This window comes from Centroberyx gerrardi, chromosome 6 (assembly GCF_048128805.1).
Source record: "Centroberyx gerrardi isolate f3 chromosome 6, fCenGer3.hap1.cur.20231027, whole genome shotgun sequence".
Classification (NCBI taxonomy): domain Eukaryota; kingdom Metazoa; phylum Chordata; class Actinopteri; order Beryciformes; family Berycidae; genus Centroberyx; species Centroberyx gerrardi.
Window position 1 is genome coordinate 29,797,635 of NC_136002.1, and position 71,517 is coordinate 29,869,151.

A 71,517-nucleotide genomic window follows, 5' to 3' on the forward strand; every position below is an offset into this window, starting at 1 on the left:
TGGAAATCCAGCGTGCGCTCGTACACCAGGCAGTACGGTAAAGTCAAACAAGCACCAACCAACATCCTGAACATACTGAACATCCACATACTGAACATCCACATACCAGGAAATAGCTCGCTGATTTTCTAACTGCAGCGGCTAAGTCAACGCATTAATTAATTATTTTGTTCAGCAATTATCTCAGTCCCGACCACACTGCTCTGCCTCAGCACCTGGGTGTTACCAGGTGGAGATTTTAAAGTCAACATAGCTTCACTCTCCAATCATCATGCATGACCCTCCCACCCCACCCAAGTCGCTTTAAGATCATAGGATGGAAAATGTAAACACAGAAGCCATTTTTGTCATGACATCAGTCTGAATCCCCGGACCAGCTGGGAACATCTGGGTGGAGAAAGTGAATGAGTCATGTTCCACCTCTCCCTCTCTCTCCCTCCCCCTCTCTCTCTCTCTCTCCCTCTCTCTCCCTCCCCCTCTCTCTCTCTCTCTCCCTCCCTCCCTCCCTCCATCCCTCCACACCCGCCATGAAGCTGCCTGCCGCTGAGCAAGGCACCTCTCTCCACCTCTGTCTGTGGCTGACAGGACACACACTGACAGGACACACTGACAGGACACACACTGACAGGACACAATGACAGGACACACTGACAGGACACACACTGACAGGACACACTGACAGGACACACACTGACAGGACACAATGACAGGACACACTGACAGGACACACACTGACAGGACACACACTGACAGGACACACACTGACAGGACACACACTGACAGGACACACTGACAGGACACACTGACAGGACACACACTGACAGGCCACACACTGACAGGAGACATTGACAGGACACACTGACAGGACACACACTGACAGGACACACTGACAGGACACACACTGACAGGACACACTGACAGGACACACACTGACAGGACACACTGACAGGACACACACTGACAGGACACACTGACAGGACACACACTGACAAGACACACTAACAGGACACACACTGACAGGACACACACTGACAGGACACACTGACAGGACACACTGACAGGACACACACTGACAGGACACACTGACAGGACACACTGACAGGACACACACTGACAAGACACACTAACAGGACACACACTGACAGGACACACACTGACAGGACACACTGACAGGACACACTGACAGGACACACACTGACAGGACACACACTGACAGGACACACTGACAGGACACACACTGACAGGACACACACTGACAGGACACACACTGACAGGACACACTGACAGGACACACACTGACAGGACACACTGACAGGACACACACTGACAGGACACACACTGACAGGACACACACTGACAGGACACACTGACAGGACACACTGACAGGACACACACTGACAGGCCACACACTGACAGGAGACATTGACAGGACACACTGACAGGACACACACTGACAGGACACACTGACAGGACACACACTGACAGGACACAATGACAGGACACACTGACAGGACACACACTGACAGGACACACTGACAGGACACACACTGACAGGACACACACTGACAGGACACACACTGACAGGACACACTGACAGGACACACTGACAGGACACACACTGACAGGCCACACACTGACAGGAGACATTGACAGGACACACTGACAGGACACACACTGACAAGACACACTAACAGGACACACACTGACAGGACACACACTGACAGGACACACTGACAGGACACACTGACAGGACACACACTGACAGGACACACTGACAGGACACACACTGACAGGACACACTGACAGGACACACACTGACAGGACACACACTGACAGGACACACTGACAGGACACACACTGACAGGACACACTGACAGGACACACACTGACAGGACACACACTGAGAGGACACACACTGACAGGACACACTGACAGGACACACTGACAGGACACACACTGACAGGCCACACACTGACAGGAGACATTGACAGGACACACTGACAGGACACACACTGACAGGACACACTGACAGGACACACACTGACAGGACACACTGACAGGACACACACTGACAGGACACACTGACAGGACACACACTGACAGGACACACACTGACAGGACACACTGACAGGACACACACTGACAGGACACACTGACAGGACACACTGACAGGACACACACTGACAGGACACACACTGACAGGACACACTGACAGGACACACACTGACAGGACACACTGACAGGACACACACTGACAGGACACACACTGACAGGACACACACTGACAGGACACACACTGACAGGACACACTGACAGGACACACTGACAGGACACACACTGACAGGACACACACTGACAGGACACACACTGACAGGACACACACTGACAGGACACACTGACAGGACACACTCTGACAGGACACACACTGACAGGACACACACTGACAGGACACACTGACAGGACACACACTGACAGGACACACACTGACAGGACACACACTGACAGGACACACTGACAGGACACACTGACAGGACACACACTGACAGGACACACTGACAGGACACACACTGACAGGACACACACTGACAGGACACACTGACAGGACACACACTGACAGGACACACTGACAGGACACACACTGACAGGACACACACTGACAGGACACACACTGACAGGACACACTGGACTGGGCCGCTCCCAGCAGTTCATGTGTGTAAGTGCACATGTGAAGCAGGATGTGGCTGAGCACAGTATGTATGATCAGCAAACTTTCCCACGATGTGAGGTGCCACATGACATATCCACTGTTGAAGAAGTGACATCTACTGTCACAAAAAAATAAAATAAATAAACTGTATGAGTAACTTAAGTCCTTGAGTCCTCTATATTATTCTATATCTATTCATCTACAGGACAATACAAATCTGGAATTCATGTCTTTTCATTATTGCTACACTTTCCGTTGCGATGTTCATTTGTCTCTCTCTCTCTCTCTCTCTCTCTCTCTCTCTCTCTCTCTCTCTCTCTCTCTCTCTCTCTCTCTCTCTCTCTCTCTCTCTCTCTCTCTCTCTCTCTCTCTCTCTCTCTCTCTCTCTCTCTCTCTCTCTCTCTCTCTCTCTCTCTCTCTCGTTGTTGTTGATGTTGATGTTTTACATGTGTAAGTGTTTAAGTATGTGCTGTTTTTGAAAATGATGGACTCTTGGAAGGTTAGCCCGTGGGTTAAAAAAAAAAAGATCCAAATCAAATCTATATTTTAGTGAACCTTCCAAAACAGATGTATATTTTGGAAATGAACTGAGATGAATATGCTCCTATACACCCGGCTGCAGAAGTGACCTTCAGCCTGTGCGAGCTTTAAGAAAACAAGCCCTGAAGGCAAGAAACTGCCCACACAGCAGTTACCTCTGGTTCAGAAACAGCTCGCTCTTCCTCTAATTAAAGGGTGAGATGTTGTGGGCGAAGTGTGAGCCTGAGTCTAGGTCAGGGTGCAGATGGGTGGAGAGGTGGGGGGGGGGGGTTCAGGGACACTCAGATTTTAATGACAAGCCTTCTGGAGCTGACCTGGGTCGATTTCAATGAAAATCACCCTAAATCGCACAAAAGATCAGACCCTGTGTTCTGGTAAAAGTCACAAACTTATAATCAACCTCTTTCCTCTTCTTTTCCTCCCTCTGCTTCTCATCCCTCTCAACCTCTTTGTCACATATTTCCACAATAAAAGTCCCATGAAGTCACGAGTCCACTGGATATTTCCTCTGGTCACTGTGTATGATAATCAAATCATTTGACAAACAGCCATCCCAATTTAGTCAAGTGTGTAAACTTGACTGATGGTATAGGAAACTGGATGGGAATGATTCTTTCTTTGACTGTATCACAAGACCAGGCTAATTATTGGCTGTTTTTCAGTATCTGTGTTTGTGTTTTGAACTTCACTGATTAAAAGGTGAAAGCTAAACAGCTGCAACAAGGCACTTAAAGTCATTATAATATCACTATAGGGGCTTATAGCGAGGCTGTGGCGCTCAATAGGAGCTTTTAAACTCCAATAGTATCACTGTAGAATTGCTATAATATTCATATGGGGACTTGTAGTGTGTCTCTGGTACTAAAAAGTGAGTTTTAGTAACTTCATCGTACATCATGGTGTTAAATGTCCTATAAAATTCCCATAATATTCCTATAGTGACTTGTAGTGTGTCTGTGGTGCTCAATTTATGGTGTTTTTATCCCCTATGCTATCACTATAACACTCCTATAGGATATTATATACAGTTTATCATTTTCCTATGACATCTGCAAATGATTACACTAGGTCTTCTTGGTAAGGCCGGTTAAAAAACAAGAGAAAGTTCTTTGTCTCACAGCCAAACTTCCTGCGTAAAAACAACACGGACACACAGCAGCCAACCTGGACTTCTTTTTTAGGATTTCTTCACCAATAACTTGTTTTTTTTTTTTGTTTCAACTCACCGACCGTGGTGACCAAAGTGTTGGCGAAGAACATGGACGATGCCAGGTCCCAGTTGGAGCTGACGGAGGAGTTTTTGAGGATGGACACCCCGTACTTGTTGGCCGTCAACACTTTGACCAGAAACCGTTCGAGGGACGTGGCGTTGACGCAGCTCTGGTTCAGAAACTCCTGCTTCAGGGCTTCGATGTCATTTTTCAGCTGCTCCTCCACCGGCCGCTCGATGCTGGAGAAAACCAAGGCTCCGAGCAGCAGGTAGATGATATAAAACAGTATGAAGCCCGTGAGCAGAAGCCAGGACTTGCTTGCAGAATGCATGTTGTTTTACGCGTGGACAAACATCGGTGGAGCAGTTCACCATAGCCTTCCTCTGTGCGCCTTTCCTTCCCCTTTCCTTTCCTCCGTGCAAACTTTTTTTTTGGGGCTGTCCTAATTGAAGTTGAACCCCTCCTTGTCACCGCATCCTCCTCCCACAGCAACCAGGGGAGGGTGTGTTCTGCTCAGAGCGCTGGAAGTGCATCCTGGATCCTGGAAAAGTCTTAAAGTACATGACTTCAATAAACTAATCGAGGATTTAAAGCTCTTGGATACATTTAAACCAATTATTTGAAAGCTTAAATTCAGTTTCAGACTTCTTATTAGGGTTGGATCTATAATAATATTCATAGATTCATCTATATTTTAAACTTGTCAATAGCTGATATTTTATGCAAATATATATTTATCTTTATCTTTTAGGGTTATTTCATGCCCAAAAATTCAAAAATCCATGAGGATTCTGTGTTTTCCTTAGAAGTTAATTCTTGAACTTCTACTCTGAACTTTTATAACATCATGGGACACTAAAACTCTCCATTAAAACCCAGACTAATGACATTTCTGTAGATGAGTTGGCAGCTCCTACAGGGGAAAATCCTCCCTAAACCACTTTAACACTTAAAAAACTATTGGCAACGATTGGTGCTGCAGGGTTCATGTCCAGACAGACTGCTGGCCCTTCCAGCAGAGAGAACATCCTCCTTGGGAGTAAATAATAACCGGTCATAATATAACTTAACCTAACCTAACCTAACCTAACCTAACCCTAACCCTAACCTAACCTAACCTAACTTAACCTAACCTAACCTAACCTAACCCTAACCTAACCCTAACCTAACCTAACCTAACCTAACCCTAACCTAACCTAACCTAACTTAACCTAACCTAACCTAACCTAACCCTAACCTAACCTAACCTAACCTAACCCTAACCTAACCTAACCCTAACCTAACCTAACCTAACCTAACCTAACTTAACCTAACCTAACCCTAACCTAACCTAACCTAACCTAACCTAACTTAACCTAACCTAACCTAACCTAACCTAACCTAACCCTAACCTAACCTAACCTAACCTAACCTAACCTAACCTAACCCTAACCTAACCTAACTTAACCTAACTTAACCTAACCTAACCCAACCCAGCACAACACAACACAACATCACATCACATAACAAAGCATAACAAAGCATAACATAACAACAAAGCACCGAGCTGCAGGACCCAGAAGATGAACAGCATCACATGACTTTCCTTACTGCCACCATATTATTATCTGTAGGTCTTTTTCTATGTCTTTGTCTCTGATAGATCTGTGTGTTTTGAAAAAAATAAGAGATTTTATTGTGGGTAGATGGCTTATATTTTTTGAAGAGTCTCACTGCAAACATTATATAAACACCATTTAAAAAAGCTGACGTTCTATTAGAAAATGAATGCCTGCACAACACTATAACTCACTCTGTGATACTAATGAGGTTTTCAGCCAACTTAAGGCCTTTGCTTACAAAAAAGTAACACTTTGGAAGACTTTTTTAAATGATGAAATATGGATTAAGGAATCTCAGGTGGCAGTTATTTTTCTAAGCAATATATATAGCTTTGGGGAATTAAACCCTTCATTTGGAAAAAAAAAAAGAGATTTTGTTGGGAGTAAGTGAGTTTATCTCCATCCCTACCGCTCTGCATGATCCTGCAGTAAAAATGACAAATTAAAAATTTTCATGCTAACAGCGGAAAATGTAATCAAGGAACATTAAAGTCAGTTTAGTCAATGAATGAGTTACGCTCAGATTCTGCATGAAAACTGAGACTGTGACAGGATCAGATTCCCTTATCATGCACTGCTGCCGCCAAGAAACATTCCTGTGAATTTATTTGTACTTGATGAATGAACTAATTCTGACTGTAAGTGTGATTGTAATTGATTAAGAACGCTTTGTTTACAGCAACAGTCTGGAGTTGAGTAGGAGATTTGGAGTTGGGAATGAAAGGAGAGTGTCAACTGACGACTGAATTCACCCCATGATGGAGATGTTTTTTTTTTAACCTTTATTTATCCAGGGAAAGTGGACTAAGCTCCTCTCCAGCGACACCCTGCTTCACACTCATACATTTCCACACATTCACACCTGGGAGCTTCTCAGCGCAGCCACAGTCTGCTGCTGTTGGACACTGAGCGCTCGGGGGGTTCAGTGCCTTGCTCAAGAGCACCTCGGCAGTGTTTGTTGAGAGATCGGAGGGTGTTATTCATTCACTTTCCCCCCACCCATATTTCCCCAGCCGGTCCGGAGAGCTCCCGGTCACCAGTCCACACCTGGGACCTCCAGGCCGCCGCCCCCTGACTGGACATCAACACACAGAGACAAACACATTCACAAAACTGGTCAGTGTCCACTAGACCCCATATCTGTCAAGAGGATTGGCATAATATCATATATAGCGAAGAAATGCATCTTGCTCAACTGGAATCAACAAAGACCTCCAACATTTAATTAGTTCAAAAAAATTCTGAATGAAACATTACGACTGGAACAGCGCACTTATACTTTAAAAAATAAGGGGGATATCTTTCTGAGAACATGGGAACCCCTTATGGACCTCTGACCATCCGCCTAGCCCGGTTAGATGTGCCTTGACTCACTATTACTTTATCCTACTTTTTTTTTTTTTTTTTTCCTGAGTTCTATTTCTCTGTACTGTAAGAATGATGAAAATGAATAAATAAATAATTACAAAACAAAAAACTCGTCAGTGTCGTCTCTTTAACCTCAAGGCTCCTGCTGCACCAGACAAATGTTGTTCTAATATATCCTGTGCCTTAAAGGAATAGTTCACCCAAAAATGAAAATTCTGTCATCATCTACTCACCCTCATGCCAAATGAAACACAGGTGAAATTTGTTAGTCCATATAACACACAGGGAGGTTGCCAGCACGACTTCGTAGCAGCCTTCTCCAAAACAACTGAAGTCAATGGGGACCGGTTCTTTAGAGCTCCAAAACAAAAACAGCCAAACAATCACACTGAATAGAAAGACCTATACACCATTATTTGTTGCAAATCAATCAGCTGTAGTTAAGATTTGCACTAAATTATGGTGTAAATATACTGTAGGTCTTTTTGGAACTTTTGAAGAACTGGTCCCCACTGACTTCAGTTGTTTTGGAGAAGGCTGCTATGGAGTTGTGCTGGCGACCTCCCTGTGTGTTATATGGACAAACTTCACCTGTGTTTCAACTGGCATGAGGGTGAGTAGATGATGACAGAATTTTCATTTTTGGGTGAACTATTCCTTTAATATGTACATCGTGTCTGCTAGTGTTTGCTTAATTTGCTATGTACACCAACTCCTATGTTAACTCCCATGTGAATGTAATAGGGTTAGACGATCAGTTATAAGTTTGCCAATTCATCAGGCCGATATTTGCCTTTATTAAATATCGGATATCAGTCATGTAGTCCACTGGTGTTATAATGGAGATTTGTCCCTGACCACAGATCCAGAAAAACAGTCTGGAAAACCTGAAATGAAATTTGATTTTCTTTTAACGTTTTTTGTAATTAATTCTTCATTTAAAGGCAGTGATGTCTCCCAGAGTTTCCCTGCCATTGTATAGGTGTAGTCGGTCACTCTGCTTTGAAGAGCTGCTGACACTAAAAGAATTTCATCAGTCTGGGTTTCAGTGGAGAGTTTTAGTGTCCCATAATGGTCTGAATGCTGTTTCAGAGGCTTTTCCACCCTGATACACTGAAACACTGACACCTTGTAGATTTTGGCATGGAAATGGTCAAGAAAGCACAAAATATCCCTAAAATGTAACTCCCGATTAAACTGATTCTGATCAAACTGATTCTGATCTCCTTGCAATTACTATATCTGAATTCCTGGACCATTTGGCAGTCACTTGGCACTATACATCCTTCTTTTCTCAGACAGAGGTTGCTGGGCCAATAAAGCACCAGCAACACGCTCTGTTAGTGTTTCCTGGGAAGCAGCGGATGTCTTGTTTGTGGTGTTTATGTAAAGGGCCGGCTGACTCATGCGGTGTGAGCAGGGGAGGTCAGGCTGCCCACAGGCCTGTTTTCTAGCTCGCAGCACAAAGCTCCGTTATCTTCTCTGACTCAGCAGATACGCTGCCTCGCTCTGAAGGACTGAAGAGCCTCACTGATCCCAGCAGGGGTCGATGCTGATCGCACTTCACACCAGGCCTCCACTGATATCTGTTCGACGATATATCGGGCCGGTATTGTTTATGAAATATCGGATATCGACCAGTCAATCGCTTCCTTTCTTTCAATCGTTTTATTTCGATCATTTTTATTTTAGTGTCCCAATGGTCTAAAGGCTTTTCCACCCTGGAATACAGGGTTCCACACAGAATACTTGTAGGTGTTTTGAGCATTAAAATGGTCAAATTTAAAGATACTGACTATTAGCAAAAATAGTGCCTACTGGCAGCTTCATTCAAAAAACTTCAGTATTAATATTTGCTTCAAACACTCATGAGTCGAACCCTGCTACTTCATACGGTCACTTAATGCTTGATAGAAGTTTGGGTTCTTACTGCAAAACACAAAGGCAGATGTGTGTGTGTGTGTGTGTGTGTGTGTGTGTGTGTGTGTGTGTGTGTGTGTGTGAATTAATGCGAAGAGAAAGTGAATTGATTTTGATTCACTTGATTTTCCCTGGATAAATAAAGGTTAAAAACGTTTAATGAAACATGTTGAACATCTTTTCTCTTCTCTTCTCTTCTCCTCTCTTCTCCTCTCTCCCCTTCTCTTCTTCTCTCCTCTCCTCTCCCCTTCTCTTCTCTTCTCTCCTCTTCTCTCCCCTTCTCTTCTTCTCTCCTCTCCTCTCCCCTTCTCTTCTCTCCTCTCCTCTTCTCACTGTCTTGCTGGTGACAGTAACCAGCAGAATGTGAGGTCATGCCTCTGTAACTATGTCACTGCTAGGTGTTGCATTGCAGGGGAATTCCTCTTCTCTTCAGCCTTCGGTCCGTCACATGACAGCAGAGTCACCAGAGTCACTAGAAGCTGCTTTACACTGCAGCAGGGCAGCCTGGTGAGTACAGAGACCGTCCCGTACCTGGAGGGTCACAGGTTTGATCCCGGTATTAGTGAGTCTATTCCTGTAAAAGCTCTCTTGAGTAAGACAATGAACAGCTGCCTCCTTCAGGGGTGAAAACATGAAAACACGCATGTATGTATCTGTGCCTCAGAGGGAAATGCAAAGAAACAGATTCCTAATTATAATTACCGTTGAGTTGTAATGGAATACTTGTGCATATTCTAAATAAAAATTTTTTTAACTGTATTCCCTTACATTACATTACAATTGTGATTACAGAGGATTATTTTTGGGAAGTGAAAGTGAGAAAATCAGAAGGCCGTTTCAACAGCAGGTGATCTATGTCTTGCAAACCTGAAATAGATTTTCTGAACTTTGTCATTTTTCACTTTTTCTTATCTGTATCGGTACCTTTATAGCTCAAGATATGGAAAAGTAATCTGAATGACAATTTTGAATATATTCTTAAAGAAGCCTACTCAGCCCTCTAGTGCATGTTATGTAGTGCCAAATTCTTTCAAGCAAAGAGATTCAAGAAAATTGTCATGAACTCAGTGGATTTTAACAGTCTGACCTGCTCAGTAAACAAACCGCTGCTTTCTCTGCGTCAGTGGATCATCAAAAGAAGAATTGAATGAATTGTTTTGTTTCCCTCCGTCTCTCCATCTGTTTCCTCCTGTCCTGTCTCTTCCCCACAGTTTGTTTTTGTCTGAGAGAGACAGACGGTAGAAAGCTGCAGTATATACTTACAGAAGCACACATACTGTACCTAAACATGGTTTTACTTTATTTTTACATTTGCCTTTTCTTGTTTCATATGTATATAGGTATTATTAATCACTTGTTTCTCTTCTCCAGACTGCACAAGCTGCCCTTTATGCTTTGCCCTCTCCTACACACAGTTATCTACATTTTGCTGTATTTATCTCTCTTGTGTAACTCTAAACTAAATTAAACTATACAGAGTATAGTGGGGGAGAGAAAGAGAAACCCTTATACCTAAGTTGAAATCATAACTAAACCTAAGTCCTTCCAATGAAATTGTTTCATTTAAAAAAAACAAACTATACTGTATATCTATTTTGGAGAACAAGAAAAGTTAGTAGATGTTCATTCAAAAAAACAGATAATTACATTCTCTAAAATGTCCCATTATTTTAGGCAAAGGTCTCAAGACAGCGTACATCTTATATAATAATCCATAAAGAATTCTACTTTCACCCAATCAGTCATTATGTCCAAGTAAGTGACAAATATTCCATATTATTAAGTATTGAATATCTCATTTTGGACTGAAACTCTTCAAATCCTCCTGTAAACTTGATGAACAGGCAGAAACTGTCACGCAGTATCATTTTATTACATCAATTAACAAGTCGACAATTCCTTTTCTTCATTTGAACAGATCAGAAAATATTCATCTTTTTCTGCAGGAATTTGTAGTTTGTACAAATGGCAGACACTTGATTGTTTTTGAGTTTCATCACAAATGATCGGCTCGACAGGTGGAACGAAACATACAACGCAGAGCGAAATGAACTTTTTGAGGCGATTATATGTCTGTGGTCTAACTTAAAAATGTACAGTGCATCGTTGAAATGCTAGTAATGTGATCAATATTCTCATAAAAATATTGTTTTGATTGGCAGCTAGATTCAAGTTTTGCCCATAAAGTGGACTCAACTGTAAAGTAGTGTTACATTTAAATGAGTGTACTGAAAGAAAGAGAGGCAGACAGGCAGACTGGCATGCAGCCAGACAGAAAGAGAAAGAAAAAGAGAAAGAGAGAGAAAGAGAGAGAGAGAAAGAGAGACTGCACATGCCAGAGTTTTTTGTTGGAGTCCGCTTGAGTGAGAAACAAGAGGAGACATTTTGCTCCTGGATGCCTGCGTCTCTATCGCTTCTGTAACCTCGTAAACATTGGCACTTTTATTGGTGTTCCTATTGGCACTGACTGGAAGACAAACTTGTTGTTGTGAGGAACCAAAAATATTTTTTTTTAGATTCATTCATGACATAGCTTTTGCACAATGAAAGTACATGCGTCACTTTGCAAAACATTAACAAAAATTGGAGACTCGTCACTTCTGGAGACGTCCTGTTAGTGACTTTCTGACTGTATGCTGAAAAATGATCCATTCATTTGCTCTCTATAGACAACAATATCAGAAACAGTGTTTTCTGTTACCTCTACCTGTCACAAACAAGGAAGGGTGGGAAATTAGATTTGAACGCTTTGACGCTCCAGCTGACGATGAAGTGTGTCTCCACATGGTGTCTGGAGAGATGGAGGCAGCCACACTGACTTACACTGCAGGTTTCTATTCTACAGGGGAAACCTAAACAGGGAGTAGAGGCCTGTCACATGTTTAGAGAACGATTACCAACAGTTACAAGGGACAGGCCGCCATGTTGGCAGAGCGACGACACAAGGAAAGATTGTAACAGCCTCTTCCTCCCTAACAAAACAAAAAACAAACTAATTTGTGGGATGCAGTAGCGTGTTTGTATGTTGCAGATTGGAGCTTTAGCTATACAAACTTCTCAGAGGCAGAGCCGCTCTGAAGGCAGAAACAATCTGATTGGTTGAGTTAAACCTCAGTGGGCGGAGCCAAAGAACGTCAGTTTTTCTGGCTAAGTAACATTAGACTGAAGCCCAGAGAAAAATACAAGAGGTAAGAGAGGAGGAAGCTAATATTATGAAGCCTAGTGCTCTGCTACTAACTGAAAATGCAGTCTATCCATACTACGTTATCTAGGTTAGCTAGTTAGCCTAGCTGACCTTCAAGTTCAAACTAGCCATACTAGTCTATAGCTAGCTAGGTAAGCTAGTTAGCTAGCTGCTGACCTTCAACATCATGAATGCCATGGTCATGAATGAATGTTTTTTTAATATATTTTGACCAGTTTCTTTTTTGCTATTCTTTTGCTAACGTGTGTTCTGAAAAACTGCCGTTCTTTGGCTCTGCCCACTGAGGTTTAACTCAACCAATGAGATTATTTATGCCTCCAAGAAATATTTCTATGACTAAAAAGTTCAATTTTCTCAAATGATACTATAAAAAGGTGGAAACTATCAGGGTGGAATGTCACAACTTTTCATTTAGATGTCACTCCTCCAACATGGCGGCTTCCTTGTAACTTCTGGTAATCAGCCTCCAAACAATCTGCAACAGACTGCTGTTATGGTCTCTTACGAGGAGAGTAAAATGGGAGGTGTGTGTGTGTCTGTGTGTGTGTGTGTGTGTGTGTGAGAACAATGTGGCACATGTCTGATGAAACTTCAAGCACTCTGCCAGTATATATCAACAGGAGTTGGTGGAAACCTTGAAATATAACTGCAGTGCATCACCCCAGTTTTCAGGGGTAATATGTCTTATCAGTGAGTCAAGCTTAGGGAGTGTGCCGGAAGTCAGAAGGTCAGTCAGTAGAGTCCAGAGACGAGAAGCGGACAGCATGTCAGTCCAGAGTCTTGTGGCTCGTTCTCTCCTGCCTTTATTTGGGTTCATGTCCACCCAGGAGCGGACGGCAGAGAGCCGAACCCCCGGAGTTACTCCATGATGTTTCTGTTGTAGTCGTACGACAGCCGTCGCTTAGCAGCAGCGTTCTGAGCGTGCTGATTGGCTGAAGGGAGGCCGGGGGAGAGACGACGATTGGCTGTCCAGGGACCGGTTCTGCTTTCCTGGGAGGGCGATGACAAGAGGATGCAGGTATAGATCAGAGTCAGTGAGTAATTAGTTACAGACTGATTGTGACCAACCCAATGGATTACTTTTATTACAAAACCTGAAAAATGTGGAGGCTACTGGAGAATATATTCCTTTATTTAATTAATTACCATTTATTAAAAGGTGTTACTTGTGGCATTTCAACTCCAATAAATCACTACCACATGAAGTTTAAGACATTGGTATAATTACTGTAAACAAATGAGACCATCAGTGAGAAGCCTGTCAGCCTCTAGCGGCCTCGACTCTGCATTTTACATCGTGTGACACTAGATCCAATTTTCACATTTTTGCTTTACGTCAGAAAACAGGAAGAGCGCGCTGTTCCGGAAGGAGTGAAAGGCCGATTGAAAAATCACTTCCACCATGTTGATCCAATTCAGTAAATCCAAAGAGAAACTCTTTGCCCAAAGATGCAAAGATCCTCCTTGTGTCAGGAAGCAATAGGGTTTCTGGGAAATGTGGTCTTAATTTGGACTAACAATTCCACTGGTGTGAGACAGAGGCGACCAATCGTCTCCACCATGCTCTCATTTGTTTACAGTAATTATACCAAGGTATCACAATTAATTTGACAATGATGTATTAATGCTTAAAAGTACCTTTTAAGTACATCTACAACCACAATGAACCATTATTTCATCCTGTGTAAAATGATGCTTGTTTCTCCAACCTCAGAAGGAGAAGTGCCTTTTAAACCTTCAAACATATTGTAATCTACTGAGAAAAAAATGTTTTCTCAGTACCTGATTACGTTTTTTTTTTCATAGTAACTGAAATGGATTACAATTACAATGGTTCAGTGTAATCCCATCATACGCAATCGATTACTCTCCCTGCAGAAAACATACTGAGCCCTATATTCCAGAGGAGTAGATCATGTATTTGCATATTTTGTAGATAATTTCTGATTCTCTGATGTAGGCTCGTCCAGCTGTGAGACAGACCTGCCTCGTTCCTGCCTGATCTACGGCTCTGCAGTTTGAATAGTGCTTTGAATTTAACAGCGAGTCGAGTCATTTGAATGAAGCGGTACTTTCCAAAGCTATCAGTCAGAGAACACTATCAGTTCATTTTTACATGCTGCTACGCCCGAGGCTGTGTGTCGACCATTCAGTTTAACAACCTGGAAGCTTCACAAATTGAAACAGAACAATTAACTTAGCGCATTATTTCCTCTGTACGAAATTAAGGGTAGAAAGCGTGCATGTGTGTGTGAAAGAGAGAAAGAGAGAGAGAGAGAGGGAGAGAGAGAGGGAGAGAGAGAGGGAGAGAGAGACAGTGTTTAAAATTAGATTTTTAAAGTGATTTCTAACAGTGAAACACAAGCGGTAGAGAACACGGAATGCCGAAACGCACCCACATGATATATATATATATATTTTTTTATCAAACACATACAACATACATACATACACATATAAACATATCAACACTAACGCCTGACACATAGCATTTGGCCTAATAATAGAAGAAGTAAGCAAAGAAATACAAAGTAAAATACAGGATTGGGCAACTTAGCTATCACCTAATTACCATAAATCAATAAATAAAGAAAGAAGGAAAGAAGGAAAGAAGGAAAGAAAGAGATGCCAGTCCACATGCTGGTCTTTACTCACAGTGAGACTGCGGTCCAGCTGTAAGGTTTTCAGCAGAAGGTCTCGGGAAACACCGTTGGCTCTCTTGTATCGCTGGCCAATCATTTTGTTCAAGTCGTGGAAATTGTCCAATAACCTGCAGCGTCAACCACAACACACACAACAGACGGGAGGATGAAGTGTGTGACAGATAGGATGTGTGAGTGTGTGCATACACACGCTTGACTTGGGTTCTGGTGACTCGGGACTTGACTCTGACTTGTACTCTGACGACTTGAAAAGGTTAAACGATAACAAACAACTTTCTTCATAGTTATTGATCATCAGTATTTGTCGGACTGATCCACATCTCAGAACCTGATATCCGTCTTTTGGAAGCGAGAGGCAGCCTGAAGGTTTTATTTCTCAGTGTAATGTCAGGTTTCTTAGCTGAATCCAGAACAGAGTCTGCTTTACTGAACACAGCTGGACTCTTTAATTTCCTGCTGTCCTTTTTCTTATTCTGCCTCTTTTTAGTTTCACTGCTTTCGTTATCTGTTCAGTCAGAAACAGGCTGCTTTTTCAGGCTGATTTCTTTATTTTAGTTTTTAAATTGCTCTTAAGTTCAGTTCAGGTAGCGTTGAAAAAGGTCTGGAAAAAGGTTTAAAATGTCTTTGTGGAACCTGCAGATCTCCTGCAGCAGGACAGTCTGGGCTCAGCCAGCCTCCCTGCAGAGTAAATGTTCAGTAAGATTTAAATGCAGATCAGTGTCCGGTCCTGGTCCAGAATGGCGTGACGTTTCAAACAGGCCACGCCCACAAAGTGCCACAAGTGATCCGCTCCATGAAGTGTTAAACCCTCTGCATTTTTACATGTTGTGTTCATGTTATCATGCTCTAATTACAGAGGTGAGGACTCGAGTCACAGTCTTGACCTGATGCATGAAGAGAAGACTTGAGACTGGACTTGACTTGGGTTCTGGTGACTTGGGACTTGACTCTGACTTGTACTTTGATGACTTGAAAAGGTTTCTAAAGTCTTGACTTGAGATCTTGTGTTTGTGTAAATGACTTAGATTGAAAGCGATGAGATTTGTTCCAGCAGACGACTGAATTTAAATTCTGTTTTCTGAATTTGTATGGAATGATTGAATTTATTGAAGTCGAAACTGATTATAGAAATCAAACTCATGATGCTCTTACCAAGTTTTTATCCTATTAAAACTATTCCTATTTAAATCCTATTTAAATTGGCTGTGTACTTATTCCAAAACTGTGCTAAATATTATTGCTGTGTCTAGTGCTGTGTGTGTGGACTTGGGAATTAAGGCGGAATAGACAATGAGGGGCCTGAGAGTTAAAGGGAAGCTGCAGGAGACAAATTATGATCATGGCCAGTTAGAAGTGAAGGTGTGACATGTTGCGGTTCGACTCGACTCGCACTTATATAATTTCTTGCAGGCAAGTCGGCACAAACTTGCTCAAGTGCGTGACTCTTCTCTGAATGAAGCGGGGTAAACGAGGGTGAAGGCTAGAGGAGAGCGGACAGAATAATGTTCATTCATTCACTTATAAGGTTTTTCTTCTTGTTGGATTTTTTGTCTTTTTTTTCTATTTCACGGTTAAGAGAGACTGTGCAGATACAGTATGTGGATGTGGATAATAAAGTTTTTAATTCTACGCAATTCTAAAATATTGCAGCAAAAAATATTTTGGTGCACAAAACAAACCCAGTGAATTTCCTGAAGTGTCTTGCAGACCGTAAGTCACAAACTTGCTCACATCCCAAATCTCCAGCTGAACTCCTGTGACCTCCTGTTGACCTCTGCTTCTATTTTAAGAGATGCCATCTCCCTCTGACTTGCAGGTTCCCACACTGACCACTAGACGGCGGTCTTTTAATTTCCAGCTCCTTCCACCTCCTCCTCTCAGACATCATTACATTTTCAAACCTCATTCTATTTTATCCCTATTGACTCTCTGCTGTGAATCACCTCTGCTGTTTTCCCATGATCCCCCGCTCCTCCACTGCACGACTCAAATGGAAGATGAACATCAATAGAAACTGATAATGCACATGCAGTTGTGCAGAACAAATGTAGAATACTTGCAATGAGAAGGAACGGATTTGGGATAACTATGTACGGATTTGTTGGACACATAAAGTATGACACGAATTTCCTCATTATTGTAAAACTTTATAGTCGACTCTGGGATACTGAAAACTCACAATAAACATTATTCAGCGGAGAAACTAATGATCAAAATCTCTTTACGCTGTCAGGTACGCAGCTTTTGTCTCTACTCCAGTAGAATCCATAAGAAATTTGATTAATCCACTGGTTTACTGTGGCTGAGGTGCTGAGGCAGACTGCAGTAACACAGATAAAGGAATTCCCGCACACTTAATTTATTCTACTCACCTCTACTGTATTCTATTCTATCTCTTTCTATCCTGTTTTGTTCTCTTCTCCTCTACTCTCTTCTGTCCTGTTCTACTCTCTACTCTATTGAATTCTGCTCTCTGCAATCTGTTTTGTTCTGTTCTTCGTTCTTGTATTCTATTCTACTCCATTTGCTCTATTCTGTTCTGGTCTATTCTACTATGTCCTGTACTCTATTCTGTCCTTCTGTTCTGTTCTATTGTGCTCCACTCGACTGTGTTCTACTGTGTGTTCAGACAGCTCTACTCACCCCTGGTCCTGGTTGGCTCTGTTGTGGTTCTGTTTGCCCCTGAGGAGCTGCGTCAGGGTGGGAACAGTGTCGGGGTCACAGGGGTCACCGGGGTCACCGGGGTCACAGGAGGGGGAGACGGGCAGCGAGGGGAACGCCTCCGAAAACACAGAGGTCTACAGGAGAGAGAGAGAGAGAGAGAGAGAGAGAGAGAGAGAGAGAGAGAGAGAGAGAGAGAGAGAGAGAGAGAGAGAGAGAGAGAGAGAGAGATTCCTCATCAATTATTACAAGATGAGAGAAGCATTTCCATCAGGCTCCACAGTAAATTTTCCTCCATCCCATAATACATCTGAGTGATATTTTGTCCCAGCCTTTGATATATTGATCCTACTCCCTTCAGGTCATTAGATATTTGTTAATACTTATGTTTTAATCTGAATTTCTTTGCATCAAGCATATGAAATAACTTATTTGAAACATATACTCTCCCAACAGTATCCTTCACAGTATCCTTCATTTTTCATCTGTATCTTTTCACTGTGTTTAACACTGCATGGAATATAAGGCTGAATGTCCACTGGGAATCTCTTGTTCTCATTATTTTTATGAGGAAATTATGTGCTGTTGGGTGATCCCGGCAGCACTGGGAGCTGAGCATACTGTTAGCCAGAAGTTCACATATTTCAAGGTTTATTAAAAGAGCGCCGAGCTGTAAATGGGGTTTTCGAAAGTCGCACAGCAGCAGCAGGAGGCACGACTTCGGTTTAGTGCCACTAGCTAAAAAAAAAAAGAGGTTCCCTGTGGACGCAGGGACTGAGACCACCAGGTGACATCACTAGGATGACAAATTCAAACTAAGTAACTCTTAACTAAATGGATTTGTGGACAATATGTGTTAGATATATGTGGGATTACTGTATATTTCGTCACTATAGATGAAAACCTTTTATCTCCAAATTGTCAACGTTTTAGGAACTAAGAAAAACAGGCTTGATTTTGGCGTGATGACGTGTTTTTGATTTTATGTTTTAATGTGTTTTCAACAAATTTTGTGATTCTGATTCAAGTGCCAAAAAAACAAATGAATAATTGCTTGTTTGTGGCAAAGGCGATTTTTGTGTGTGTGTGTGCTTGTCTTTTGCTGTTTTTTTTTCTGTATACCATTGTTATTTTTGTCTTATGTCTTGTAAAGGGAAAATTGTCAATACCCCCCCCCCCCCCCCCCCCCAAAAAAAAAAGGGTTTTGAAGGGTTTCATTTGACCCATAAACTGAAGTGAAAACTTGATGAGGTTTTCACACAACAACAGCGATTTGCAAAATAAAACTGCTTTATTTTTGGTGAAGTGGCCCTTTAGGTCACAAAAACCCCCGAGAAGCGTGGCCCAGATTTATATTCAGAGAAGCGCTCCGCATGTTTATCACTGTTATTGATTTGCAGCGTGTGAGCCTTGTGGGCCTCGGTGGTCCCAGCGGCCGGACGTCCTCAACACGTTCACTTCATCCCTCTGCTGGGGGAGCAGAGAGCAGAGGACAGCGCTGTCACAGCAGCCACAATTAGTGCTGCAGAGATTTTCATCCAGCTGCTTCATAACAAATGCCATTTAGTGGATGCTTTTTACCCAAAGCGCCTTACAGAACCGGGAATGCAAACGTTTTAAGAATAGGTCGGCCCGGTAGGAATGGATCCCCGAACCTTGTCAATTCCAAGACCAGAGCAAATCAAGTCCCTCAAGACCAAAACAGGTAATAAACAGTGTACATGCCTTTCCAAATGTAAAAATAATGATTAAGGAGTTTCTTAAAGATGAACAGAGATGTAGATCTAGCTCCAAATCCACTCGAAACCCTTCAAGGGTTTGAGGAACATTAAATACACAGGTTTCTACAGGTGGAATCCCTTAAATTATGTGTAGTGCTGGGGAGAAAATAAACCAGACATCATAAAATATAATAGAGTCAACATCCAATAGTGGACAATTCCCAGACATCAGAACCTCAAGTACTACAGTTCTGCTCTTAGTGCCTTGCTCTACCCATTGAGCTACACAGGGAATTGAACCCCTAACCCTAACAGTGTTAGTGCCTTGCTCTACCCACTGTGGGTTAAACATGTTGCTGAGCATGAGTCATAATCCCAGTCCGCTCCTGTTTTTTCCCACTAGGCCGTGTGTCGTGAATCTGCAGGTTTCAACCCAACCAAACACTGCAGGTGATTTCTCTGATTAGTTCCTCCTCTCTGTGTTAATGAGTTAAATCAGCTGGTGTTTGGTTTCTAGTGTTTGGTTGGAACAGACTCTTGGTCCTCCGTGACTCATGGTTTGACTGCAGCAGGCTCTATGGAGGAGACAGAATTAAACACGGTGGAATGGCAGCAGTGCTGCAGCCCTGATGCTCTTGTTTTATTAAAGCAATCTTAAAGCAAAATTGTACTCCGGGAGCACAGTTTCACTTTTCAACACACAGACCCCCATAATAGTTCGGGAGCAATCTGCCTCCAACATTAGCTGCCCTGGCATTTAGGATTTTTGATTTTCTGTCCGACTCTCAATATCAGTAATTGCAAACAATTTGGTCTGACCCATACATCCAAACCTAAACTATGCCTGAGGGGTGAAGCGTTTTGTGAACACAAGGCCAACTACAGCCCCAAATTGTGAGTAATTTGCTGTCAATAAATTGTTAATATCAGTATTTTCAGAAATATCTTTGAACCAAAGGCTGACCCAAATCCAAAGCAAGTGAGAAAAGTTCAGGCTAAAATGTCAATCTTGAAGGAAAATCCACCCTCAAACACTTTAACACTGTTAAAAAATAGCCTTGCATTTCTTGGTCCATTTTGCTGCTTGGTGTATTTTTCTTCTTCCCGTGGACAACTGACCAAACATAGACGAGTAACGGAGTTTGATATGAGAAAATGTTTCAGGATGTAAAACATCAGCGGTAAACGTCAGGTTTTGGTGTCAGTCCCTCAGAACCAAAGAGCGAGGGCTTCTTTCTAGAGCCGCCATTTTGCACCGAGAGACGTCCAACAATCATACAGGGAGAAATCCATCGTAGAAGAGGAGAGAGACCAGTTTCTCCACCCACAGGAGCAGGAGCGAGACCAGAATGCAATGCAGCTGCAAGACAGGTTGTGTTTTGAGTAAGTAGTGTGGCCACGATCATAGACACGCCCCCAATGTTCACAAACTAGTTGGCTAGTTAGATGTATTTCTATGAACATACGCCCACCTTTGACTGAAAGCAATAACTTCACGAACCTTCTCTGGGTGTTGTCAAAAGGCATTCTGGGAAATGTAGGAAATCACTAGCTGAAGTAGAAGTAGATGAGGCCGGTTGAGGGAAAGTGAGTACACCAAAAGAGTAAATTAAAATTAAATAGCTCACGAAATAACTCCTGGGATGCATTAAACATCACAGATTGATGATATCTAACAGTGGAAGAGTATCTAAGGGTGGATTTTTCCTTTAAAGTTTCATGAAAGCCATCTTAAGGAGGGCAAGCACTAAAGTAGTACTGTACCAGATTCTGATTGGCCGAGAGTCTGTCTCTCCTCTCCTCCACAGCGCTGATTGGCCACCACTGTCCCACCGCGTCTCGACCCTCATCCGGTGAGTCCTGAGGAAAGGCCGCCCAGGTGTCTTCTGATTGGTGGAATGAGCTGTCCGTCCAGCCTGACGTCCAATGGGTCGACTCCCCTGCAACGGCATGGTTTCCAAGTGCTGTTTCCAACACACACACACACACACACACAGACATAAATACACACACGCAAACACAGGTAGTTATGATATGATTTCCCACTATATGCACCATGTAGATCCCTGCAGTTCAGGAGTCTGCTGCTGCTATGAATAGCTGTCATGTTTCCAGGCTTTGCCCTCATTCAGATGACCTGGATGGACAAACAGCTGAACACGGCCCACTGTGGCTGGGTTAGCTGGCTTTGTATCAGCTGGGGAGACTGTCAACGATCTTCAGTTTAATATGGATATACAGTATATCACAATATGGCTCACGTATACAATATCACACTTTAAATAATCAAATGAATGTTCATCTCATTGAATCGAATAGCAATGTTAGGTGTGATGTCAAACAAAACTGAAAATTTCTATTCCTTTAGATATTTCATACCTCATTTTGTCAGTTTTTAAATAAAATGTGCTTGTTATCACCAATTTAGACAGCGGGATTGTGTGTCACAATATCCCAAAATCACCATATTATGACGATATGATTCCACTGAAAGACAATAAATGATAATATTGGCTTATCACCCAGCTTTAGTTGCAGTCTTGAACTAGTTACACTTGCTAGGATAATAAGCAACAACTGACACATCATCATCTTACACAGTTTACTGGGTCCCAATCATTTAACTTATTAACCTTCATTTGTCCAGGTAATGTGTGACTGAGCACACGTGTTTATCAGCATCACCTTGCTTCACATCATATACAGCAGTTACAGCCCAGTGCAGACAATCTTTTACTGTTGGACACTGAGCTGCTCCTCTGTGAACAAATGTGGGGTTTAGTGCCTTGCTCAAGGGAACCTCGGCAGCAGCTGCTGAGGGAAGCGCCTGTCATTCGATTTCTCTGCCCTGATTTTCTCCGCTTTTTTCTCAGCAGATTCGAAGCGGCAACTTTCCAGTGACAAGCCCACCTCTCTAACTTCTACTACTGTCCCAGCAGCAAAGTTATAATGAATTAATTAAGTGATGTGTGTTACACCTATGAAGCTTACACACACACACACACACACACACACACACACATCGACCCCACCAGGATCAGCAACTGTCGCAACGTTTTGAGCAACTTTTTAGGGTGTCACTCCCCAAGCAAATGTCTCATTACTTTTACACTGATCACATGGTAACTTTCTGCTGCCCAGATTCATTCTCTTAGATATTTTGCCCCACATCTGACAGATAAATTGCTTACATATGTTGCCCAAAAGGCTGCCCACTGCCTGTAAAGCAACAAAACTTTTTTTGGACTTTTGCTTTTTCAGTAACACTGCTAGGAAACAGCGTATGAAGAGTTGCCTCAGCGCTGTTAATTCAATCACACAGGGAGATCTTGCTGCAAGGAAACATCCGAGTGAGTATTTGTGTCTCACATTGGTTGCCTGTTGCTGGGAATGTTGCATGCCATTGCCGTAAAGTTGCCCGCTGTATCAGGCCCTTGTGTTGTCTTTGTGTTTGTGTGTGTGACTTTAATCACACCGGGAAGTCTCGTTGCAAGGAAACATCCGAGTGAGTATTTGCGTCTCACTCTGATGCCTGTTGCAGCATACGTTGCCTTCCATTGCCCAAAAGTTGCACAATGTATCAGACACTTCAGCAGGCTTTGTGTTTGTGTATGCGACTTTCTCTTTAACCCGTTGCCCCATAACCTGAGGCTAACAGGAGCTTACAGTCCCGAGCCTTGTGTTCCCCCTCCCTCCCTCCCCTCGCTTCCCCTCAGCCCAGCTCTGAATGATTAATACCCCACAGAGAGAGAGAGAGAGAGAGAGAGAGAGAGAGAGAGAGGAAAAGCTTGGTTAGGAATCCAGGTCATTCCAGACTAGAGCCTCTTTTCCACTGCAAGGCCAAGTGGTGCTTACCAGGGCAAGGAACAACTAAATGCAAATGTAAAACTAAACTAAATGTAATATAATCTGACATTTACATTTCAGATTGTATTACATTTAATTGACACTCTTATCCAGAGTGCCTTACCATGAGTAAACTGGTAGGGGTTCAGTGTCTTGCTCAGGGACAAAGCTGTTTATGGACATTGGCTGTTAGAAATGAGGGGCTTGAACTTGTGACTTCTCAGTTACGGGACAGTCTGTCGATGCATTAGGCCCCTGAGGCTCGAGCCCCACTGATAAATCTTCACTTCTGGCAACGAGATGTTAAAATAATCGCAGAAATGTTTTCACAGTGGGGGGGGAAACTGAGGTGATAAATAATGAGTAGGCCCTGGTTTAGCCTTGTTTGGCCCTGTAGTGGAAACCAGGCTTAGGTGATTATCTAAAGGAAGCATAATGAGGGAACATAAGGACCGACTAACATTGGCTGTTAAAGAAAAACAAACACACACCCGGCTGTATATGTGTGTGGATGTCATGAGTGTATTGATTATCTATGGGACAGTTCATTTTTTCACATGATGATTTTAGTCATTTAGCTGGCTCTCTTAACCCAGAGCGAGTGCAACAATACAATTTTTTACTATTTATGCTTTGAAACTGTGTGTGTTTGCTATTTATACTCATTCCTACAACTGTCCAAAAAGTCTAAAATATACTTAATACTCTGGGCGAGGGTTGGCATTGAAATTCTGTTTTGTTACTTCAGCACAATGATAGAGAAAGGGTTGATATTTTGAAGTCTGGAATCCCTTTTTTTGACGTCCTTAAAAAGACTCTGCTCTACTTCTGAATCCTTTTAGTGTCAGCCTTGTCAACTTTAACCAAAGATCTGCTGTCACATGTCTACGGCAAACAAAAAGACAAACTTACTAAAGCTCCCTGAGGGGGGGCGAGAGAGATAGAGACTGGCAGAGAGAGAGAGAGAGAGAGAGAGAGAGAGAGAGAGAGACAGGGAGGGGCAGACACAGGCAGAAAGAGACACAGAAAACGACAAAGTAACAACCGTCAGACTCACCAGCGCTCTCTCTGCTCCCACAAGGCACTGAGGCGGACATAGCGAATCCCTCGCTCCAAGCCGGCTCTCCCTCCGCCTGCATGAACACTCCGAACTCATCTTCCTCCCCCTCCTCCTCTTCCTCCTCCGTCCTCCCCCTCTCCTTCTCCCCCAGCTCGGCGGCCACGGTGGAGCCCCTCTCCTCCTCGCCCTGCTCCTCCGCTGGGCTCTCTAGCTCTCTCCCTTCCCTTGTCTTTCCTTCCCTCTCTCCCGCCGCCGTCGCCACTCCGGCCCCCCCCACCTCCAGACAGGGCAGGCCGGTTGCCATAGCTCCCAGGGGGGGCTGACGGGGGGCAGGATTAGCCGGGGAGAGTGCGTGAGAGGTAGAGGGATCAGCACTGGCGACATTAGCGGCGGTGGTAGAAGCAGGGATTGGAGAGAGAGGACGGCGGGTCTCTCCGTTCTCTTCAACATGGGAGACATTAGCATTGTTGGCGGTGGCAGGGACTTGTTTACAGGTCTCTCCATCCTCTACCTCTACCTCTTTCCACTCTCCCTCTACCCCTGCCTCCTCCACTAGGGGGACGGACAGATGGGAAACACACTTTCTTCCTGTTCCCCATCCCTCTGCGGACTCCTGCGCCCCCCACTCGCCTTTCACCGGACAGCTTCTCTTTACCTCTTCGCCAATATCCTTTCCGTCTAACTCCTGTCTGCCACTTTCATCGCCCCACCCGTCTAACTTCTCCTCTGCGTTACGCTCTTTTTCGTCCCCTCCTTTAACGCCGCCATCTTGCAGCTCTTCGCCCGTGCCCTCCTTTCTCCGAGTCGCCTCAGTTTCATTCGCCTCTTTAGGCCTTACTCTCTCCCCCTCAGTTAAATTCTCTTGCTCCGACTCCTCTCGCCCGTTTTCCCCTGCCAACTCATCTCTCCGCTCAGCTCCTGTCGCTTCATTTAGCTCAGTTCCACTACATTCGTCCTCCTCTCCTCTCTTGGTGTCCACCAAAACCTCTCTGTCCGTCTCAAAGGTGGAGGCATCTCTGCGTCCGTCCACCTGTCTGAGAAGCGGAGAAGTATTTCCCTCCTCCAGCTGCCTCTCCTTCTCCTCTTCCTCCTTTGAAAACAGGGCTTCTCTTGGCTGTTTGCAGGGGTTCCTGTCCTCCTCTGAAGCCGACTGGGTGTCTTCTGGATAGAGTTCACACACAGGTTCGTTTAACTTCTCTTTCACAGTGTTGTTCCTGCACAAGTCTTTCTTGTCTACAGCCACAGAGTTTGGCTCTTGTAGCTCACATCTGCTATCATCCAATTCTTCTTTAACCACGATCGCAGTGTCTCCTTCCTCCAGTTGACACCGCTGCTTGTTGCTGTCGTGTTCACCGTCCTTATTGCTGCTCTCTTGTTCTCCCCGACCCCCATCGGTCTCATGTTCTCCAGTGGAGGTGCTGCCCTCTAGAGGAGTGGATGGCTCGGGGGTTTTGGAAGGGGAGAACGAAGCAGCGGTGGAGGAAGGGAAGGAGGAGAGAGAGACGCAGGCTTCCTCGTAGCAGTCGGACGCGACCGGGAACGGAGCAGGAGTCCGGCTCTCGCTCCCCTCCTCCTCCTCCTCCTCCTCTCCACCGCTCAAACTCTCCGACTCTCGCTCCGATTCTTCATCTGGTACCATATGAGCAGAAAATCCATTTACATCAGCCGCTATTCCTTCGCTGGGTTTCTGATTAGGTTTTGCCGCAACACAGGTGGATGTAGCTGTCTCTCTCTTTCTGTCATCACTATCTCCATTATGTCTCAGTGTAAAATCATCAGTCACAACGGCCCGCCCGGAGCGGCCATTACTGATATCGCTATTTCCTGTATGTGTTTTCATAACCTCGGTTTGGGGGTTTGTGTCCTCCTCTCTCTCTGAATAGCCGTCCTTGCTGCGGGAGGTTTGTGTCCGCAGCGCCTCCTGTGTCTCTCTGCTCTCCTCGTCTCTCGTCTCTCCAGCCTCGCAGCCGCTGTGGGATTCTGGGTAAAAGCAATTAGATTCTAGGTCAGGGTTCGGCACAGCCAAAATGGAGTTAGAGGACTCTAACCCGATGAGGCCACCCCTCGCCTCCTCCTCCTCCTCCTCGTCTGCCGCCTTCTCTTGTTTCTCCTTCCTCATCCCCTCCACTTCATCGTTCAGTCTGTTCAGGGCAGACGCGCCTCCTCTCGGACCTTCGCCTCCCTCCTGTCCCTCCTGGCCTTCCCGTCTCTCGGCTCTCCTTCCGCACCGGGTGCAGGTCTTAGCCGAAGCGCTGTGGCAGCATCTCGGACTCCTGTTCGTTCCCCCTTTCTCCTGCCGACCTCGCCTGCCGTCCTGCTGGGGGCTGGGAGGCTGTTTACCACCCGGGCCGTGGGTGGGGAAGCCTTCTTTGTCTCTCTCTTCCTGTCTTTCTTCCAGAATGATTTCTCCAGCAGCCTCCTCCCTGCTCCTCAGCTGCTTCTCTCTGCTGAGGCCTGTTCGGTCCTGCCCCGGGCCTGCAGCGTTACCAGACTTCCTCCACCTCCGGCCTGATCGCACTCTAACCCGGTTTGCTCCGGTCTGAGCTGGAGGAGTAGGCCCGTGGTCCCTCCTCCCCGCTGCGCTGTCTCTGCCTCCTCCTCCTCCTCCTCCTCCAGCAGCCTTCCCTCTCAGCCAGCCCCCAACGAGAGTGGAGGCTGCAGTGGGGGTCATGCCAAGACCCATACCCAGGGAGCAAGCGCCGGGCTTGGCTGTCGAGTACAAACAGCTTCCTTTCTCAGTCCGGAGGAAAAGGCATTGTGTCTGCGTCTTCCCGCCCCCCTCCGAGGTCTTCAGAGTGGCGACGGTTACCAGAGCCCCGATCCCCGCCTGCCTGGCGTCCAGACCCAAGGGAAGCCCGTACCCCATGCGACCCCACTCCCCGGTGGGGTACACATCCGCCGGTCTGGGACAGGAAGTCGAATTCCCCCGGCTTGCGGGCGGAGCGGCGGGAGCTTGTCCTCCTCCCAGCGGACCGCCGGTCTTGCGGCGGTTCTTGGAGCAGAGGGCCCAGGCTCGGAGACCCCGGACGAGCGGCAGGTCCCCCAGGCCCAGCTCCAGTCGGCTGGGGAAGGGCAGGGAGCCTCTGGAGCACTTCTGGAGCATCTCCCTGGTGGAGCCAGACACGTTCAGGCAGGGGTAGTTGTTATTGTTATTCTGCTGAAGCATGGTGCTCGTTGTCGGCCTCATCTATGTTTTATTGGTTTGTCCTCGCTTATCCTTTATTAAAATGCAGCCTGTCTCGTCGAGATGAAATCTCATTTGTGAGAGAGCACTGCAACTATCAAGAGTCTATTACTGATTCAGAGTGTGACAGCTCAAAGGTAAAAAGATTATTATTTGAAAAAAATAGACTGTTTTACTCAATATTATAAGAGAGAGCTGCTCCACTATCAAGAGTCTCTTACCGATTTAATGTGTCATTCAGACGAAGGTAAAAACATCATAATTTGAAAAAAAGTATACATTTTGTCTTTTACTTAACATTGCAAGAGACAGCTGACCCACGATGAAGACTCTCCTGCTGATCTAATGTCTCACAGTTCATTCTGACAAAGGCAAAAACATCCGAATTTGAAGAGAAAAAAGAATCACAGTCTTTTTCCCCGACATTGGGTTGGGAGTTGTGCTTCAATCTCCCTAATTAGTGCTTAACTTTCAGACGCTCCAGACGAACAGAAACACCCAGGTCAGAAGTACAGCTGTCAGTGCTGATGATGAAGAGGATAATGAGAGGGTTGTTTTCTCCCAGACTGATTCCCAGTGACGGCGCTGTCAACACGACTCTCCCACTGTCTTCATAGCTTCACTGCCCTTCCTGTCGACTGGCCTCCCGTCACTGTGAGGAGGCGAACTGAACACTGACTCAGCTGGCACAAAACGACCTGGAGGGGGAACACAACAAGGCAATCAGAGATTCAGAGTGGAAAATATGATGGGGCTCCTTGTCGGCAAAGCATTGATTTTTTAATGGGATGCATAATTGAAACAGAAGAGCTATAGTTTCCTTGTTTCATACAGGAAATATTCAAATCAAAGCGGGAAACACAATTAAATCCCTCAGTTAATTTGTCAAATTAATCAAATGGCAATTAGTGCAGATGTAGGATTTGGTCTAATGAAAGAGTGATTAGTTTCAAATGGTCGAAAACACGACTTAGCTTCAGATAATTCTAAGATCTATTGTTTCCTTGTTTCATATGGTGAAAATATTGAGAATCAAATCGGGAAACACGATTCAATCCTTCAATTAATGTCAAATTAAACAGTAATTAGTGCAGATGTAAGGTTGGTCTCATGAAAGGATTCAAATGGTCAAAAACCAGACTGAGAAATATTTAGCTTCATATAATTCAAAACAGAGGGCAGATTGTTTCATTTTGGTTAGGAGGCTGCTATCAGTCCCACAGCATCAAATAAAACTACAGATGAGGGAGAGAGAAGAGCTCACTGGATAACAGATAACAGCTATCCAGTGTGTGGGGGTGTCAGCGTGTCAAAGGTCATCCATTTGAAACCAAGTGCTTCTCTTTACACTACTCCTACACAAACAGGCCATATTTTCACACGTAAAAATGGACTTGGATTGGATTTACACCAAGTCTACCACTGTACATAATATCATTAGTAGTTGCATCAGCCATATAGACTCTATTTATCATCATATGGACTAGATATGAAATTCAGGTGGCAATAAATCCATGCGAATCCACTCTTCATGCCTACACATCTTAAGAAATGTACTCAAAATGACTCAATGAACAGCCACATAAACAGCAAAAATAGGTTTAGGCCACGCAGATCACACTTGTTCAAAACAATAGGCTAACTACCACTATCATGAACCAGACGTCAAATCACACAATACCAACAAAACCAGTATATCCAGCCAACATTGAATATTTCCTGAGAGGGACGCCGGTAGAAAAGCTTTCATAATTTCTCTAAATTAATTTCTCACCTCATTCGATGCCTTGGTGTCACAGATCCAGGCTTTACACTAAAATCCCCTCACTTATTGTCTCTCTGTATCCTTAGATTGTTTACAGACGAAGCCTATTCATCCCTCGTCGGGCTTTTGGAGCATCCTTCAGCGGGATCGGCGAACACCACATCCTTCCAGTCGGCCTGCACCAGTGGCTCTATAGCGCTGCAAATCAGTGAAACGCTGTTTGTCGGAGGCATGCAGTCCCTTCCCATCGTCAAAATTAGCACGTAACATTAAATTTCTTCTTTTGTCAGTCTCTCCCCCTCCTCGCTCGGCCATTGCGCATCATCTCACCCACCGCGGCTCAGCATCGTGCGTCGCCGCATCTTTACCGCAGTAGCCTCCGGTGCGCTCAGCGAGCAGGATGACGGAGAGCTATTTGACTTGCAGGAGGGGCGATTCGTGCCACAAGAGAGGCAGGAAGAGGAGATGTGTGTATGGGGGGTGATTCGTGCCACAGAGAGGGAGAAAGAGGGGGAGAGGGAAGGGGGCGTCGTTTTAAAAAAGGCTGTAGCAAATGTAGTCCATTTCAAACAATGGCAGAAAGTGCCATTTTGAAAAAGACCTGATAATGAATATAGCCGTGATTGGGTTTGGAAAGCAAGTTATAAAGCAGAAATTACAATTAATGTCAATGTATTGACATGAAATAAGATAACCATAAAACCTGTACCTGGTGAGCAAAGCGGAAACAGCAAATTAAGGATGGACTACGACTGAGAACCGCTGCTCTAATTGACACAAACAGTTGTCACATTTTCACAATAGAGATGAGTAATTAGAGCAGTAAAGACACAATGCATGCACTGCTGCATATGTTTTATCATGCTTTTGTTTTGTTTCCTATGTGTCTTTGTCCTTTTTTTTTTTTTACCATGTTTCTCATGTGTTCTTTTTGCTGAATGACGCGAGGCTCGTGATCAAGAATTCCAACGCATTTTTATGTAAATGGCATATAAACTTGAAACTTGAAAGCACCCTGCAATATACTGTAATAGTAATACTGCTTTTTTCATTTCTCTTTTTTAGCTTGATAATGAGGCTTTCTAGCTATCAATGTTGAAAGTCTCGTGTCACCGGCTGCTTGCTCGTACACCGTCCTCCATCGCTGAACAGTTGAAAATGTGTGAAGAAAGGAATATGTGGGGAGTCGGAGGCAAAATGAAAAACCTTACTTAATTCCCCTTTAAAGGCCCTGACACACCAAACCGACATTAAAGAACCAGCGGCGACGAAGGCCGACTGTTGCGTCGCCTCACGTCGCCTGCGTCTGGTCCAAAAAGTTGCACTTGAACACACCGCAAAGACTACAGCCGACGGCCAACTAGCACGTACGTTCTGCGCCTGCGTGAGGGGAAATAACTCTCCATACCTTATGTCTGATAAGAAGTTGCAAATGGCACTGGCGTTGTCAGCCCTTGGTCTTTTGGTTGTGGAAGAAGAAAGGAAGAGGCGGAGGCAAAAAATAAGGAGAAACCGCACTAAATGGGTGAAATCATGAATACTCCAGCGACAGGCTCAAGGGGCTTTCCCGAACCTGTCGAGAGCTGGAGATAAATGAAACCTCCGATTTTAAAAATTTCGCTTGGCTCTTTCCTGTTCAGTTCCACATGTTGAAGGAATTTATCAGTCCAATCATCCAGAGGCAAAACACGAACTACCAATCAGAGTGATCTCTCTCACCGACGGGCTCCGCCGCCGATTCAACATGCTCAAGCGGCCGAAAAGCCGCCGACAGGGTCCGACTAGTGCCGACGGTGCGGGACACACCACAAAAACTAGGGACACAGACGTTTACTGATGGCCCGACATTGGCCGACGGCCGACCGTCGGCCTGGTGTGTCAGGGCCTTAAGGAAAATCTGCTGGCACAACCGCCTCCACCAACAGAGAGAGATATGGTCATTATCTGCTCTGTTAAATCCATTCAAAATAGTCACAATGTCATTGACCACCCCTCATATGGCATTAATCACCCCTCATACTCACTCACCCTAGTAGCCTACGTCGCACCGCATCATCACAGGAGTAAATGAGTAGATTGAGTAGACACGCACACACAATGGGAAGACGTCATGCACCCCTGTGCCCTAGTTTACCACTTTCTCTTCCAAAGTCCCTCCTCTACATTATTCAATATGTCTCTTCCATGTGCTCTCGTGTCTCCAGTCCAGGCTCAGTCCGCAAGCACAGAGCTGCTTTCAAACCACTGCAGAATACAAAACACTAGATAGGCTCAGTGTTGACTGGGATGTTTAGGCCGGATGTTGGAGCTGAGAATAATCAGATGCCCCATCCATGTTCTTTTGCATCTTCAGTCCATGCCTGATCCAATAATAGAGAGTGCTGTTCTTAACCTCATGTAGAATCCTCCAGAACACAGAATAGACCCAGGATTTTCTTTGTGACTAAGATGTTTAGGCCCAGTGAGAATAACCAGTCTCATTCACATACCCCATTCCTGTGATTTTGTATTTGCAGCTTGATCCATTAACAGAGAGTGCTGTTTTGACCTAATATGGAATCCAACAGCGTGTGCGCCTGAAATATTCTCGGACACTAAAATGATTAGGCCTAATGTTTAATGTGAGAATAAGAGCCCCCATTTAAAAATTTGTCATGATGACTGTAGATCCACTGTACTTCCTCATGATTTTATTTTTTTCCACATACAAGTAACCTAAGAGATAGCTGTATCTGAAGATGCATTGCCAAGTTGTTATCTGTGTTAATATAATATGTATGTTCTCTGTAGTTTTTCTTATGTAAACATTTCTCAGAGGCAGAGCTGCTCTGGAGGCAGAAACAATCTGATTGGTTGAGTTAAACCTCAGTGGGCGGAGCCAACGAACCACAGTCTTCCTGGCTAAGTAATATTAGCCTGAAGCCCAGTGAAAAAGACAAGAGGTAAGAGAGGAGGAAGCTAATATTATTAAGCCTAGTGCTCTGCTGCTAACTACTAAAAATGCAATCTAGCCATACTAAGTTATCTAGTTTAGCTAGTTAGCATATCTGACCTTCCAAGTTCAAACTAGCCATACTAGCTTATAGCTATCTAGGTAAGCTAGTTAGCTAGCTGCTGACCTTCCAACATCATAAATGCCATGGTCATGAAAGAATGGAAAAAGAAGTCATTGCCATTTCTATTTTTATTTAAATTTTGATGAGAGTTTCTTCTTTGCCATTCAGATTTGTCAATAAGCCAAGCTGCTCTCCAAAAAACTGTTTCTTTATCCAAATGAGATTATTTCTGCCTCCAAGAAACACTTCTATAACTAAAACTCCACTCTGCTTGATTTACATTATGGACAAGAGGATGCTGGGAGATTGGCCAAGTCTACTAGAAAAGGGCTTTAACATGGGCAGTAAAGGTAGGCTACATTTTTTCACGTAAGGATTTCAAAAATTTCAAAGTGAATTTAGGCTGATAGATGAAACTCAAATGGACCTACACTTTTTATAAATAAGGCTCACATGCCCATTCAGCCAGTGTGCAAAGTGAGAGAAAGGCACAATGAATAAACAAATACAAAACACCCATTTAATCCATTTTATGTGAATATTAATTTTTATTAATATAACATCTTAACCAACATTCTCTCCAATGCAGCTTTGACAAAACACTTGGCATTGAAACCCTTATATGCTGAAAGAAAAAAATATTTCAAAATCACATTGAGACCAGAAAGGTATAGGCTAGTGGTAAAAATCTCTCTCTATACACATAAATACTATTGAGTTTGTGTTATTTCGATATGTCTCTACTCTCCTCACCACTGTATATCTATTTCTCACCTGCAAAACAGGCTAAGTGTTAAAAGTTGTTAATGAAAACTTGTTCGACTGTGAGTGGATTGTCAGGACTTGTTCCATGCAGTTTAGCACACGTTTTTTATTCTATCTACCAACCTCGCCAAAACAGGAAAAAATTGAAAGGCTTTCATCCCAAAATGCTATATATCCATTTGAAAAAAAAGAGTTACCTGATGTTCATTGCTCAGTATTTAGAAAAACACAGATTGCATCCTGTAAAACTGTACTATTTTATAAGTAAAGGGCTCAAGGTAGTGAATAACTCAGTGGCATTCAACTGTGAGTTTTAATTTCACGCCAGTACCATATTTGTGAGAGCAGGTGTTACATTTCTCAAATGGTGGGTATCTCATTTTGGAACGAAACTCTTAACATGTCTCAGTGTAGATAAAATAAACAAAATAAAGATCTAAATGACACATCAGCTTTGCCCCAGAAGGTTTTGCTCCCTCATTTTAAAGCAATTTGTACTTTAAATGGAGGACTCATTTTCCAAAATAAGAGGATCAAGGCACTCTTCACTTTTAAACTGCCTTCATTAATCTGACACTGACCTATTTAACATGCAAAATTCCTTTAAAGTCTTGTAAAAAATATTAAACAGAGCGATGTCAGATTATCAAAGGCATTTTATTCCAAAAGGGAAAGGTGCCTTGGTCCTCTTGTTCTCGCTCTCTTCTGTCTTTAGAGGACATATTTTGTTAGATAATGGCTTTCGTATGAGATCAAGGCTCGCCACTCCTTAGCCAGTCTGTCATTGTAGCAGCCTTTATATGGCAGTGTAATTTATAGTGGGTTATATAACCACACTGTCAGAAAAAAAAGGTTCACCGTTCTACTGTTTTAAAGTCCCAGTGATAGTTGATACAACAGCGTACCTTTTTTTTCTGACAGCGCACAATAAAAATGGAAATATGAATGAGATTAGCAGCAGGGCGGCCTAGTGGTTAAAGACCAACCCATAAGGTCACACAGGTTCGATCCCCACAGCAGACGGTGTGTCCAGAGTGAGCAAGACGCTGAACCCCTTCCCAGCTAAATGCCTACAATGTAAAACTTAAGCGGAAAATGAAAATAGCTTATAAACTCAAAAAAAGCTCACACTTTTCCTTCAAGACAAACAAAATAGGACATCAGGTCAAAAAATATCATTATTTCTACTTCCTACTCTTGGTGAATATGAAAATAATTACATTTTTCATTGAAGGGATACTGCTTTAAAGAAGCAATTATATAAATGTATTTACAGAAATATTACTCTGGCGTGTACTGCAGTGGTTCAAAATGAATTGTTTTGAACGTATGACTCATAATAAAATCATGGTCAAATCGATGTTGCTGAATTAATATGAAAGTGATTGACGCATTTCAGCGCTTTTTGAGGAAAACATGAACAACAATAAATAAATCAATATAACATGTTTACATTCAGAGTGAAACCGGTAAAACCAAACAAAATCTGATAAATAATTAGGACTAAACTAACAAAACTTCGATAAACAGTAACAAAAAATAGTCACATTTAAAATGAAAAAGAAGTATATATTACTCTGTTGCTCTGATAATGACAATAATGATGGTTGATGAAATGTCATTGATTTTCATCACATTCATAGCTCACCTATTTAAATATAAAATAAAGAGCTAAATTTTCCTTTATAGACGTTTGCCACGGTGCAGAACACTGCAACCTCACCAAAGCAATTAAAAAAAAAACGGTTCAGCAACCGTTACAACATCCTCAGTAGTTGAAGTCCGACACCCGGTGAGTTGTCGTCGTGGTTGTCGTAGCGTCACCTGTCCGCGTTTCCGTGGTAACCACATGGTGGGTGGTTCTGGTGGTCTTGGTCACCATGGTGACGGTTCCTTCCTCGGCCAAGGAGACTTGCTGCTCCTCGGACACGTCCTGGGTGGTGAAGTCCATCCCCGAGGTGTGGAGGCAGAAGGATCCGGAGACCTCGGCCTCACCTCCCACCTCCCCCCTCCGCCGGGCCTGAGGAGAACCCTCCGGGGTTATCTGCAGGAAACCTGGGGGAGGGGAGGAGAGGAGAGGAGGAGAGGAAGAAGGAGGGGAGGAGAGGAGAGGAAGAGTGGACAGGAGAAAGGAGGGGAGGAGTGGAGAGGAAGAAGGAGGGGATGAGAGGAGGAGAGGGAGAGGAGTTGAGAGGAGAGAAATGGGGAGGAGAGGAGGGAACATGAAAGGAAGAAAGGTGAAGAAATCAGAGAAGAGGAGAGAATGAAATGAAGAGGGAAAGGAAACTTAGTCTGTTGTAGCAGAGACAAAACAGAAGTGATATATTAATAAACTTGAATAACGAAATTCTACCTCCTAATAATAATAAAAAAATATGTATTATTATATATAGCACTTAGCTACAAAAGAGTTTACAAAGTGCTTCACATAAAAAAAGAAGAAACAGCACAACATATGGAATGAAAATGAATAAAACAAAGGACCAGTGCATTACTGTACTTTCTACTGTGTAGATTATTGCTAGGTAGCAATAACTTTGTGTTATTTTTCACTGTGTTTCACTTTCAAAAGTGTTCATTTCAAAAAGGCTATATATCCATTTTGGAAAATGATTAGGTGAGGTTCATATTTGTTTATTGCTAAAATACATAGGATTTGGTGTATACATTTTCAAATTCATTTTGCCAAGCAAGGAATTAAGTTATCTCCCTTTAAAAAAATAGTGGAACGTGTTTGAATTGTATTCTGTTAATCACTTTGTAAGAGTAGGTATCCCTTTTTTTAAATAATGGATATCTAATTTTGGAGAGAATCTCCTCTCCTCCTCTGTCCTTACCTGTGGAGTGTGGCTTCAGGGTGAACTTGGGGACCTTGAACCAGGGGGAAGCCTCTCTCTCATCAGCCTCCAGCTCTCTGCTTTCGCTCTCTGCCTTGCCCCAAGCCTGGAGCTTCCCTGAGCTGAACTCCATGGTAAAACTAGCCGGGGACTCCGAACTGTCCCTGTCCAGCATCTCTGTCCTGGCATGAGATGACACCACATCCTTCCTGGGCTCCATCTCTGCCTCTTCTTCCTCTTCCTCCCCTCCTCCCTTCTTTTTACTGAAACCAGCAAAGGACATCTTGCCTGATTTGATCTTTAGCCCTCTGGCATCTCCCATGGCTGCTCTCGGTGATGAATCCTTCGCCAATTGTGCGCTCATTTCTGCGTCCTCCTCCCCTCCACCCATCTTGCCATATGGAGAGGTGAACTCCACCTTTGGAAGTTTGATTTTACCACTATATTTGCCTTTGTCGTCCTTTGATCCATTGTGGAGATTTGCATCTTTCTCACCGTTGAGACTGGAGCTCGAACCTTCGCTTTTGAGACTGACATCAAATGAGCCTGACTTGCTGGGAGAAAAGGAGACTTTGGGCATTTTCATCTTCCCACCCTTTGACTTCTCCTCTCCCTCCACCTCTCCTTCTGTGCTCACAGCAGCTCCTTTATCTTTGGAGCCTGACTTCCCAAAGGTTGGCTTCATTTTGATCTTGGGCATCTTTATTCTGACATCTTCTGTTTCAGCCTCAGCTGTTGCCTCTCCTTCTGGGATGCCTGTGGATGCAGCAGCCTGGTCTGTTTGAGGAGGATTTACCAGCACAAACACAGCTTTCTTTACTTTGGGCATCTTAGGGCCTTCATACCGAATTTCTGGCCCATAGATATCCATTCTTCCTTCAGGAGAGGAGATGGAGGGTAATGGGACACCAAATTTAGGGATTTTGATTTTCTTGCCCTTTCCTGCGATGGCATCTTCATCTTGTGATGCAATATCAAAGTCTATGTCTGGTATTGTGGGGCCTTTGATTTCCACATTGGGTAGCGAGAGGCCACTCTCTCCATCTGCTCCTAAGGACTCAGGCCCTGAGCCTTGTTTGGTCTTCAGACTAACAGTTGGTAATGTAACCTTTGGCACTGAGAGTTGAATACGATCTTTGCCTTCTGTCTGTCCATTGTGGGTTTCTCCCTGGGCTGAGATTAAGGGACCAGAGAATTCCACTTCAGGGGGGGAGATATTTGGTAATGCCGGACCGCTAACTTCAACTTCTGGCAGCTCAACGTTTCCTTTGCCATGTTTGGCTTTTTTGATTTTGAATCTACCGCTTATCCCTTCGTCCTCCTCTTTCCCAGGCTTTTTCACTTCTACTGTTGCATCTCCGCTGTTTTTCATTTTAGGCATTCCAATCTTGAATTTAGTTCCTTTTACTTTAGGCCCCTTTACTTTGCTGCTGGTTCCTGATGTGTTGAGATCCAAGTCAGGTAATTCGATCTTCTTTCTGTCCTTCTTCCCCTCTCCTCTGTGAAGACCTATGTCAAGCTCCAGGTCTCCTGCTGGACCTTCAATATCTATTGTTGGCATCTTTAGTTTCAAACCCTTGTGCTCTCCCTCAACATGCAAGCCAGTTTTCCCATGGGTCTCTGCTCCTTGTGTAGGTTTACCAACTCTCACATCAAGGTCCAGATCAGGTGATGTGACTTGTGGCACTTTAATCTTCCCCTCTGCCTCAGCACTGGGTAAGTTGATTCCTACCTCACCTGACTTCCCCTTTGGCAGTGATATATCCACCTTTGGAAGTTTGATGTCTGGTCCTTTGAATTTTCCTCCTGTGACCTCCATCTCTATATCAGGTACTTCAATGTCTCTAGTTTTACCTTTGGGAAGTGAAATGTCTACTTTTGGCATCTTGATATGTGGTGTTTTAAATTTGCCTCCCTCTCCTTTTATGTCAACTTCTGGACCTTCAATTTCTCCCGATTTCCTTGTGGGCAATGATATATCAACATGAGGCATCTTGATATGTGGCATCTTGATCTTTCCTCCCTCTGCCTCCACTCTCATATCTGGTGCATCAATATCTACTTTTCCCTTAGGGAGAGATATGTCAACATTTGGCATTTTAACATGAGGCATCTTGAACTTTCCCCCAGCTCCCTCAATCTCAACCTCTGGACCTTCAATCTTTCCAGATTTTCCTTTCGGTAGTGAAATATCCATTGAAGGCATTGTCATGTGTGGCATTTTAAATTTTCCTCCCTTAGCTTTTAGCTCCATCTCAGGCCCTTCAACCTCAGCCTTTCCTTTTGGTAGTGAAATGTCAACACTAGGCATTTTGACATGAGGCATCTTAAGCTTCTCTCCCACTCCTCCAAACTCTATGTCCATATCTGGCATGTCAATTTTGCCAGTTTTTGTTTTGGGAAGAGATATATCTATATCAGGCATTTTCATATGAGGCATTTTGAATTTCCCTCCACCTTCTCCCTCTATCTCCACTTCTGGACCTTCAATCTTTCCAGATTTTCCTTTGGGTAATGAAATATCAACTTTTGGCATTTTGATATCAGGCATTTTGAATTTGTGCCCCTCTCCCTCAACTTTTACACCCACATCTGGTGTATGAATCTCTCCAGTTTTTACTTTAGGCAGGGTTATGTCAATATTTGGCATTTTGACATGAGGCATCTTAAATTTCCCATCTCCTCCCTCAATGTCCACTTCTGGTGAGTTGATATTACCAAATCTTGCTTTGGGCAGTGCTATGTCCAGTGTTGGCATTGTAATCTGTGGTGACTTGAATTTCCCACCTTCTCCTTTGATTTCCATCTCTGGCCCTTCCACTTTTCCTTTGGGCAGAGATATGTCAAAATCAGGCATTTTCATATGAGGCATCTTAAATTTCCCACCTTCTCCCTCTATCTCCATTTCTGGTCCTTCAATCTTTCCAGGTTTTCCTTTAGGAAGAGAGATGTCAATGTTTGGCATCTTCATGTGAGGCATCTTGAACTTTCCTCCCTCGCCCTCAATCTCAACCTCGGGACCTTCAATCTTTCCTTTTGGTAGTGAAATGTCTACTGAGGGAATTGTCATGTGTGGCATTTTAAATTTCCCTCCCTCTAGCTCCAGTTCCGGCCCTTCAATTTTGCCAGATTTTCCTTTGGGTAGTGAAATGTCAATAGTAGGCATTTTTACATGAGGCATTTTGAATTTCCCTCCTCCTCCTCCCTCAAATTCTACCTCTGGGCCTTCAATTTTGCTAGATTTTCCTTTGGGCAGTGACATATCAATGGAGGGCATTGTAATCTGTGGCATCTTGAATTTTCCACCTTCCCCTTTGATCTCCATCTCTGGACCTTCAATCTTACCTTTGGGCAGAGATATGTCAACATCAGGCATTTTCATATGAGGCATTTTAAATTCCCCTCCCCCAGCTCCCTCTATTTCAACCTCTGGACCTTCAATCTTTCCCTTTGGCAGTGAAATATCTACTGAAGGCATGCTAAGGTGTGGCATCTTGAATTTTCCACCTTCGCGTTTGATGTTCATCTCTGGACCTTCAATCTCACCTTTGGGCAGAGATATGTCAACATGAGGCATTTTCATATGAGGCATTTTCATATGAGGCATTTTAAATTTCCCTCCCCCATCTCCCTCTATTTCAACCTCTGGACCTTCAATCTTTCCTTTTGGCAGTGAAATGTCAACTGAAGGCATGCCAAGGTGTGGCATCTTGAATTTTCCACCTTCTCCTTTGATCTCCATCGCTGGGCCTTCAGTCTTTCCCATCTTTCCTTTGGGTAGTGATATATCAATATCAGGCATTTTCATATGAGGCATTTTGAATTTCCCTCCTCCCTCTCCCTCCATTTCTATCTCTGGTGTGTCAATGCCTCCGATTTTTGCTTTAGGGAGAGAGATGTCGATGTTGGGCATTTTCATATGAGGCATCTTGAACTTTCCTTGCTCTCCTTCAATTTCAATCTCAGGACCTTCAATCTTTCCAGATTTTCCTTTGGGTAGTGAAATATCAACTTTTGGCATTTTAATACCAGGCATTTTGAATGTACCTCCCTCTCCCTCAAATTTTGCATCCACATCTGGTGTATCAATCTCTCCAGTTTTCATTTTAGGCAGGTTTATGTCAAAATGTGGCATTTTGACATGAGGCATCTTAAACTTTCCACCTCCCTCTCCCTCCATTTCAATGTCTGGTCCCTCAAATTTCTTTCCTTTAGGCAGAGATATGTCAACATTTGGCATTTTGATACCAGGCATTTTGAATTTGCCTCTGTCTCCCTCAACCTCTACATCCACATCTGGAATATGAACTTTTCCAGTTCTTACTTTAGGCAGGGTTATGTCAACATTGGGCATTTTGACATGTGGCATCTTAAACTTGCTACCTCCCTCCCCCTCTATTTCAACATCTGGTGCATTAAGATCTCCAGATTTTCCTTTGGGAAGGGAAAGGTCAATTGACGGCATTGTAATCTGTGGGATTTTGAATTTTCCTCCATCTCCTTTGAGTTCCACTTCGGGTCCTTCAATCTTTGCAGACTTTCCTTTTGGCAAGGATATATCCACATTGGGCATATTGATGTGAGGCATCTTGAACTTCCCCCCCTCTGCCTCAACTTCAATGTCACCTGTTTTTCCTTTAGGAAGTGACAAGTCAATGTCAGGCATTTTGATGTTGGGCATTTTGAATTTGCCTCCTCCCTCGATCTTTGCATCATGCTTTACTTTAGGCAGGGACACATCCAAGTCTATTTTGGGGACTGAAACATCAATAGTTGGCATTTTGGGGATTCTGAGGTTTCCCTCATAACCTCTGATATCAGCTTCTGAGACGTCCACTTCAGCCTTGGGGAGAAGAACCTCTGTTTCTGGTGTCTTAGCTGCTGGTAGTGACAGTTCAACAGAGGGCATCTTGACCTTGGCCTTAGCATCAAAATCACCACTTGGCCTGCCTATATCTCGCTCTTTAGAACCAAACCCTGGCATGGAAAACTTGGGCAATTTGATTGTGACATCAGGTGCATGGAAACCACCTTTCCCTTCCATGTCTCCTTCCAATTTGGCATCAACCTTTCCCTCTGGTAGTTGACCCTTTGGTGATGATATTTTAAACTTGGGGAATTTCACTTTGTATTTAGATTTATCCTCTGGGCCCTCAACTCTGATTTCTGGTTTAGGAATGTCAATTTTACCCTTCTTCACTTTAATGTCCACTTCAGGACAAGACACAGATATATCTGCATCCTTTTTAGATATTCCAAATGAGGGCATTTTGATTTTAGGCTTTTTCACCTTGACTTTAACTTTTCCATCCCCATCAAACTCTACCGATGGTGCCCTAATCTCACCTTCCACATGTGGTGGGCTGAGGGAAATGTCTCCCTTGGGGCCTTGTCCTCCTATCTCCAAATCACCGCTCTTGGACTTCCCACCAAACTTGGGTAGAGAGAACTTGGGGACTTTAAGGGAGACATCAGGCAAATCAAAGCTGCCCCCTGAGGAAGGTCTCCCTCCCTCTGCTTTCAGAAGCTCCACCTCCACATCATCCCCTTTAGGTTTGGTCAGGCCAAAGTCTAGATCCACCTTAGGAGCTGAGATGTCGACCGTCGGTAGTTTGACAGTGGGAAGTTTAATTGATCCACCTGCACCTTCTATGGCACCTGTCTCGATGTCTGCACCCTTAACTTTTACCTTGGGTGGTTTCACATCTCCTTTGAGGCTTAGGTCTGCATCAATATCACCTTTGGCTTTTGTACTAATTTTTGGCAAGGAGGGCATTTTAAGGTGGCCACCAGACATCTCAAAACGTCCTGATGCATCAGGACCACTGGTGTCCACTTTGAGGCTTTTGTCTTTGTGACCAGAGGGGAGGCTGAGGTCAAGGTCAAACTTGGGGACATTTATATCAAGAGTTGGCAGATGGAGCCCACCACCTTTTTTACCAGATGTGTCGACCTCCACTTCACCATGCCCCGCCATTTTGGAAAGTGAGACATCCATTTTAGGCATTTCAAATTTTCCACCTTTCGCCTCAGGGCCCTTGATGCTGACATTGACTTCTTTTGACTTTATTTTTGGTAGAGATATATCAACTTTGGGCACTTCAAACTTTCCTCCTTTTCCAGATGGTCCTTCAATATTGATATCTCCCTCCACTTTTCCTATGGGAAATGAAATATCAACCGTTGGCACCTCAATCTTTCCTCCTTTCATCTCTTGTCCTTCTATTTTGACATCACCTTCTGGAAGATTCACCTTTGGTAATGAAACATCAAATTTGGGCATTTTGAATTTTCCCCCTTTCCCCTCAGGGCCCTCAACATTTATGTCACCCCTAACCTTTCCTTTAGGAAGTGAAATGTCAATGGTTGGCATTTGGAATTTCCCTCCTTTAACATCAGGACCCTCTATGCTGACCTCTCCCTCTGGCGATTTCATTTTAGGCAGTGAAACGCCAAATGATGGCATATTGAACTTTCCACCTTTGACTTCAGGGCCTTCAATATCGACATCAACTCCCTTAGCTTTCACTTTAGGAAGAGAGATATCAATTGAAGGCCCTTCCAATTTGACATCACCCTCTGGTAGGTTCATCTTTGGAAGCGAAATGTCAAATTTGGGCATTTTGAATTTACCTCCTTTTCCCTCAGGACCCTCAATATTGAGATCACCTTCAACCTTTCCTTTGGGGAGTGAAAGGTCAATGTTTGGCATGTTGAATTTTCCTCCCTTAAGCTCAGGACCTTCAATATTGACCTCTGGTCCCTTAGCTTTCATTTTAGGAAGAGAGATATCAATTGAGGGCATATGGAACTTGCCTCCTTTGCCACTATGCCCTTCAATTTCAATTTCCCCTTCTGCTTTTCCTTTGGGGAGTGAAATATCAATGTCTGGCATCTCAATCTTCCCCCCCTTGATCTCTGGTCCTTCTACATTGAAATCACCCTCTGGAAGATTCACCTTTGGTAAGGAAATGTCAAATTTGGGCATCTTGAATTTTCCACCTTTCCCCTCAGGGCCCTCAACATTTATGCCACCCTCAACTTTTCCTTTGGGAAGTGAAATGTCAATGGTTGGCATGTTGAATTTTCCTCCTTTAACATCAGGACCCTCTATGCTGACTCCTCCCTCTGGAGATTTCATTTTAGGCAGTGAAACGTCAAGTGATGGCATAGTGAACTTTCCACCTTTGACTTCAGGTCCTTCAATATCGACATCGACTCCCTTAGCTTTTATTTTAGGAAGAGAGAGATCAATTGAAGGCATCTGAAACTTGCCTCCTTTACCTCCATGCCCCTCAATGTCAATATCTCCCTCTATCTTTCCTTTTGGAAGGGAAATATCAGTGGTTGGCATTTCAATCTTTCCTTTAATCTCTGGTCCTTCCAATTTGACATCACCCTCTGGTAGGTTCATCTTTGGAAGCGAAATGTCAAATTTGGGCATTTTGAATTTACCTCCTTTTCCCTCAGGACCCTCAATATTGAGATCACCTTCAACCTTTCCTTTGGGGAGTGAAAGGTCAATGTCTGGCATGTTGAATTTTCCTCCCTTAAGCTCAGGTCCTTCAATATTGACCTCTGGTCCCTTAGCTTTCATTTTAGGAAGAGAGATATCAATTGAGGGCATATGGAACTTGCCTCCTTTGCCACCATGTCTCTCAAATTCAATTTCCCCTTCTGCTTTTCCTTTGGGGAGTGAAATATCAATGTCTGGCATCTCGATCCTTCCCCCCTTGATCTCTGGTCCTTTTACTTTGAAATCACCCTCTGGAAGATTCACCTTTGGTAAGGAAATGTCAAATTTGGGCATCTTGAATTTTCCACCTTTCCCCTCAGGGCCCTCAACATTTATGCCACCCTCAACTTTTCCTTTGGGAAGTGAAATGTCAAAGGTTGGCATGTTGAATTTTCCTCCTTTAACATCAGGACCCTCTATGCTGACTCCTCCCTCTGGAGATTTCATTTTAGGCAGTGAAACGTCAAGTGATGGCATAGTGAACTTTCCACCTTTGACTTCAGGTCCTTCAACATCGATGTCAACTCCCTTAGCTTTCACTTTAGGCAGAGAGACATTAAATGAGGGCATTTGAAATTTGCCTCCTTTACCTCCATGCCCCTCAATGTCAATATCTCCCTCTACCTTTCCTTTTGGAAGGGAAATATCAGTGGTTGGCATTTCAATCTTTCCTTTGATCTCTGGTCCTTCCAATTTGACATCACCCTCTGGTAGGTTCATCTTTGGAAGCGAAATGTCAAATTTGGGCATTTTGAATTTACCTCCTTTTCCCTCAGGACCCTCAATATTGAGATCACCTTCAACCTTTCCTTTGGGGAGTGAAAGGTCAATGTTTGGCAGGTTGAATTTTCCTCCCTTAAGCTCAGGACCTTCAATATTGACCTCTGGTCCCTTAGCTTTCATTTTAGGAAGAGAGATATCAATTGAGGGCATATGGAACTTGCCTCCTTTGCCACTATGTCCTTCAATTTCAATTTCCCCTTCTGCTTTTCCTTTGGGGAGTGAAATATCAATGTCTGGCATCTCAATCTTTCCCCCCTTGATCTCTGGTCCTTTTACTTTGAAATCACCCTCTGGAAGATTCACCTTTGGTAATGAAATGTCAAATTTGGGCATCTTGAATTTTCCCCCTTTCCCCTCAGGGCCCTCAACATTTATGCCACCCTCAACTTTTCCTTTGGGAAGTGAAATGTCAATGGTTGGCATGTTGAATTTTCCTCCTTTAACATCAGGACCCTCTATGCTGACTCCTCCCTCTGGAGATTTCATTTTAGGCAGTGAAACGTCAAGTGATGGCATAGTGAACTTTCCACCTTTGACTTCAGGTCCTTCAATATCGACATCGACTCCCTTAGCTTTCACTTTAGGAAGAGAGAGATCAATTGAAGGCATCTGAAACTTGCCTCCTTTACCTCCATGCCCCTCAATGTCAATATCTCCCTCTATCTTTCCTTTTGGAAGTGACATGTCAATGGTTGGCATTTCAATCTTTCCTTTAATCTCTGGTCCTTCCAATTTGACATCACCCTCTGGTAGGTTCATCTTTGGAAGTGAAACATCAAATTTTGGCATTTTGAATTTTCCTGTTTTCCCTTCAGGGCCTTCAACATTTATGTCACCTTTGACTTTTCCTTTGGGAAGTGCAATATCAATGGTTGGCATCTCAAATTTCCCATCTTTTCCAGAGTGAACTTCAATATCAATGTCCCCCTCTGCTTTTCCTTTAGGAAGAGAGAGGTCAATTTTTGGCATCTCAAACTTCCCACCTTTAACTTCCGGTCCCTGAATCTTCACATCCCCTTCTGGGAATTTTACTTTGGGGAGGTTGATGTCTAGAGAGGGCATGCTGAATCTGCCTCCTTTTCCTTCACCTTCGACACTGATATCACCTACTAAATTTCCTTTAGGAGGCGAGATGTCAATTGTAGGCATTTTGATTTCCCCACCTTTGACTTCTGGTCCCTTAATACTGATGTCACCTCCCTTTGATTTCATTTTAGGGAGAGAAACATTGATTGAGGGCATGTGGAACTTTCCCCCTTTGCTTTTAGTTTGTATGTTTCCCTCCACTTTTCCTTTTGGAAGAGAGATATCAACCGATTGCCCCTCAAGGCTAACATCACCCTCAGGGATCTTCATCTTTGGTAAGGATACATCAAATGTTGGCATTTTAAACTTCCCTCCTTTTCCTGAAGGTCCTTCAATATCTAATTTACCCTCTGCTTTTCCTTTGGGCAGAGAAATATCAATTGTAGGACTGTGAATATCTAATGAGGGGATGGTGAATTTACCTCCCTTTCCACCTCCTCCATCGATATCAATATCTCCCTCTACTTTACCCTTGGGAAGTGAAACATCAATCGAAGGCATCTCAAGCTTTCCTCCTTTCAACTCAGGACCTTCAATGTCGATGTCACCTCCCTGTGATTTCATCTTTGGTGGTGACACGTCTAAAGAGGGCATCTGGAATTTTCCTCCTTTGGCTGCAGGACCTTTGATCTTCACTTCTCCCTCTGGCAGTTTCATTGCAGGAAGAGAGATGTCGAGAGATGGCATATTGAACTTTGCTCCTCCTTTAACATCAGGACCTTCAATATCAACCTCTCCCTCTTTGGATTTCATCTTTGGGAGAGTGATGTCAAAAGTGGGCAGCTTGAACTTGGCTCCTTTACCGCCACTACCCTGAAGATCCATGTCCCCTTCTAATTTTCCTTTGGGAAGTGAAAAGTCAATGGTTGGCAGTTCAATCTTTCCTCCTTTAGCCTCAGGGCCTTCAATCTTCACCTCTCCCTCAGGTAGCTTCATTTTTGGAAGAGAAATATTCAAATCCCCCTCTACTTCTCCTTGGGGAAGAGAAATATCAACTGTTGGCATCTTGATTTTTCCACTTTTGATTTCAGGTCCCTCTAAAGTGACCTCTCCCTCAGGTGACTTCATTTTAGGAAGACAGATATCATATGTGGGCATTTTAAACTTGCCTCCTTTTCCCCCAATGTCAACCTCACCCTTGGATTTACCCTTTGGAAGAGAAATATCTACTGATGGCACTTCAATTTCCCCTCCTTTAATCTCAGGGCCTTCTATGTCAACCTCAGCCCCAGATGTCCTTATCCTAGGGAGTCTGATGTCAAATGAGGGCATTTTGAACTTGCCTCCTTTTGTAGATGGTCCCTCTATTTCGATGTCCCCCTCTGTCTTTCCTTTTGGCACGGATATATCAATAGATGGCATCTGTATTTTACCTCCACCTTTCACCTCTGGCCCCTCTATGTCGAGATGACCCTCTGGTTGTTTCAGCTTTGGTAAAGAAACATCAAAGGTAGGCATTTTGAATTTGCCTCCCTTCCCAGCATGCCCCTCTACTTCAATGTCTCCTTCCATTTTGCCTCTGGGCAGGGAAATGTCAAGTGTGGGTGTTTCAAATTTACCACCTTTTACTTCGGGACCCTCAATGTCGACTTCCACCTCACCTGTCTTCATTTTAGGTAGTGAGATGTCAAATGTTGGCAATTTAAATTTTCCTCCTTTGCCTTCTTCGATATCAATCTCTCCTGCTTTGCCTTTGGGAAGAGTCAGGTCTACTTTGGGCAACTTGAAGCCCCCTTTGACTTCTGGTCCTTTAATATCTACTTCTCCCTCAGGTGACTTAATTTTGGGAAGAGATATATCAAAATCAGGCATTTTGAACTTCCCATCTCCACCAACATACTGCTCTATATCCATATCTCCACCCTGTGCTTTTATCTTTGGAAGTGAGATGTCAACAGAAGGTAGGCTGATTTTCCCTCCAGCTTCTGGACATTCAATATCCACATCAGGAGATCCCATCTTTGGTAAGGAGATGCCAAACTTTGGCATGGAGATATTGGGCCCCTTAAAAGGTGCGCCCTCCACCTCATCAGGAATTCTCCGTCCAGTGTCCAATTCCAAATCAACATCAGGTATAGAGATGTCAATGGCAGGCATTTTGATTGCCGTCTTCCCATCTGCTTCGTACTCTGGGAGTGAGATTTCCATGTCAGACTTTCCCTTCATTTTTGGCAAAGAGATATCAATAGATGGCATCTTAATAGATGCACCTGTCCCTGAGAGATCCATGCCCTCAACACTGCCCTCCATCTTTGGTTTGGTGATATGTGCTTTGGGGAGACCTATCTCACCCCCTCCCTTGATCTTTGCTTCAGGTGCTTTGATATGTCCTTCCATGCCTCCCTTCATGGTGGGAAGAGAAACGTCCACATCTACTTCAGGAGGTGTTATGTCAATATGTGGCATTTTCAGCCCTGTCTTCTCAGGTCCTTCAGCTTTTACCTTGATGTCACCATCTATCTCATCAGAATGGCGTGAGAGTCTAACTCTGGGTAGTTTCAACTTTGGCATTCTCAACTTTGCATCTCCTTTGCCTACATCTACATCTACTTTTCCCCCAGCTCCCTCTGCACCAACTCCTCCTTTGATGTCAATTTTAGGTGCTTTGATTTCTGCCTTTCCCTTCACAGTGGGCAAAGATGCCTCAGCTTTTCCTGAGGGAAGTGCAAACTCCACATCGGGTGCATTAAACTTAGCCCCTCCCCCCTCCACTTCCATGTCGCTGCCCTTATTACCAGACAAGCTGAACTCCACCGAGGGTGGCCGGAGTTTCACATCTGGTGGGTTCAACTCCACAGACCCAGACGCCGAGGCTGGGTCTGACTTTGTGTGCTTGGTCTTGGGAAAGGTGATTCCAAACTTGTGTCCTTTTACTTTGGTTTTCACTTTAGCTCCAGATACGTCAGGTGAAGAGATATCCACCTGTCCTTCAAGTTTTCCTGTTTCCACTTTTCCTCCTGTCGCTGCTCCAGTGTAACCCTTCATTTTCATTCCGGGGAACCTGGGAGAATAGGATGAGTGTATAGAAAGGGGAGGGAGAAGGAGAAAAAGACATTGTAATGCAGCCAAGATCCTAGGGAATAGCCAATAAAGAGTTATATTCCCAAATGCTGTATATTCATTTTGGAAAAAGAAAATCATAATTTGAAGTGTATCAATTCATAAATATAGATCCAGCCAGTAAAAGTATTATCCTTTTGTCAGTCTAGGACTTAGAATACCTATTCTTCAAAAAGTACCATACTTTGCTTACGTTTTTGGCTATCTCTCATTTTGTCAGTGCAGGTGTCGTCTATAATGCATTCAAACATGAAAAGCAAACACAAAAAGAGCTTGAACACGGCTCACCTGATCCTCCTCTTTTTCTTCCCCAAGGCTGCTGCTCCTCCAGCTTCCTCTGCTGCAGCCTTCGCACTCCTCCTCTGTTTGAATTTGGGGAGAGAAAACTCCACATCCACATCACTCATTTCCAGCCTGGGGGGAGTTCCCTCTATCACCAGCTCCTCTCTACCCTTCTTCTCTTTCAGCCTCTTCAGACCGAAACGACCACCCCTCTTCTTCTTGACCTTGAACGGCTTGGTGCTCTTGACACTCTGAAACATACACACACAGGTATGAGTGATAGGAAGGTCATAGTCACTAATATTTAAAGGCCCACAATTGCGGTATGGTACAACCTGTTGAGTTGCTGGCTATATTTATATAATGATTTATTCGATTTTTTTCCCTCAATCTAATATTCAACTATTTATACAAGGACTGAAAGTGTATGAGCTAAGAATGTGTTTTAAATCAACTTTGAGGTTCTAGAAGATTTGACTTATAATACTAATAAACTTTGTTTGTACACAGTTTTCAAAACAAAGCTAGAAAATGCTTTACATAGTCAAGTAAGTGCAGAATCATTATAGCAGAAATAGCATGAACTTAATTCACAAAAGCAATTACACAAAAAAAAAGTTTAAGATAGGGATAGGAGAGAGAGAGAGGGGAGAGCGTTCTAGGATCCAGAATAAAATATATGGTACATAGCTCATAAAATAACAAATAACACATAAGAGGAATAAAACAGGAAATTATGCAAAAGCCTGTTCATGAAAGTAAGTTTTGAGGAGAGATTTAAAAGGTCATACAGATTTGGCTAGCCTTTGTTTTTTGGGCAGGGCATTCCAAAGCCTAGGTGCCAGATTATATTTATATATATTTATACTTGATACCATTTTGGCCATCTTGGCTTTGGGTCCTTTGAGCTCCAGGCTGGGGGCTCCAGGGCGTATGATGATCTCTCCGCCCGGGACAGTCCTCTTCAGCAGGAAGCTGACCTTATACGGCTCTGCACACTGCAGGATCTTCAGAGCGTCTTCGTACTTCACATTGTCAAAGTAGACCTTGGCACTCAGCAGCTGGTCACCTGCAGAGAGGGCATTATGACTGAATGTGTCAGCCGGTGTGTTTATACTGTTGTGTTTATACTGTGTTTAGACACCTAACCCCGACCTCCTCTAACCGCCCCTGAGCTCTGACTCCTGTGTGTATGCATGCATTCATACACAAACGAACAGTAGCTGTCAAAAGTCCACGCATTCTTTCAAATGTTCTAGTTTTTATTGCATTGAGGCCTTCAATGAAAACCCATTAAATCAGATTTTTTTCCCACTTTCATTTGGAAATAGTGTCCAGGAAAATCAAGGTAAAAGCAATAGGATACTCATTTCTAACAATGCACACAGACACATATATGATATATCAAGCCAATACTTTTTATTAAAAATCAGATCCCGGCCAGTCATTGTCGTCCAACTTTCCTTTTTATATTCAACAACTTCAGGACTAGCAGTCTGTAAAACCTTCACTGAAACCTGCCACGCCTTGCCTTAAGGAGCTGCGAACCAATTAATGGAATTTTTTTGTTTATTATTATTATTATTATTATTTATTAGTCATATGATGGTGTAAATGGTGTTTCCGAGGTTTTTCCACCCTGACAAGAATACAATTCTGAGGAAATTATTTTTTTAGCATCGATACAATAACGCCAGTATTGGTCTTTCAAAACCCATATCAGTCGAACCCTAACAGCACACACACAGAGATACACACACACACACAAGCACTGGCCTCGATGTGCTTCTTCTGTCTTTATTTTAGCTCTTAGTTTTTATCTGTATTTGTGTTCTTTGCAAAGCAGTTGGTGATGAGCCTGTTCAGTAGAAGTGCTCCCTAAATGAAATTGTCTTGGCTTGAGTTACCTTCCTGCAGACTGAGGTGCTTGGCAGCGGGGGAATCTTTGAGGACGTCCTTAATGAAGATTCCTCTCTCCCCTCCACCCGTCACGCTGTAGCCGCTGGCTCCAGCCTCCGCCTCGGTCTCCACCACTATCTCCACAGGCTCACAGGCCTCCTCTGCCGTCTGACACACACACACACACACACACACACACACACAGAGTCAAATATCTCCTCGAAACCGGGTGGTAATAGTAGCAATAGCCACTAAGAAGAAGACATTTGCGCAGTTGGATTTTAAAGTTTGCAAAATTCCTATTAATGCCATTTGGTGCTGCCAATGCCAAAGTTGTGCAGTGCAGCTTTTAGCACAAAGTAATGCGTCAGATGAAGAAGAACACACTGCTACTGTGCTATTTCCTTTGCTGGGTAGATTCAAGAATAGTTTACAATGCAGCTGAGCAATCACACTAATGTTTTCTATCTTGTTTGCCTTCCTTTAATGAATGCACGGCCCGAAATTTATAGCGACTTGTCACTTCACACTTTACATTCACATCCGTTTGATCCATTAAGCTGTCATGGAGGAAAGGTCATTCTATTCTTGAATTACATCCACTTTTCCACTGATTGACCAACTCGCATATCTTACAAAGTCACCGCACAAAGGGAAAAAAGAACTGTGGTCTTTGTCAGCCATGGAATGACTCTGTGGTTAAGTGTATCTCTACCCATCCCTTTACCATTAGTGATATGAGGTAAATAAAAAGGTGGGTAAAATATGACCTCCAGTAGGTGATCATCATAAGACAAACAACCACCAGTACAAACAAAAATAAATTATACTTTCAGAACAGAATTCATTTATGCTTTTTTTTCCACTTCCAAAGACCCTATCCTCATGTAACTTACATCAGTTTGTTAGTATTTAATATGATGTGTATTATGAATTTACATCCTAAAGATTTATGCCTCACAAGGCAGATAACTGGTTTCATGTGGGAGTATCCTCTGCTCACCCCTGTCTGCTCCTCTGTGGATGAGTCCATCTCTGGCTGGGCCAGTTGGCAGGTCGACTCTCTCAGATGGCTTCTCTTCTGACTCAGCACCTGCTTCAGCTCCGCATGGAGCTTCTCCTTCTGCACCTGCACAACACAGGCAACACACAGCGAGATGATCCACTCTGTAGGCGGATGTCATGATGCAAAATGATAGAAATTCAACTAAAATGTAACTTTTTATCTGAAATGTGCTGTGTTTGATTGCTATAACCAAATTCTTTATTTGGGTTTATTATCCTTTAAAGGTGTGCAATTGATACTGTTGCAACTGCTACTGTAACAACTTCCCGTTAATGTAAATTATCCATTAATGTAATGTAATAACAATTTACAGTTAAGAGTGTGATAATCCTGTGAACGTCATACATTTCCCATTGTTATAAAGGTTACCTGCCATTAGTATAATAACTTGTTTCCTGTTAACGTAATAATTATTACATTAGAGAGAAGGTTGAAATCTTCACTATTCAAACATATAACTGAACTAGTCAATATTCAATCTACCAGTGCACCCACTCACAAATTTAGTTAACATGTATGGAAGCTTACATTTCAAAATGTTTAACCTTCCTGTTAATGCAATAAAACCAAATAATGTAATAATTATAACAGTGAAAGTTACTACATTAATGGTCGGTTTTTACATTTATGGGACATAACGTTAACAGGATTATTACACTATTAACTGCAAATTGTTATTACATTAATGGAACATTACATTAATGGGAAGTTACTACATTAACAGTTGTAACACATATTTTGAATTGTAGTTTTTCTGAATTGTGGTATTTTTTCCTTGCCAAACGAAAACACATTTAAGCATTTGTCCTTCCAATAACCAGCCATCCTCAAAACAGCAACACTGTTAGCAACATTGTCATTCCTCATTGAAACCAGTGGGTGGGACTAGCTTGCGGCGACCACTGTTAGAGGAATGCTGAAAGTGCTAACATGCGACTTTTCGGTCCATGAATGCGGGCTGAAGTGTTTACTGCAGGTCTGAGTCCGGCACCTGTGCGTGGTTTCAGATCTGCCGCGGTCAGATGTTTTTTGTTATCGACCTTGCGTCCAGCTGCCAGCGGTCACCTGCTGCCGGCTGAAAAGACCAGGCATCTCTGCTGAGCTGGGAGAAATGAATGGCTGTTTATGTGTGTGTGTGTGTGTTTTGGGGGGGTGGGAGGTGGGGTGGGGTGGATGACCTCAGCAGATCAGGCCCGGACTATTGTGATCCGGTCTGTATGGGCCTGGTGGCTGGCAGGGTCACATGGTCAATCAATGCTGTATTTCTCAGTCCAAATATATTCGAATAACAATGTTGCTCATAAAAATTTCAACGTTATACATTATGTTCCAGTCTGTATGTGTCTGGTGCTTCCAGGGTCATGAGGTCAATATCCGTGGTGCTTTCCTCTATCTAAATATATCCAAATCACAACACAGATTCACACGGATCATCCAGGTACTTGAGGTAGAGCTAACTAACCAGTGATGCTGCCAGTCTCTCTTCACCCCTGTTATCATTACAAGTTATTAACTCTTATTTATTTTACACTGTAGACAGCACAGACAGTCATCGTCGCTGTTGGGTGAAAACCTTGTGTCTCCAAAATATCAACTTTTCAGGATTTAAGAAAAGCAGCCTTGTTTTTTGCTTGTCCACCATGCATTTCTGAACATTTTCGCATGATGGCGGACTCGATGAAGCGAGGGAGTAAACTTGTTAAACTAGTAAACTTGCTACCTCCCTCTTCACTTGTCATTGTGGGACATGTGACCTTCAGCGGGAGAAAGATCTGTCAAAGTGAGACTATGGTAACCAGTGAGACTTTTCTGCAGGTATGGTTAGCTTAGCTATTAGCCTTTATGCATGGTGCTTTGCAATGTTTGTCCTTGGCTGGCCTCCGTAGTGCAGTGGGCGAGTGTCTTTGCTGTGAGTTTCTTTAAAATTTTTTACAAGGTTTTCACATGACAACAGCGATATGTAAACTGTCGCATGGCTAACATCATGACAGCCTAACAAAAAGGCAAAACAGATGTAGCCGGGGACAAGTGTGCACCTCGCAAGGGTGTTTTTATTTCTTGTTACTGTTCAGCTTAGCTCTGCCTCTCTGTTTTGATTTATAGCTCACATAAATTTCAGAATTACTTTAATAGGCCTATCACCGAATATTAACTGTTCTATATCAAGAACAGCAGTCACCTCAGCGTTGTTCTTCCACTCTTAAAAGGATAACTTGACTTTTGGAACTTTATTCTTTATTTTTTTCTTCACTTGTCACTTTTGAAAGTTTCTGTGTGCATCACCAGCATATTTCTAAACACCTTTTTTGAGACACCCTGTCATCACGCATGTACAGTTTGTTTGAATGTGTTTGTCAATGTAGGCATACTGTTTATGCTCTTACGTGTGTGTGCTTTCAGTATGCATGAATGTTTGTGTACGCGTCTGTATTCATCTGTATGTGCTGTATGCTTCTTGTTGTGTATAGGTGTGTGTGTGTGTGTGTGTGTGTGTGTCTCACCACTCGCTCGGGGCTCTCCTGTTCGTCTGCGGAGCCGCTGTGGTGGGGGTTGCTGTGCGGGGCGGAGGGGGGTCTGTCAGAGGGGGGCGACCGCCTCTTGTCTTTTACCTGTCCACACAGGAGTGGGGACATTCAGCAGGTGAGACAGAGCTTCAGCCAGGGTGTGTGATGTCCTGAGCACAAGGTGAGGCACCAGCCTGGAGCTCAGCCTGGGACTTTTGATGTTTTAGCTATATAAACATTTCTCAGAGGCAGAAATAATCTCATTGGTTGAGATAAAGCTCAGTGGGCGGAGCCAAAGAACCACAGTTTTTCAGAGCGCAAGTTAGCTAACTGTAAATGTGAATGGCAAAGGAAAATATAAATAAAATACAAAATCTAGATTATAAATAAAAAATATAAATGCTAATGACTTATTTTTTTAATTCATTCATGACCATGACATTCATTCATCATGGCAGCTAGCTAACTAGCTTACCTATATAGCTATAGGCTAGTATGACTAGTTTGAACGGGAGTGTGTTTATGTTCCCTCAGCCCTATCCCAACTTACCTTCTGACAGCCTTGACCGCAAGCTTGCTCTACCCCTAACCTCAGTGACCTCATGCCTCAACCCGACCACCTCATCTGCCCTGGAACCCCTAACCTCAACCATACGAGCTCCTTGCCTAAACACACAGGGCTGAGGGAACATAGGGATGACCCCGTTTGACCTTGGAATGTCAGCTAGCTAACTAGCTAACCTAGATAAGTTAGTATGGATGGATTGTATCTTTCCAGTTGTTAGCAAATGTGCTAGGCTTCATAATATTAGCTTCCTCCTCTCTTACCTCTTGCCTATCTCATCCAATGAGATTATTTCTGCCTCCAGAGGAACTGACTTCAAGAAATGTTTGCATAAAACTGCAGCCTGCATTTTAATGTCAGACTGGCACTTAACTCCCAGCTGCTCCACTGGAGCTGCTCAGTAGCTTGAATATGTTTGACAGCGTGAGTATGAAGCTCATTCAGTCTCCCCTGGATAAATAAAGGTTACAAAAGGCTGTAGAAGCTGTGGGTTTAGCTGCACTCTGAGCCGCTCTGACAGCAGACTAGCGGCTCAGCTCTTCCTTCCCTGAGTGGACCTGGTCATCACTCCACCTGGAAAAAACTAGTGTTACCCCTTACCCTTGTGTCATCAAAGACCACAACACTGAACTTTTGACAACCTTTAAATACCTGGGCAACATACCTTGACAATAAACTGAACTTCTATGAGAACACAGGCAGTTTGTAAAAAATGATAACGGTTATTTTCTCTGAGGAAGCTAAACTCGTTTAATGTCTGCAGATGACTGACGGTCCTGTTTTCTAAATCTATGATTGATTCTAACTTTGTGTGTAACTGTAGTTTGGTAACCTGTCGTCCCACTGGAGCGAGTTTTTCAAGAGCTGCAAGGAAAGCTACAGCAGGTCTAGTCCCATGCCCATCTGAATATGAACTTCTACAAGCTGAAGCTCCTGGCTACCTGGTTATTACTTTTCTCTGACTATTGATCGGCTATGTCTCTATTGTTTTTATTATAGTTTTTTGTTGTTGCTGCTGTTGCCTTTGATTTTATGCATGCTGTGGCTAGCGATTGTGTCTGTTTCATTCACCTGGCTGTAAAAAGAATTTCCCCTTTGGGATATTAAAGTTGAATTGAACAGGACTCAGGTCCTCTCCCTCCTGCCTTCCTGCTTCATGAATACTTCATGTCCCCCTCTACACCCCCCCCAACCCCCCCCCCCCCACACACACACACACACACCCCACCCCTGCCCTTCCCATATCTTCTTCCTTGACTTGTTTCACAAACTCTTACATAATACTCTTCACAAACTTAATCTTGTAATTCTAAAAATCTCGTCTGACCTTTTATTTTCTTTCTTAGCACTTCTCCTTTGTCTACATGATCATCCTAGGGTCACAAGAATATTTTTTACCTATTCACCTATTGTCAGGGCGCTATGACCTCTGACCCTTGTGCTGCTTCCCACTGAGCAATTTCACGTTGATTAGCTGTTTAAAAGATGTCTAAATAGTTATAGACATCTAGGCTAAAATGAGGCGACATCAGGTTTAAAAGTGAAAGCTTAGTAGACACTACATGTTAGACTATGTCTTCTGGTAAATGACAAAAATAAAGTATTATCTTGTACATATGGACTTCTCTGGTGCATATTTATGATATCTACAGCTGTTTATGTATTGTTTAAATATATAATGCTTGGTCTAAAACTGGGCTACATTGTCAAACAAGACCCTGAGTTATATGAGAGCTGAAGCAGAGACGCAGTGTTGAAATCACGTCATGTTTGTGACCTGCTAAATTCCTAAAATGTAATATAAATTATCGCTACAATTATTTATGTTTTTTGCTGTTTCATAACACAGATAAAATCATTCAGAGCTCATGTGTGCTTTGCATGGCTGCAGCTCAGCAATGCAGAACAGCAGTGATAAATCCTACCTGTTGTCATGTGACTAGAGACCCAAATGCACTGGGAGTGAAAACCGACTCGCAGACTTGAAGCGTCAGCAGCACCTGCATGTCACCACAGCATGGGTGACTTTACTATCCATCATATTTTCTGCTCCCTGCTCTGCTGTACGGTGTGGCTCATATATTTACAGCTAGTAGACCGTCTAGACTGTATAGTATTTCGATTTTGTCCATACATCTGATCAACTGAATGCTATTAGTTTACTGTGAGTACCCGCTTAGTTTACAGTCAAATATTGATGGAGCTTTTGGATTTTGTTAATTAGCTTTGCCTCATCAAGATAGATATAATTTTATTCATCATCAATATTTTTCATCGATGCACACTAAAATGCGATTGTAATGCGTTTTAGACAATAATGTGAGTATTGCATGTAAACACCACACTCTGATTATGTTAGTGCCATTATACTCTGCACTAGTATGCAGTAATGCTAGTCGGAGTTAACCATAATCACAGTAAGACAGACTTGGACTATTGGTAATAGTTTAGATTATTATGCACATGTAAAAACAGGATCAATAAGATGATCAGAAAGGCTGGCTCAGTGATTGGCCTTACCCCAGACTCACTTGAGGTCACTGTAGAAAAGAGAACAAGGGCCAAACTAAAAACGGTTCTGTATTTTGAAGGCCATCCATTACACTGTTTTTAACGGACTCAGAAGCTCCTTCAGTGAGCGACTAGTGATGCCTCAGAGCTCTGCTGAACGACTCAGAAGGTCTTTTGTTCAGCAGCGGTCAGATTTTTTAATGAACACTTTTAGATGTGGTCTACTCTAGATCTATAGCACCTTTCAGCTGTTAATCATGTCTCAAATGGCTTTTTATGGTGTTATTTATTTGTTGTGTAGCCTACTGTGAATGCATCTAGATCCATAGCACCTTTCAGCTGTTAATTGTGTCTCAAATGGCTTTTTACGGTGTTACTTATTTGTTGTGTACTGTGAATGCAATGTCTATATTGTTTGTTGTCTGTATGAGTTGATTTGGTGGCAAATGAGTTTCCCCACTGGGGATTAATAAAGCTGTCTAATCTAATCTAAACGTAGCCCATGTCTTGTTTTCCTGTGGCCAACTTCTAAAGACAAGTAACCTCATGAAAAAACATCCGTTCTGGTCCTCTGTTGAACCAGGTTCAGAGCCGACACATCACTGGTTTGACCTGCCACTTAATGCTTCCAGTGTGTATCGGGGTCTTGAAAACATTCGGTGCGTTTCAAAACACACCTGAAACTTCCAGTGCATTCCCCCCTTCAGCCCAAACCAGGTGAAATACACACAGGTAAGATGCATGCAGCAGAACACTGGAGCAAGAAGCTAGAAGGATTTAGTATCCTGCTTATGATCCTCTTATTAAGTTAGGTACACAAACTAAAAATAATACACAACTCTCTTTATAGAGTGTCATATGTAATAATACACTTCAGTTAAACTGATTAGATTAAAGCAGCTTAAGGTCCTCGATGAAGCAATTCGTTGTGCAGCACAACTGTCAACACTCATTTCAGTCATCAAACCACAATCACATAAAAGAAGCACTCCACTGAGCTGAAGTGCCTGCTGGGTAATACTGCATCAGAGCTAAAGCGCTGTGTTTCATTAGAGTGTGAAGGCCAGACAGTGTGGTGCATTTAAAGGGGATTGAAAACATAACAAGATAATTTTTTAATCTTGCTTCTGATGTAATGTGTGGTCATGGTTTGTCATCTTAACATTTTTAAAGGCCTCTAATGTTTCATGTTTTACGTTTCACCTGCCCACTTTGTGTTGCAGTTCTACTCTCTAAATAATAACAGTATGGGTAGTATTAGTGTTAGCATTAGTATTAATATAAATTATTATTTTGTTTACTCACGGTTGGTTCTCTGGTCTGGCTGAAAACATGGCTGTCCTCTTGGTCTCTGTCAGAGTCTGTAACAGAAAAAAAAAAAACGTATTCTGATTATTATAATGACTTGGTTGTTAATTCACTTTCAGTTCAATTAAATTGCGACTCCAATAATGGAAACTTTCATCATACACTGGATATAAGAGCCTTCTCTGGCAGATTTATTTAGAAAGAACAGCAATGAAAATCCATTTCCTGAACTGGCTGAACCAGATTAACCCTGCAGATAGAGCACAACACCAAGGATTCAATTAAACTAAGGTCTGTCCATAAATAACCTCCAATACAAAAGGAAAAGCATAGAAAAAGAACTGAAATGGCAGATGCTACTCCAACCTTGCCCCTTGATGGGTTAGTTTGTTTTTAAGGAGTGGACAGTCCACTTCCCTCCATCCATCCATTTGTTCAAAATCATGCATATCACTACTGCTTTCATACAAAATTACAGCGATTGGCCCAAGGGGGGCGCTACATTGTTTATTTGTTTGTTCATTTGTTCTTTTCCGTGTCTGTGTTACCTGTGATATCTCAGATCTGATTTTGGCATAACTTAGGGAAATGATGCATCTCACCACTGCGTTTCCAGCATTTTCAAAATTAATCAGAAAAAGGTGACATATTTATTACTGATTTGTTACATTCAAGGGGTCGACATGTTTACTGTAGCCTTGCTTCTTTATGGAGACAGTTGAAAGGCTGAGGTGAAGGTGGAGAAGGTTCTGGCAGGATTTGATCCCAGACCAGTAAGGGAAGATGTGGATCTGGAGGCATGCTTCTTCACCACACGGCCTCTGGACGCACACCAGTCGTATGCCATCAAGACAGGACAGCATCATATGACAGTAAATTAGCTCCAGTAGCGTTCTGGAGAATGCTCAGCATCAGGTGTTCATGTCAGGCTTGTGCATATGGATTTAAAGCATCTGACTCAGTGACAGGGCCGTCAGTCTGAGGCCTTCGCAGCGGCGGTCTTGAGATTCTTTCCACGGTCTTAGTCGGGCCTCTGCTCCAGCTATCCAAGCTCTAATCAGCAAAGCATTTCCCCAGCCTCTGCACTTCACCACTGTCAGGAAACCAGTGGTACTGCTAGTGGTGCTGACAGGCCCAAAACCACCAATGACAGTATTAGCATTGCCACGATGATAACCAAAATTATACTATTTTGATATTCCTGCGAAAGATTAAATTCAATATTGAATTTTAGAAACGTTGGATACTTTCACCAAATGTGTTCTGCAAGCTGAAATTCCATTTCAACGTCGCCACCAAAGAGCATTTATGTGCAGATGGCACTAAGATTAGAATAGTTAAAAGAAGAAGAAGAAGAAGAAGAAGAAGAAGGAGGATTTGAATAGACAGAACAGCAATCTGGCTCGTAACAGTGGCCTGCAGCAGCTAGCACAAATTCAACTAAGTCAAACAGACCACCATGTTTTAAACTGGGTCCCAGTCCACCTAAACTGGTTGATAAAAGTATTTCCAGGAGACAAATATGGAACTATTTCACTTAGAGAGCCAACAAAGACAAACACTCAACAGACTTATTGAAACCATTATGCAAAAGTTGCTACACAGCGGTTTAGGTAAAGTGTGCTGACACAGGTAACTCAGTGACTGTTGCTCTGTGACAGTGCTTGGTGTTTCTTCTTGTTTGCCTTGGTATCGTAGTAGTAAGTGAGTAGTAGTAATTTATAGACATTAAACTAGTTTGTGTATGTGTATAAACCTTTCCCCCCATGGGTTTACCTCAGTCCATCAGCAGCATAGCGATGCTAGTTTGGGAATCACTTGACTGTCTGTCCACTGTGGCCCCCAGCAACGCCATTCCTTACAGTCCTGCCTCCATGTGATCACTTTTTTAACTGCCTTGGCTTAGGTGTGTGTGTGTGTGTGTGTGTGTGTGTATGAGTGAGAAAGTCCATCTGTGTGTGGGTTTGTGTGCGTTTGTGAATCTACGTGCGTGTATATTTGTATGTGTGTGCATTTACCCATGTGTATATGTGTGTATGTGTGTGTGTGTGTGAAGTGTAGAGTGTCAGCGTGGTTGCCATGCCTGTACGGGCGGGTTGGAGGTATCTGGTGTCTGACGGGTCACAGAAACACATAACACACATTCACCCGCGCCCTGGCATCCCCTTCCTAGTCACACAGGAACAGTCATTAAAAGAACACACCGTTAAGTGATGAGAATATGGACACCAAAATCATCCATGTGTCCCCGGTAGATCATTCCCTCCGGTGCTCCATGCTAACACTTTAGCATACACTATGTTGAGTGACAGTAGGCGACTAGCATTATTCAAGAAGACTGACATTTTAGTACTAAAACGTTCTTTGCGGTTCTTATTACATGACCTGTAGATTAAGAAATTTTGTGATTTTTAGCTGTACACCCATCAACATTGCCTCAATTCTGTGGTCATTAGCAGAACAAATTTTTTGTTTCAAAATGAAATATCCACCATCTGAAAAATGTGATGAACAAAGCATGATACTTTTGCTTTATGATGAAAAGCACAAAATGATATTAGATTCTGGTGCATTTTAAATCAGAGAAGGTAGTTTAAGTCCTTGATTGACAAAATGAAAGTCCTCTGTATATTAGAGATACTGAAAAACTTCAGGTAATGAGTTTGTCTTCCCAAAATGGATAAATATAATTTTGGCCACCAACTCTTCAGATAGAGATGTTCAGCTTGCCGTGTTGAGATCCAGTCTTTCACACAAATATTGTTGTGTTGAGTGACTGAGTGACACAAAGCTCACTGTGTCAGGTGCAGCGGCAGCAGCAGGTGCAACCACAGCATTGCTGTACAAATAGCCTGTAAGTGGCACTCAGTGTAGAAGTGAGTAGTTACCATGTTTCACTAAAGTAAAGCAGATGGTAGCAGTGACAATAAACTGCAGCAATCTCCAAAATGTCAACTTTTTAGTAATTAAGGTAAACAGCGTTTATTTATAACATTTTTGAAATCTTACAAAGGGTTTTGAAAGGGTTTTATGAGCTCCGGGGTTATAAAACTTTTGGCACCTATAGAGGACCATGGAATGTTTTAATTTGTGTAAAAAACATGAATATTAACCAAAATCAGAGTTAGGGCGTTTTCACCTGACAACAGCTTTAAACTGCAGCTCTGTGACAGATAGCAGCAGGTGGAAGTCGTGGCACTCCCTGGACTGACCGGAGGAATGGAGTGATGGCAGAGGCGTGGGTGGAGAGGGGTAGAAGAGGAGGAGGAGGAGGTGAAGATTTGACATACCTCCCAATCCAGTCTTAATATAGATCAGACTCACATCTGCATGCCTCTACAGGCCCGCTGACTGACCTGCGCAACATGGAACCGTACCCTTCTGCATGTGGAGCTATAGACGGCTTTCAGATGACGTAATGCACCCTCTGGCGGCCATATTGGAGGTCCTCAGCATCTGGACAACAATCGCTGTAAATAGCCAATTGTGTGTGACTTAGTCGTCTCAACAGACTTCAGTTGACATGGTTAATTTCTGTGCTGTTTTTGACTGAGAACTGATCATTTCGCCAATACATCTGATCGAATTTGTGTTTAGATAATGTCAGCTTGTTAGCTAGCTAACATAGTATCCGGTCAGCTAACCATCACTGTGTTGTTGGTAACACATCTGATTTATGGATTTATGGACTAGCTAACGTATCTAGTAGAATCTGGCATTAGTAGTGGCTAGTAGTCGCATGCTAACATAGTTGTTCTACTAAATAGCTGGCTAGTTAGCTACTCAGACTGCTGAGGAGTAGGAGGGACTAGGGCCAGAGGGGCAAAGGCTAACGACAAGACAGTTTCCTGTGTCACAGTAACCTACATTTGGAAACAAATCTGCTTCATCAGACTATTCACTTTTACAGAATGTTTTTCAGATATCTTTATTTTTATGGCCCAGTTGGGCTGGAATGCATGCTGAAATAAAGCATGCAGCCATAATAAGTTATAAAAACACAGTGATAAATGTCCCTTGTGCACCTTTTATACACTCCAGCAACAAAAGGTACAGCTACAAACTGCTAATTGGTGCAGGCAAGAAAAAAAAACAGTACAAATGTGCTAGCGCTTTTTAGCTGGTCGGAGGTATATGCACAATGCAGTACTGTACTGGAGTGGCATAGAGCAACAGTAAACACACACTTGCCTGCACATCCAACGCCATCTAGCAAGCGCAGTACCAAACACAAAATAAACAACAAAGAGTAAAAATTACAAGCAAAGCCAAGAAAAAAATCCAGCAGCCAAAAGCTTGCAAGCTGTGCTTAATTTAAAAGCGAACACAAGTTTGCTTGCTGTCCTGGTATTCTACCTATCCTCCTTTCAAACAAATTAGATGTCACACATTATTTTCCAGCAATTCGTTTCATGAAAATGAATGAATAATCGTTCCAAAACAGCCAACATTATCCAAGGTACAAAAAGTTCACCTAACACTGGGCAGGAGGACAGAGCACCCCACTAATTTGATACAAGATGGCTAATAAAATACAATCTTCATTTCACCACAGTCTCAGTACTTCATGCCTGATTGCTCTCATGGTGAGCTTGGCATTTTAAGATCAGAGAATGAACCAGAAAGTCCTTTTTAATGAGCCGGTCGGTGCTGTCAGCCATTCAGATAGATTTGTCTAACGGGAGCAGGATTAAGTTGTCTCTGCTAGATCTGGTCCGAGCTGAACAGACAGATTCAGCACAATGTGACGACACCTTTCAGCTTTAACACCGTTTGAGTGAAAAGCTTAACGAGCTTCAGGCCGCATCACAGCGTCAACAGGCAAAATCTAGGGAATCTGGGAAGTTGCTTATTTGAACGACCTCAGGTGAACTTGATTTAACATGATGATTTAACTATGAAGAAGTTTTCTATTGTGCGTGAAGTTTTCATTTTCAAGGTTTTTCTTATTTAAACATGACCAAAACCTTAACCTAACCTTAACCATATTCATTTAAAAGTGGAGGCGTATTTCCTTTGTTCCTGGGTGTGTTTGTTTGTGTGTGTGTGTGTGTGTATTCTTTATGAAAGCAGATAACGTTAGCCGGAAACGAGAGCACCCATTTTCTTTGATATCTGTCCTTTACTGATAATACATTCATCCACATATAAATCACAAACTCACGTCTTCAGCTGTCTCCCTCATCCTTTACCATCTGCTGCATCTCTACTGCCATGTATTATGTCAAAGAAATATAATCAACTTTATAAAGGGCAGATGGCTGCGCGTTTTCTTTGGACGGACACCTGATGCTTGAGTCTTGCCATCACCGAGCCAACCGTAACATCATTAACGTGTCCATCTCTAATAGGCTCAGGCCAGACTCTGAAAAGGATTACAGCAGCAGGCTCAGTGTCACAAGGCTGCTGCTGTAGCTCAGTGCAGGACAGTACAGGCGACAGAGGTATCCAACCACATCACAGGACCACCTGACAGCTGTCTGGACTGGTCTGATGATCAGGACTGTCAGCCACTCAGGTGCCCTTGAGCAAGGCATCTAACCCTAAATCGCTCGAGTGAGGAGAGGATGAGGAGAGAAAGGTTGCACCGGGCAGCTCCTTGGTCTAAATGTGTGCATGTATTAACTCTTCCTTCTAACACAGTCTAAAATTTCATGAAATGTGCACAAAGTCTGAACTGCAGATCATGTGCTGTGGACAATTACGTTCCTTCGCCACATAAGGATTAGGAGTAGGAGGAATTGGACAAACTATTTTCACGTGTTCGTCACATGAAAAGGTTAGCTAAGGGTTAACTAACTTTGATTAAGGTTAGCTTTAAGGTTAGGGTTAGGTTTAGGCAAATAAAACTTTGGTTAAGGATGGTGATGAGACCAAAGGGGAGACAGCAGACGTCATTATGGTCAGCTGAAAGGCATCGTTCTTATTGTTAACACCAGACAGCCTGCAAATACACCACAGCAAACATCAGCTTTTAAGAACCAAACTGGAACTCAGGAATCAAAGTCACTCGTTTCTAGTTGTGGGATGGGAATATTGTAGATTATCAGCGTACCTCTCCCAACACTTGTCAATATGTACCAGTTCCACATGTCAGATTTTCACCAAAAGTTAATCATTTCTTCCATGCCACATCACCAACTTGTTTCACATCAGGAGATGCTCACATTTTCATGACTGGACCTGAAATGGGACATGAGGTCAGCCTGTTCAAATTTCTGCCACTTTTAAGTATTTTAGCCGATTATCGCAACAACACATGGCCAAATCAGCTCTATATCTGTTCAGTTTCCATTAGTGCTGCCCTTCTACCACTGGACCAAGTTTTGGAAACATTAGCAGGGCGGTTCTGTCTAAACTGGAAATTATCTCTCCAGTGCCCTGATGTTGTTTGATTTAGCCAATAATGGATGGTTTGCCTCTCCTTCCGTCTGCTTGTGAATCTGTTCGTAATTGACATGTCTTTTACTGAGAAGCCACGCCCCTCTTTGGCCAATTTGTATGAAATATGAATCAGTTCTTCCTTGCCCAATGGCCAACTTTTCCACAAAGTTTTGTGCAAATCCCTTCAGAACTTTTTGAGATATCCTGCTAACAGACAAACAAACAGACGGAGTGGGGCGAAAACATAACCCCCATCCAACTGTGTTGGCGGCGGTAACAAACATAATGCACGCCCGCCCACACACACGCATGCACAAACACACATGCACACTGAATGGATTAAATACTGGCAAGTGGAAGGAAATGTGGCTGTAAGTTTATAGTCTGCTCAATTTCTAGGCGTAATAAAAAAAAGTCTAAATTGTAAATTAATGGAGTGTACAATGTGCAGCATGTTGTCTATTGAAGGATAACAAGGAGGGACAGGCAGAGGTTGTGTGTGTGTGTGTGTGTGTAGGTGTGCGTGTGTGTGTGTGTGTGTGTGTGTGTGTGTTTGTGTGCACGTGAATGGGGTAAGGGGGTTCTCCATTCGTAGGAGAATTTTCTCTCCCTTTCATTTTCACTCTCATACAAAAATGCAGCACTGTCTGATCATCATCGTCATCATCATCATCATCATCATCATCATCATGTTGTCTCCATGACAACCTCCACTCAAACAGCCCAGAAGATTCACCCTCTAAGGCATCAGGGTCGACTCCAGCAGAAATAAAATCCCAGACACATGTTGGCAGTGTACAGGCAGCATGAAATCCAGCTGATAGGATCACAGGCAGCAGTTAGATGAATGGCCAAAACACACAGAAACTGGACCAACTTCAAGGCCTGCCTCATTTTACTCTGTATGACATGAAACACAAAACATCTCTCCTCTCCTCTCCTCTTCTTTCCTCTCCTTCTCTCCTCCCCTCTCCTCTCCTCTCTTCTCCTCTGTTGCCTTGGGTTTATAATAGTAAACCCTTGTGACAGACAGGCAGAATAAGGTTTCACTATTGGCACAATCTGTGTTCTATATTAAAAGGAGGCTGGCAACACAGTAGTAGTGGTTGTGATGAACCTAAGAATGGGCTGGGATAGGATCTCATCTTTAAAGATGTGAAACAGAGAGTAAGACTACAACCGCCATCCGAATCCCAGGACCGCCCTCATCCAGGGATGTCTATCAAAAGATCAAAGGACCGTACGATTTTTGGATCTCACAAGTGTTTATTCACATCCTACTTTCCCTTCTTATCATGACCAGTCATCAATGTGGTTTTGAGAGCAATAAATGAGCCTTGCTCATATGCTTGGCTATTCCCACGGCAGCCATTTTGAACTTCGTCACACTTGGAAGAGCCAGTACAACCAAGCTATGTCCTAATAAACATCATAAAAACATTAGCTACCAGAATCTATAGGCGGCTAGCTGGTAGCTAACTAGCTAGTAGCAAGCCAACTTCCCTGAATTCAAGCAATCGTTGTAATTGTAGTTCCAGAGATTTGGCTCACTTAACTGTTAGGTCTATTTTAAGTCCTTGCATATGTGATGAAGTAACACAAGTTTTATATGTCAATCTTCCAGGTCGAGTTTCCCGTCCCAAGTGTGACGTAAGTTCAGAATAGCCACCAGGGAATGAGGTACATGTATGCGTAGCTGCTGTTGGGTGGGCGAATGCTGTAGTTTTCCACTTCAGGGGTTAAGGGAAGAGTCAACGGGTCGAGCAAGGCACTAACACCGCCGGGGTTAGAGGTTCGGTTCCCACCGGAGCCGCCCCCGCTCAACATTTATGAACACGTGGAAGCCTACTGTGAGCCACTTTGGATAAAAGCATCCTCCAAATGGCATAATGTCAAAACCGTCCAAGATTAGCGAGACGGATCCCAGTGTGTCTCCTGCTCGTCTGAGACCTCAGAGGGAGAGACCAGCCACGCCCGCAGGCCTCCTGCAGGAAATGCCTCCATGTAAACAGGAAACAGAGATATTTCTGTATCTGATAAGAGACACTTGGCACACGGTGAGAGACACAAACAGCTCTGCTCTTTAGAGGATAACAATTTTCCACTATGAACTACATCTCTTAATTTGGGAATAAAGACTTCAAACTTTGAGGCTTGAGCAAAAGTACATATTCCTCTCATATGTACAATAACAATGTGTCCTCTTGTCTACTGATTACATGATTCTTCCTTCCTGAAATATCCTCTCAGCTCCCTGTGTGCGCTGAGGGAAGTTTGCCCTCGTACGTCAGGCAGCGTTTCCTCGTTAGGACTCCTCAGCTTCCTCCCGAACCGCCCAATCAACTCTTGACCCTACTTCCTGGTCTAAACTTAACCCCACCCCCCACCACCACCAGCACCACCACTACCAGCACCACCCGAGAAGTCTGTCGCCAGGAAACTGCTGCCATTCATTATTTCATTCTTGCGTTCATCTACTCTCAGCTCACAGATACTCACACAAATTACAAGCTAGGGATTGCTTTTTTATATTCTAAGGAAACATACTGCCTCAAAATAACAGTGATTATGATTCTTAGAGGGTCCAGAATTACACAATGCCACAAGGCTTTGCCACCTAAAACTTTATTTACAGCATCAGACTCAGACCTGTGATCCGTGTGACAGTCTGTACCCGCAGTATTAGTGCAGTGTCCAGTTACTGGCCCCTATTTAAACAAGGCCAGCTGGAACTAAGAGGGATTTGGCTGCTCCCATCTCTACGATGCAGAGACATCAATATCTATGTATCAAAAGCATTTACTACCAGATGGACAAACACATCAAAACGAGCTCTAATAAGCCGTGGAAAAAAGCTTCCAAAGTTTCTAAAAATCTCCAAAAGTTTCCAAAATCTCATTTACAATGGATCATAACAAACATAAATACAGCACCAAATAACATACAGCAAAGTACAGGGTTAGGGAGTCGGAGAATGTTTGACATTTGACCCCTTGGTCTTCATGTTAGATCATCTAGCAGTAAAGCAGCTACTCCACTCTATTTCAGAGTTCATCATTGACTTGATCTGTGGGTCTGACAGTAGCAGCAATGTGCACACTGCCACTGGAGGCACACACACACACACACACACACACACACCCCTAAAATAATTCGACTTTGCAACCTCGCAGGAATTAACTACAGGACTACAGACCTAGGCATGAATGCATGTCCACACAAACACTCAAAGACAGATTTACTCTCACATACTCATATACACTATGTCTCACACACACACACACACACACACACACACACACACACATGCACGCACTCACACACAACTTGTTTCTACTCCAGGGAGAACAGAAATCACTTGAAACGGTACAGATACAGATATCAAAGCAAATAGGTACTCTGGTTTTCTGCCATCCCTTGCTCACTCAGCTGCTGGGATTGCTGCCCATCTGTTTTACTGTAGTCAGGATAATGGATAGTCAGTACTACTTCAATACCGTTGTGAAAGATTGAATTCAATATTGGATTTTATAAACCTTCAATACTTTCACCAGAGTAAAAGAAGAAGAAGGATTGGAGTGGACAGAGTAGCAGTCTCTTGACAGTAGAGACTGCTGAAACAGCTGAAAACATGGAAGCAGCGTCAAACAGTCCACCTTGTCTGGAACTGGATCCCAGTCCACCTTGTCTGGAACTGGATCCCAGTCCACCTTGTCTGGAACTGGATCCCAGTCCACCTAAACTGGTTGATAAAGCTGTTTCCAGGAGCCGAATATAGGATTTTATTCTATTTCTAACCAAAATCAAAACCACTGTGCCAAAGTTGCTACAAAGCTGTCCAAGTCAAGTGTGGAAATCCATGGCTGGATGTTTTTGTCGTGGTACTGTAGTAGAACCAAATTGTTATATATTTGTATAAAAATCTAAATTCTGGTATCATTTCAAAAATCGCCCAGTGTATCACCGCCCTTATGTAACCCAGTGCCACACATGTGCTTGTTATCCACCGTCCTCCGTCATGCAGCAGGGTGTGTCTTGGCTAGCAGAGCCTCCGTGCCTCGTACACACCTAGGCAGCATACCAGGCTGCAGGGGGGAGCGGGGGGAGGGGGGGGGGGGGGGCATACAGATCCTATGACCGTCACAGTGCAGCTGTCGCTGGTGTGTAAAATTAAGACAGGAGCCATTTAAATGACCGCCTACTGCCACAGCAACTCTGACAGATCTGCTCTCTGAACTACAGCAATGCAGGCAATGCAGGCTGAAGCCATATCATTACAACCAGCCTGGGGCTAATGGTGTTTTGGAAATAAAATTGTGTTTTATCCTGATTGGAGTAGCAGATGGGTGGGGCTTACTGCTACAGGACAATTCAGATAGTGTCAGATACGTCATAGAAAGGAATACTAAAGAGAAAGTTATATGTAACTTCCCTGTGATTGTCCAAACTTTCTATTGTCCCATGTGACAAACCACGTGGATCCCAACAAGATTAAAACAAACGCTAAGAATTACTTCCAAACACTTTTTGACCAGGGCCTCAGTATAAAACACTATATTATTAAGTTGGAGTTCAAGTGCCACTTTTCTAAACTTTCTGGTATTCATTGTATTGTCCAATGTGGCAAACCCCACCCATCTGGCACTCCAAGATGTTTAAAACGAATGCTATGAATAATTTGCAAGTATTTTCTGACCCAGGCCTCATTACAACACTGTGTTATAAACTTGGAGTCCTAGTGACATGCCACACTGCAAATAGTTACCATAAACCTCAGTGAATACTCGAGTGTTTGTAACCAGCAACTGGCATGTTGGAATAAACACAAGCGGCAGCTGTCTTACTAAAACTGTCTTTGCATTTAAACAGCAAGCTATTGTTATGTTCTCAAAACTCAGCAATGTGGACTCAGCAGACTGCTACATAAACTATGCTGCACAGCTCTCTCCAGCCCCCCAGTCCCTGTTCTTGGCAAATGTCAAGCAATATTTTACGACGCAAAACAATTTCTTGGCCTGATAAAACACCAAATTACACAGACACAAAGTAATGCTAACAAAGTCACGGCCACTGAGGCTGCACTAATGTTCTTGCAGCACCATAAAGTGAGATATGAGTTTCCCTCAACCGTGGCTTGTAACACCTGCTTTCCTCTCCGCACTAACCAAACCCTCCTCACACCCGCGGCGCCGTAAACCCCTTACAGCACTTTTCCAAGACATTTCAGAGCAGAGCGGGAAACCCCCTGAGGAACCAGCAGACTCCTCTGTGCCATCAGGAGAGGAGACTTTATTAAACCTCATCCATCCAGCCTACCTTAATGCCCAGCTTCAGCTCGCCTCCTCCAGCGGTTCAAAGGTGACAGACCTCAACCTGCAGCAGCAGCACAGCTTAAATCTCAGCCTCTCTTCTCCAGTTCACTCTCTCAGGTCTTATCTTCCTGCTGCTCCCTCTATCATTCACTTATTGTCTTTCCCCAGCTGCTCTCCTTCACTCGATCACTCACTTGTTGTTGTTGTTGTTGTTGTTGTTGTTGGTATTTTTTATTCTTTTCCCCCTCTCTGTCTAGCCTTTGCCCCTTGTCACCAGCCAGCCTGTTGCTCCCCTCACTGAGACCTCAGGTCTGGCCTGGGCCCATGGCATCTCTAGGAGGGACGCATCCAGCCGCCTGATTGGCTGGAGGGCAGAGAGATGCCCCCATATTAGGGCAGCGGGGGGCGGGGCTGTCGGAATAGGAGGGAGGAGGGAGGAGGGAGGAGGGAGGGGAAGATGACAGAAAGTTTGTGACACAGACCTAGTCTGTCTGACGGGCCAGTATAGTAGTGTGACTGCTTTCTCTCTCTCTCTCTCTCTCTCTCTCTCTCTCTCTCTCTCTCTCTCTCTCTCCCTCCCTCTCTCTCTCTCTCTCTCTACACAAAAACAAGTGAACTGGTAATGTTTTTTGACATTCATCTTGGTCCTGTGTAGCTCAATGGATAAATTATGGTACTAACATCGTCAGTGTTAAAGGAATAAGCCAAGTTTTAGGAGATCGGCCTGTTGGTCAACTTACCCTTCAAGTGATGAGAACATAGGCTAAAATCATCTGTGTATTCCAGGTAGATCACTGGCTCCGGTGCTCCATGCTAATACTTTAGCATTTACTATGATGAGTGATAGTAGGCGACTAGCATTATCTCAAAAGTGAGAAAATGAAAACTTGTAGCAGCTCTAAAGTAAATGGTAAATCATCGTAATCTGACAGTTGGATGATTTTGGTGTCTATGTTCTCATCACTTAACAGCTAAGTTGACCAACCTCCCAAAAACTTGGTGTATTCTGTTAAGGATTCAGTCCCTATATGGCCACCCATACAGAAGATGTACACACTTGTAGTAATGCAAGGATCTTTGGGTAAAAGCATCCACCAAATGGTACCTGTTATGTTACACTATGCTGGTTCA

At 43.3% G+C, this 71,517-nt stretch overlaps 2 protein-coding genes across 2 annotated transcripts in view; both read right to left on the reverse strand.

The window, feature by feature from the left end:
* The window catches only part of kcnk6 (potassium channel, subfamily K, member 6), a 22,884-nt gene extending 18,031 nt beyond the window's left edge, over window positions 1-4,853 (reverse strand). Inside the window, exon 1 of the mRNA XM_071898795.2 lies at window positions 4,474-4,853. Coding sequence (XP_071754896.1) covers window positions 4,474-4,789 — 316 coding nt within the window. The 5' untranslated portion in view covers window positions 4,790-4,853. The remainder of the gene's footprint in view (window positions 1-4,473) is intronic.
* Window positions 4,854-33,048: 28,195 nt separating this feature from the next.
* On the reverse strand, window positions 33,049-59,537 carry prx (periaxin). Its single transcript, XM_078283952.1, has 16 exons — window positions 59,462-59,537; window positions 58,688-58,743; window positions 54,304-54,411; window positions 51,740-51,865; window positions 50,745-50,904; window positions 49,713-49,906; window positions 48,844-49,088; window positions 47,866-48,496; window positions 43,296-47,799; window positions 42,132-43,199; window positions 41,901-42,068; window positions 40,848-41,834; window positions 40,443-40,667; window positions 39,417-40,130; window positions 36,111-39,308; window positions 33,049-35,328 (listed from the first exon to the last, which is right to left on the reverse strand). The coding sequence occupies exons 1-16, from the start codon at window positions 59,535-59,537 to the stop codon at window positions 35,042-35,044; spliced, it is 12,747 nt and encodes a 4,248-aa protein (XP_078140078.1). The 3' UTR covers window positions 33,049-35,041.
* Between the last annotated feature and the right edge of the window lie 11,980 nt (window positions 59,538-71,517).

What these genes read in the sequence shown, in the direction of transcription:
- prx (XM_078283952.1), bottom strand. Translation starts at nt 59,537, where the DNA reads ATGGCATACGACTGGTGTGCGTCCAGAGGCCGTGTGGTGAAGAAGCAT. An exon ending in CAAGGGCCCTGAGGCGAAAG is followed by an intron (nt 42,069 to 42,131) that starts GTGGAAAATTTG and finishes GGCATGGTGAAG; the next exon opens with TGGAGGTCGACACATCTGGT. An exon ending in CCCCAAAATAGACTTGGATG is followed by an intron (nt 40,668 to 40,847) that starts TGTCCCTGCCTA and finishes CCAATGTGGATA; the next exon opens with TATCCTTGCCAAAAGGAAAG.